The 60948-nt window shown below is 42.8% G+C and overlaps 2 protein-coding genes and 1 long non-coding RNA gene across 3 annotated transcripts; all 3 read right to left on the bottom strand.

Moving 5' to 3' along the window:
• Window positions 1-4621: 4621 nt before the first annotated feature.
• LOC116225047 (pancreatic secretory granule membrane major glycoprotein GP2-like) lies at window positions 4622-31224 on the bottom strand. The gene is made up of 4 exons (XM_031586569.2): window positions 31156-31224; window positions 30262-30669; window positions 6045-6136; window positions 4622-4929 (listed from the first exon to the last, which is right to left on the bottom strand). Exons 1-4 carry the CDS (start codon window positions 31181-31183, stop codon window positions 4870-4872), a joined length of 588 nt encoding a protein of 195 aa, XP_031442429.1. The 5' UTR covers window positions 31184-31224; the 3' UTR covers window positions 4622-4869.
• LOC116225048 lies at window positions 8336-15781 on the bottom strand. The gene is made up of 3 exons (XR_004165895.2): window positions 14737-15781; window positions 9108-9173; window positions 8336-8678 (listed from the first exon to the last, which is right to left on the bottom strand). It is a non-coding gene; the product is annotated as an uncharacterized LOC116225048 (long non-coding RNA).
• Window positions 31225-48984: 17760 nt separating the features above from the next.
• LOC116225015 (zinc finger protein 2 homolog) lies at window positions 48985-49662 on the bottom strand (the record flags this gene model as incomplete). The annotated part of the gene is made up of 1 exon (XM_031586391.1): window positions 48985-49662. A coding segment is annotated over one exon (678 nt), but the record flags the coding sequence as incomplete, so codon positions are not given.
• Between the last annotated feature and the right edge of the window lie 11286 nt (window positions 49663-60948).

Here is a 60948-nt window from a genome sequence, read left to right as displayed (position 1 = left end):
CGCGCGAAGAGAATACTCGAACTTCGCGCTGCATATAGGCTCGTCCTTGTTCACATCACATGTATGTTCGCGTGCGTGCACACACATGCACGCGGAACTACGGTGATCAGACAAAGGAACACACACACACACATTCTTTCTGGCGCGCTCCTAACAGCGCAACCCCAAGCTCACAAGCTCACACACACACTCCCTCTCGATTACACATACACCCATTCCTTCAATTCATTGGTTAGTTACATTTAGCTAGATTACATATTGTGTGTTATTTTCGTATCATTGTGTGAATAAATACTTTGATTTATATACGCTGGTTTATTTAATGTTGCACAAGAATGGACGTTGCCAACCTCTTCTATTCAGAATTCTAATGACCTTCAACTATACTATTAGTAAGGTAACTTTGGTTGTAGTTATTAATTTAATTATTAATCAGAGTTCCAAATTGATAGTATAATATATTTTATGAGACTGATATATTTAACGAGACTGATTTGTGGATTATCATTATTTTGACCACGTGGAGGACACTACACTTTGTGTGGCGCCCCCTAGGTGTTCAACTTAATTGATCTGCCTTTGTGTTGAATGGTTGATGCCTGTCCAATCGGGTGAGACTACCAACATATTGTTGCTGTTGCAAGGACAGCACCAGTGTGTCTTGGTGGCCCTCGCAAAGACGGTATCACAATTTACACACAATTGCACCCACATTCACCCGGCTCCTGCTCACAGGGTAAGTTACCTACATAGTCTGGTACTCCCATGTGAGGCTGGTACCAATTTCACCTACAAAGCTAATACATTTTGTGGTAGACCTACCATGTGTTGAATATTAAAGTTTCAGTAGGTATAACGTTATAGTTTGATGAACGATAACAAGCTCCTTTTACAGTCAAGTAGGCTATTTATTGCTTTTACCGTGGTAAAGATCATTTCAGCCTTTATATTTATAATACAACAGAGCAATCCGGCATAATTACATTACGAGAGTATGTTAACTCAACTCCAGTGTGCGTTATTTAAAGAAATTTTTTTTTCTCGCTGCCGACTTTGCATCGAAAACTTTGTTTATTTATGTTATTGGCAATACAAATATTTGAGCTATGCCAGAGCAATCAGACATCAGCTTCACAAGAAAAATAGATACTTTAATAAGACATCATAATACAAAACATTTTGGGTCAGATGGGCACAACATAACATAAAGGTCCTCACAGCTTTTGCATTACTTCGTGCAATTGGCTGTCAACGGTCAATGCTGCTGATTGGCGGCTCACTGGCATGTCCCGCCTCCTGCCAGTGGCATGTACTTCCTGATGCCACATGCCAGTTAAAGATTGAACTCCCTCTCGAATGGATTCCCCAGGTATGTTTGTTTCTGTGTGTGTCTGAATTTCATGATGCAGACAGTTCCCACATTGACATCTGTACTCTTCATTCTGCAGGCTACTGTGCACAGTACTGCACATACACAACCATCGAGCAAGATTCAAGGGACATTGTGCATATTGTGACTGTTGACAAGTGGGAAATTGACCCACCCTCAGATAACGGCATTCCTTAGTAAGGAAAACAGATGGTATTATTTGAATTCCTGATTTTGTCTTGGTAGTTGTGTGACTGTAAAGGCTATAGGGTTTGTTACAGATCCAGAGCGTGGCAAATATAAGGCTTGGGGACTCCGACATTCTCTTGACATCTGGCATGCCGCAAAGAATTTGGGCAAAAAGCTACGACGGGTATGCCATTTACAAAACCTATTTTACACTCTCAAATAAGATTAATTGTAATCTCAATGTTGTGCAAAATATTGGATTTTCACATGTCCACACCTTACTGTCTTAGCAAGAATAATAACCTGGAGTAGCATCTAGTTGTGAGAAGTTTGTCACTGACGGGGCCTTTTTGGCTTCTGTATGCATTTTTCGGGACAACTTCAGATTTGGGGAATTTCCAAAATCATATACTGATGTATGCAGGAAAGTGGTTTATCTACAGCCGACTTGTACACAAAACGCGGACATTGCTTGCAACAATTGATTACAGCTACCACAACCACCGCCTTCTTGCACGTAGCAGTGATGGACACAGGATGTAAGTGTTTGTTATAACAGTTGTGTACTACCAAAAATAAATCATTAGTTCTTACCTAAACAGTTGTGGAATTGTGCAATTACTTTACTATGTACAGACGGTACTATAACAAGAAATCCAAGCGCTGGAGTGTATACGTAAGGAGACCAAGGGCTACAACTACATTCCAGGCCTGCAGAAGGCCATCCTTGCCAAGAGGCTGGGAAGTGGAATGGGCCTTATACGCAGAGCCCTCTGCATAGTTGCAAACCCCCTCCAAGCACCTCTCCGTGGCCTGACGTGCACCTGCCAAATTTTTTAACTATCCGTCAAGAGGGAAACCGCACGGAGACCGCAGGGCTGTGATTGGTCCGCTAACTACATAATTCCCTGAATCTCACTTTTGCCGTTTCATTCCCTCATCTCACAACAAAATTAAATATTTTAAAAGTTTGAATACAAATATTTAAAAGTGTTGGCGCCCGCCAATCCTATCTCCACCCGGCCGACCTCAAGCAGATGGGTCCCCCCTTATGTGCCGTGGTTCTGCTTAAGGTTCCTTCCTGACTAACAGGGAGTTTTTTCTTGCCCGTGTTGCCAATGTGCTTGCACTAAGGGGGTTCAGGCTCTGGGCTCTGTAAAGCGCCTAGAGACAATTGTATTATGGCGCTATATAAATAAAATTGAATTGAATTGAATTGAATTTTCACCATGGACTAAATAAAAGAACATTTGGCAGAAGTAGTAAGGAAATATGAGCACCTCTTCAACACATCCTTGAAGGAATACAAATATTCCCACCAACCGACACCCACCAACCGACTGAGAACTTTGAAAGGTTCACGACTGCGTGGCCACACAGTAACGCAGTCGTAAAAGCATAACGGAGCCTTAAGGCCTGATGGTCAAGGCCTGATGATCCCAAGAGCTAGGGTTTGCTTGCCGCAACGCAGCCCCCACCAACATCTGAACTTGTCAGGACTCAGGTTTCACGGGGGGAGGGTGGTCCCCAAAGTGAATGCTAATTTAGTTGTCAAAATAAATGAAAAATGAACCGATTACATTTATTGCCATTGCACATATATAACAAAGGGATCAAAAAACTATTTACATATTTACATCAGGCGGTGCACCCTGAATCCAACATATTGACCCATACAGGAAATGTATGCCTAATTTTCCAAACACAGCAGCTTGGAATGACAACTCTGTTGCCTTCACCCAGTGGTCATGCTGCCACAGTACAAACTGTCTTTCCCGCATGCTGTACTGTCGCTGCTCCACTCCTGGTTCCTGGTCATCGTCTATAGCAAAAACATCATTCCACGCAGCACGGGCTAGCCGTAAAACACCCTCATCAAATATGTAGTACTGCATGTATGCCATAATGCAGTTTTCAGGGGCCGAGCAGTAGCAGAGCCCTTCAAGGTCTGTGGACATTTCCCTGCAATTATGGCAGGGGCACCTTTGTAAAGAGCCCCCATCTGGCACATCAGGACTTTGGGAAACCTCCAATAATGTCAAGACGTCAAATATCAGGCCTGGTAGTCTTGTCATCACCCTGTCCATGATTCTCAAGAATTTCGAGACTCACCTTAAGTTACCAAAACAAGTTGTCTCTGTAGGTCAGTTTAGGGTTTTGCACATATTCCAACACAAGTAAAAAATACTTTTCACTGTATGATTATTTGATTGGTATTTTTGAGAAAAATCAGTGTCGCTGTGACACACATTTTATAGTGTGTGCATCTTTTTTTTCCTGGTACGGGTACTGATTTCTTTCTTTTTTTGTATTTATTACCTCTAGAACATCAGTGTGTAAAGCACCTTTCATATACAGAATGCAGCTCAAAGTGCTTTACATTTGGAGCATTTAAAAACAAGAACAGATGAAAATGATAACAGAAAGCGCAAAAAAACAGACATAATGTAGAATGTAGACAAATGTAGAAAAAAAACAAGATGGTTGAGGGTAGATGGATAATGGTATTATTATTATCATCATTATTATTACCTCACCTTTAGTAGGTTTTCAGTAATAATATGGTCAACAGCATTGTGTACTTTTACCAGCACAAGAACCACATTAGACATATTAAATATGTGAGGTATCCACTTTGAAGGGTTAAATATTCTTTTATTCAGTTTTACTGAATTACATCATAAATACCCGCTCACCAAAAAGCAGGATTATAGTGTAAACTGGAGCATTTTCTATTATGTTGGAAGGTTAATTAAATTAGAAGTTATATCTAAGTTGGTAAATTATAAATAACATTTGGTCCATCTAGGACTACTCTGTTAAGTTAAGTTATTGGAAATTCATCAAGGTGATTGGATGTTGACATCATATGTTTTGGAGGATCAGGAAGTGAGTGTGAAAAGAAAAAGAGAGAGAATTGATTCATTAAACTGTTCGAGAGCATTCTTGTCTCCCTCTATTTACTAAGTGAGGATTCCACCTAAACGAACCCAACACAAAAGGTTACAATAGCAACAGCAAACAGCAAAGCAAACAGCAGACTTAATGGGTCTATATGGACATGTTTCCAATTGCATATGAAATCATTCTATTCCCTTATATCAGGTAGGTTTCATACAGAAATTTCCTCACAAATGTGCATTTGCATGCTGAAGATTTGGAATAAGTAGGCATCCTTGTTAGAATGTTAGTATGTGTTAATAAGAAATGGACAATAATGGTCAATGGTGGTTATGGGCAGTGCAATGAAACAGGCATTCTGTTGGCCCTCCATCAGAGGTCCTTCTTCTTCCTTCCCTGGTGAATAAGCATCACACCATCTTGACTGTGATGTCACTCGGGTAGCCCATCTGAATCAGCTTCTCCCTGATCTGCAGTAACCAGTCAGACAATCAAATTGCATTACATTTATCCCTTATGAGGTATTATTATAATAATGTTACAAGGTTATACATGAATGTAATAGATTATAAACATGTTATAAACTGCTGGTAATACTTATCAACATTGCCATTCTGGCTAATTTGCTTTGCATTTCAGCCTGACCTCATAATACCAAAAGGAATACTACCTCCTTTTTGGTTGTAGTAAAAGATTATCAATGAAACCTTTAAAGAGACCAGTTGTTGACGTTTGTTAGCAATCGGAAATTGCTGTATAGGCCACAGATACATTCTTAGGTAAACACGTATAAAAAACTACAGAGTGCTGCTCGTGTTCTATATTGCCCTTTATAGCTACAGTGCTTAGTTTGTAACGTTGGTGCTGGTTCCTTGCTGAGGTACTAAAGTTGGTAATGTTTGACCTGAGGTACTAAGTTGGTAACGTTTGTGGTTAGGTACTAAGTTTGTAACGTTGGTGCTGGTTCATTGCTTAGGTTCTAAGTTGGTAAAGTTCGAGGGGAGGTACTAAGGTTGTAAGAACAGTTCTGGCCCCTTGATGGGTATTAAAGGCCGAAATATGCTTCTACGACTGTGTTACTGCATGGTCACGCAGTTGCTTCGACGGACTCGTGAACATTTATAGTTCTCCGTCAGTTGGTGGGTGTCGCAAAGTAATAAAAAAAAAAACTCCGTAGATGGTCGTATTTGTACATAAAAATAGTTTGTTTGACATTTTTTTGCTTAGATTTAAAAAAAAAGGTTATCGAGAAATAGATACTGTGCAATGTAAAAACCCTGTTATTGTAACTGAAAAATACGTCTGAGGGGATTGGCGAGGTGTCTGAGCCAGCTATCTAATGTACGCTACTACCCACAAGGTAAACAGCGATGGGTTGGACCAATCACAGCCCTGCGGCTTGCGTGCAGCTTGCGTTGACTGGTCAGATAATTACAAAATTTGGGAGGTGCACGCAAGCACACAAAAGGTGCTCGGAGGGGGTTCGTAACAACGCAAGGGGCTCTTGCTTGCTTGCGTGTCTGCATAAAAGGCTGACCATAAATTAAGCTTGAGTGGCTAAAAGTGTGTGATGAGGTAGAAGGACCTGTGAGGTGAACTGGGCCATCTCAGCGTGGGAGAGCTCCCTCTGAAGGGCCATCTTCAGCCTCAACCTCTGCTGGAACTGTGTCCTGGGCTCTATGGAAATGACCAGGTGGCGCGCGCACACACACACACACACACACACACACACACACACACACACACACACACACAGAACATAGGCGGAGATCCCGGGGGAGACAGGGGGACGTGTCCCCCACTACCATAAAGTTGTGTCCCCCAACAATCAGAAATAAATTTGAATAATATAGTAATATTAAATAAAAGCATTCCTCTCCGTTTCCTCCTCTCTCCCCTATGCTACACGGTATGTAAAGGGGTTGACAGACATTGGACCTCATTCTCAAACGCAGTTAAGAACATGTTACGAAGTTTCCGGGACAATGCTGGCATTCATTAAAAATCTCATCTGGGATTCGTTCCTAACTTTGAACAGAATTTAAGAACGCTGAATAGCAGTCGTAAATCAACCAGATTGGAGTGCGCCCATGTTCTTAAGGGCTGAATTTGTGAAAAATCGTTGGTGATTGCTTTCACATCAATTATACGACATCCTAATAATAATAAAAAAAATGTATCATAAAGAATTATGTTTCACATTTATAGTCATGATTCTACGAGGCATCGTGATGTCCTAACATAAATAAAAGCACTACACGAACACTAAACTGGGGGCGACAGTTTTACAGGGGGTAGAGGAGTCGTTTAGTAATCGGAAAGGTTGCTAGTTCAATTCCCCACTCCTCCTTAAGAACCCGTCACACCTAAACGTTCTGGTCAACGTTCTCTGAACTTTCTAATTGTTCAATTTCGAGCGTTCTAGGGCGAGGTGGACACATCTGGCGTGTGACTAACGACAGAATAGCATAGGACTGACGCATGAGGAGCGTGTAACAGCGACCAAGTGACGTGTCACTGGTGCACGACAAACGTGTGCTGACGTGTCACTGGCGCGCGACGAGCGATAAGTCAACGTCAGACGAGCGTGTTGAGCGTGTGATTAACGCGTGAATAACGACAGAATTGTGTTTTGCTGGCGTGTGGGTTTTATTGTCAAACGGGTATAAAACGCTGGAAAATCATAGTGGATTCAGTTGATCTGAACAGTGAACATCATGCCGTCAAGACGACGAAAAGGTGTGAGGGGGGCTTCTGCTACTAGCGCTGCTGCAAGTAAGAAGATGATAAATGCAGCTGAAAGTAAGAAGAATACAAAGCCTCTTTCACTAGCAATGTCTTCGGACGAAGATTTACTGTTATTATTACTGTGATTTACGAAATAACGGGCGTTATTCCTGGGGTTTTATGTTTTTAAAATAAATTATTTAAATTTGACACTGAATTTGTGTTTTTCTCAATGTTTATTATTAGAAAACATCAACACATCCACACACATTGTCCATGTCACACGAGTCTTCATATCATATCCATCTGCCATGGAACAGCACCAGCTATAACAGTGCTCAGCTATGTTCAAGTTCAGTACATCTACTTCATGCTGGGCTCAAGCAAGCATATATAGGCCTACCCTCCACTCCGCTTTTCGCTAGATTATCCAATGACCTTGCATGACATGATAGCATGGAATATGTAGATTTATAGTGCACAGAATAACGTTTGCAATGATGTAAGTTGCGTTTGTTGATCACGTATGGTTAATAACATATTAATTGTAGAAGGGACATAAAATCAAGATCTTCCCTTGGTGAAAAAACTTTCGCCGATATCTTCGTACGAGAGATGGGTTAGGTACTCAAATTTCCCGGGATCAAAGAGGACGTTAGTAGGCATGTCCAAACTAAAAATCACGTCTCAGGATTGCTGCACACATAAGTTATTTCGGGTGCATCAACTGTACTCAGTCTACCCTACCCACATGCATTGACGTTGGGGAAACGCTAAATGACGTTTGACGTTAGTCACACGCTGCGTGCGCTAGGGGTCCGTTCAGTGGTCGTTGACAGGTCGCCAGTGAGTCGTTCACTGCAAGGCAAACGATTAATAACAACCAAGTAACGCTAGGGTGACGACTGATTGGAGCAGGGTTAGTTACAGCCGCAGGAATTGTGGCAGTTGTTACATCTGTGTGGCGTATGGACATATGTTTTAGATAATAGATATAAGAGATAAAAATCTTTTCTCAGGAGAAACAACGGTGAATGTATAATGGACACAACCACAGTAACTATATCAGAAAAGAGCATTTTACCTGTACAATATACCCAATCGCATTGCCCAGGGTTATGTAGTTTGTAAACAGTGTAGTTTCCTGGACACGCTTTCACCTGGATGGATGGTGCTTTGATATAGCAGCAGTTGCCATCCCAGTGTCCGCACACCTTTCTGGTCACGATGCCATCTTCCAGGCGAGGGTGCGGGCCGTTCAGCCACAGGGTTCCCTTCGTGCCACACCGAAACGTAGGTACACAGCTCTCGGGCATGCGAACGCTCGCCCCCTGGTGGAACATGCGGTACCAGCCCTGCCACTGGAGATGATAGTCGCACCTTACCACTGACGTGTCCAGGTTGGTGGTGACCCTCCAGTCGTCGTTCAGCACAGTGTAGATATGACAAGGATCACTCTGTTGAGGTGACGCATCTTGAAGGGTAGGTAGAACTAATGTGGGATTAAGATGAACACACAAACACACACACACACACACAAACACACACACACAGGACTGTGAGGATTAAATACTTGGTGTTCAGCACTACTAATTCTAGTGCATGTTCTGGTAGGTTTGACTTCAGTGAAAATATTAATAAATGTGCGTTGAATTTAGTTTTACCAGTAGATTTAACGTGAGTAAGCAAAGCCAGAATGCTTTGCCACACCTTACTTTCCTTCAGGAAATTATATTATATTGATTAGGCCATTCTAGAACATTCAGAGATTAATTTTTAATTTTGAGCCACTTAAACATTGGAATCAGTGGAAATGATATATGCTATTTGGCTGTTGGGGGAAATGTACACTCTAAATTGTGTATTTTGGGTTCTGAGGGAGAAGGATGTTAATTAGGAAGAGAAAAGAGCAGAATCATACACAGAATCAGCCAAAGAGGAACACCCATGGTAGCCAGATGGTAGACGTGTCTTCTGTAACCAACCTCTGTAATCATACACAAACACAGGCATTAGGCTATTTTTTGTCAATGTAAGGCCTGTCCAGTGACAATTACCATTGTTCTTGTGTGCTGTGAGTGTTTTGCCCTATTCAAATCAGGTACAACAAAAATAAATGATACTTCATATTTCACCCAGAGGTGACTCATGCCGTCACGGGAGGACTGGGCCCCGTTCGTCGTAGCTCGGTAAGCGAGTTACCAAGATCATTTTCAAGTCCCTCCTTTCAGGTCGTGGAAGCAACTTTGGATAAATCACCATAGCAACACATCAATTAGCTCAAACCTGCTCCAGCGCAGGCTAATTTAATTGAAGCTGGATAAGCTTGCCACACCCCCGGAAAAAGGAGAGATCCCATTGACCAAGAAGCAATATTAGTTAGATTGGGGCTTCATTAAGAGAGTTCTTCGCGATCGCCAAGATCCATTATTCCATCATGATGAGTTCTTGTATGAGCGCTACCGATTCAGCCAACAAGGAATCATTTATTAAGACCTTCTCAAGCGATTTATTGCCAACACCACACGCAATAGCCGAGCATTGACTGTCTTGCGGGTTTTTGCGAGTGGTACATCTTTGTAGTGTCGGTGATGCGGAGAACAAAGCACTCATAATTATATGACAGTGTTATTAGTACACCATAGCATATCATTATTGTAGAAAATGATTAAGGTGGACTCATGATAAGAAGAGAGAAATACACACAATTTCTTTTCACTGCTTCAATTTATTGCATTTCTTATTGATACATTTAGTCATTTATCAGACGCTTTTATTCAAAGCGACTTACAAGGAAATGTAAAACTACACTTAATAAGGAGGTGAGGGGAATCGAACTAGCAACCGTGCAACTACTAACCGACAGCACAACCCACTGCACCAGGTCACACTTGGATTTTGCCATGATTATGGTCTTGTATTCTTCATAAGCGTTCATGATCATCTCCTGTTCGCCAGCGTAGAAAAAAAGAGGCTCTTTCTTTGAGTTTAGTACCATTGTACCGTAAAAAAAAAAAATCATGGTTTTGGTGATCGACCCTGTCCCCTTTTGAAGTAGGACGGGCACGCGCACTTGCCCTGATAAATTTAGTCTGGTTCAAATTAACGACATGGTTAGACCGCATGTCAGCCGTGGACGACCCGATATATCCTGTCCTCAATCATCTCGGTAATTCAAACTGGCTAATAGGACAATCGATCGACTTAAGCCCCTACGACGAATGGACGCCCTGGACTCAGATGAGGGTTTTCGGGTGTAACAGACTTTATTATGGAATACAGCCAGGGAACAGGGGAATAGTACACAAACAGGGAGGACTAACAAACCATAGGGTAAAGCATAGAAGAACGACTTCACTTAAACTAAGAATAGTAAAGGACAGAGATAAACCAAACTACACAGAGTCTCACTCTGGAAAATAACACCAACACAGGAGAATAACACAAAGTATTAACTCAAAAGGCATAAGGAAACAGAACCAAGAAATGACTAACTGGGGGTTACAAACTAAACAGAGACAAACGGAAAGTAACTAATAAACTAACAGGGGATACTAAACAAACACTAGGACTATGACTAAGGACCAGGGGCAATTTTTCCTACAGGCGGTATAGGTGGTCGCCTAGGGCGCCACTCAGAGGGGCGCAAAAAAAAAAAAAAAAACAAGAATTGTGTTTTTTTTTTGCTGGACAGATTTTTTTTTTGGTGCCTAGAGCGCCAAATGTGCTAGGGCCGCCCCTGCTAAGGACACAAACTTAAGAACAAACAACAGAGTCGAACTCTGGCTAATGAGTGCGAGGGCCTCGAATAGAAATACACTGCTCGTAGCCGGACAAGAAAGTCACGTAAGACCTGAGGTCGTGCGCACGGAGCTCTGGGTAATGCAGGCGTCGGGTCCAGGACGCACGGAACTCTGGGAAACGTAGGCGAAGGAGCGAGGAAGCACGGGACTCGCTCAGGGGCGGAGATCCCATTTCATTGTAGGGGGGGACAATACATGGTACAATTTCAGAGCGTAATTCCTGGGGGGGACACACAAAAATTGCTGTCTGGCCCTATCGCCCTCTCTCTCTCTCTCTATGCTGTCCTCGTATTGCGTTTGCTACCTTGCAGGACTAGACAGATAGCTAACACTTGACTTTGCAGAATAAAGATGATGAATTTCAAGCGAAACCACAAGTCTTGTTTTTCTTGAGTTTAACTGAAGTTATCAGCATGCAATTATCCATAAAGGACGTTTGATTTTGTAAAACTGTCTGGAAAAGACAGAAATAAAGAGATACATACATTTCACGTCAAATAATTTGGCATAAAGGTAGCACGATACCACGAGACCTAGCATAACTTAGCTGCTAAATACCGAATTCTCTTATAACATTTACAAACAGAAATTCAACATCATTTTTTAATTCTGTAAACGGCATTAAATGTATTACCACAAAATATCTACTCGCAGACAAATAATGTCAAAAGTTCAAAAGCAAATTCTCTTTAAGGAGGATGTAAATTAACATCTTCTCCATTCTATTCCACCATATATCCACGCGCTTGAGTTTAGTGCTTATTTATATCAATGCCATTTGCAGTGTTCGTGTATTGCTTTTATTTATGGCAGGACATCACGATATCTCGTAGAATCATGACTATAAATGTGAAACATAATTGTTTATGATACGAGAATATTTGTATTTATTATTATTATTATTATAATTATTTAAATCCGAGGATGTATGTAGAATTGATGTGAACGCAATCACCAACGATTTCTCACAAATTCAGCCCAGAACATGGGCGCGCGATTTACGAGTGATATTTAGCGTTCTTAAATTCTTAAAATAAGAACGAATCTCAGATGAGAACTTTCATGGATGCCAGATTTGTCCCGGGAACTTCGCAACATGTTCTTAACTGCGTTTGAGAATGAGGTCCAATGTCTGTCAACCTCTTTAGATATTGTGTAGCATAGTGGCAGTGACAGGGGAGGGGAGAGAGGAGGAAACAGGAAAAAGAGGAGTGTGTGTGTGCTTTGTCCAAAATCAGCCTATTTTTAACCAGCACACTGGTTAAGCTACTAGCTAATGATTGTTAACAAGCTCAAGTTTGAGCTTTTGGACAAAGCAGGATAAATGTCACTTTTCATGTTACAAGCTTGTGCTTGTTGAACAATTGGTGTGATAAATTACTTACTGGCTTTTACTTGTAGAGGTTTACAGTACCGTGTAGGCTACTGGGCTGATTGACTGAAACACGGAGCTGCCGGTAGCCCCGCCTGTTGGAAACAGATTGTGAACCAAACCACTTTGAGGAATAGGGGATCATGATTTTTCAACACTTAAAAAACACATTGTTTTACGTTTATAATTAGCACTGCTTGTGTTGTTGTGCTTTTATTTAATATTACTATATTATTCAAAATTATTTATTTGTGTCTAAAATGATTGTTGGGGGGGACAACTTTATGGTAGGGGGGGACACGTCCCCCTGTCCCCCCCGGGATCTATGCCTATGGACTCGCTGACGAGGAAGGCCAGGGACAGGGAATCTTGGACAGGGAACAGGGAAGGACAGGGAATCTTGCTCTTGGTCGTAGAGGCTGATATCCGGGAGGCAGAATCCCAGGAACAGTGAATGGGTCGTGGAGCTGGCCGTCTCGGGCATAAACTTTGTCCGTGTAGCGACGAGACCAGACACCGGAGTGAGGGGAGTGAGGAGTATATGAAGGGAAGTGCCAGGTGTCTGTGGTTTGTGATTACGGGATGTAAATGATGTGCAGCTGGGAGTGCAAACGTGTCTAATGATTTGAATGAGGTGCAAGTGAGAGTGCTGAAGGGGGCGTGGCCAGAGCGGATGTCGGCACAGACATGCTGCCAGAACTATAGTATATGCTCTCCCATTAAACTACCTCATCACTCAATGTACAATGAACTCAAATACTCAGACAACTTGAAGCATTACAAAATGCATAAATGATGTCTTGCTGTATCCTCTGTTTTTGCACAGTATAGTGTTTTTTGCTGAAAATGTATTGTTTTCTACTTTGTTTCGTTTGTTTGAAGCCTTGTTACCAACTATACAAAAGTGGTGCAGTACAGCATTTGCATTGCGAAAGAAAATAGGAAAATGTATGGCACCTCTTACATAGTGTAATACAAATCAAATACAGCAAATATGAAAATCATATATGGCTCAAAACAACTCCATTCTAAATGTTCTCTGGTATACTACAGTATAGTACAATACAAGTGTGCAGACACTTTTCTTTCCCAGTACAGTAAGTGAAACAGCAACACAAGACTAGCACTAGAAGTGTCCTGCAGCCCTAATGCTGATCCGTGGTGAAAATCTTGAACTACCAACATTCTCCCTTGCATGAAAACTTAAGAAAAAATCTCATCCATCCCTAAGATTCCCCATATTCCATAAAATATTTTAAGGCAAGCTGTTGTAATGACACCAAGAACCATTTTTTTATCTGTTGGTTTGCCCGTCACAATACTGTAGATAACACTTTTGAGTGTGGCATATTGACCATGTGTGGAGCAGGGTTAGTTAGAGCAGCAGGAATTGTGGCAGTTGTTACATCTGCGTGGCGTATGGACAAATGTTTTAGATAATAGATATAAGAGATGCATATCTTTTCCCAGGAGAAACAACAGTGAATGTAAAATGGACACAAACACACTATAGTAACTATATCAGAAAAGAGCATTTTACCTGCAATATGCCAGGGAGAGGGTCGAAGAGGGTCCACTAGTTTGTAAACAGTGTAGTTATCTGGACACACTTTCACCTGGATGGATGGTGGTTTGAAATAGCAGCAGCTTGAATCCGAGGATCCGCACACCTCTCTGGTCACGATTAGGGATGGGAATCGAGAACCGGTTCTTGTTAAGGTAGTCCTTTTCGATTCCGCTATCAATACTTTAAAAAAAAAAAATATATATATATATATATATATATATATATATATATATATTTATATATATTCATTTTAAATTGTTCTTTTATTCGATTCCGCTATATATACATTAAAAAATGATTATTTTTTAATTTTTTTATTCCGGTATGATGTAACTGCCGTTTAGGTATGTCACGCGCATGCAGCTTGGTTTTGTTTTAGACTGCAGCCAACATGGCGTCTAGGCAGAGGTGTTCTAAAGTGTGGTTATATTTCGCGCAAAAAGATGACCACAGGGCCACTTGCAATGCTTGCAAAACGTCTCTTTCAAAGGGGGGAAAAACTGCCATTACTCCGAAACATTTGTCCATACTGCATGCAATAACTTTGCAGGAATGTCGCGTTTCTTATACCGCAGAAGTAAACCCCCCAGAAGTAAACCCTGTCAGGCGTGGACGATTCAAACTTGCTGTGCTCTCTGAAAATCAAACACATCACAAAGGAAAAAACAAACTTCTTTTGTCCTTGTTGGAAATAATACCCATCTTGAATTGGGGTACCTAAACTGTATTTGTTGCATTTATATGCAAGAATACTTGAAGACTTGATGTTTGATGATGTGATTAAAAACAAACATGAAAAACACCTTACCTTCTCTAGATGAACAGTGAGCCGTTTTCCTCCTCTCAAAACAGATGGGACTGACTCTCTCTCTCCCCCCTCTCCATCTATGTGTCCAGCCTCTCTCCTGTGGATTGCCTGCTGTATCTCTATTGAGACCAGACAAGGCAAATGTATTTGTCTAGCACATGGAACATAGGAAAAAAAACAAAGGGCTCTAGATAAACATTTACAAAAGCTTACAGGAGACAAAATAAACACACAAGTGTGGCATAACAATATGGAGAGTGGAGCTAGGACTATACAGAGCACGACTACGCCCACGAGTTGCGCCCAGGGAAATAGTTGAGGTGGAATCAAACTTGCCCACTAGGGGCACACAGGTTCGTAAACTGAGGAAGCTGGAGACGTGTTTCCATAAATAACAAATATGTTTTATTTAATAACAACAAACACACAAAATGGTAACAGTAGGACAGACAATGGACAACACCTACACAACAGATAAATGAACACAGCATAGAACTGGACTGAGGCTTACCAGTCAGGCAGGGGTATTTAAGTAGCGGGGTATTACCTCCAGGAGGTCACAGCAAACGTGCACTGCTCACACCAAATGCACACACACACACAAACCTAGTGAAAGGTAAATACATACATCAAAAATTATCTCAATGCACACACACAAAGGAGATACCACCCACCACCAGGGGAGGTTAGGATGGACTACTAGCCTTGGGCACCTAGCACAGCCAACAGCACATTGAACACAAAACAACCAGAACCAAAACGAAAACACACACACACACACGCAGCAGCAGCTCTTGCGGACAGCAGCTGCTGGCAAGGATGACGAGACGTGAAGCCAGACGAACAGCAAACGGTACAATAGCTATAAGCAAGAGCTAGCAGCAAAACCTAGCAGCAAAACAGCAGCGGCGTCAACCCACCCAGGCCAATTCCAAGCCTCCGAGGGCACGGAAACACAGGACGACAGAGGCAGCGGCTACTATGCGTCCGCTAGCTGCACATGGTGCACAAATAACGCACAATCCAACTCCGGGAGTGAAACAGGAGACGGTGCAAAGCTGGGAATGAGGACCCGACCCAACCCAACATGGTCATCACTACCACAAACTGGTGGACCTGAGCTTGACGCAACAGGTACCGTGGAGTATGACGCATACCCAGTTGGCACCTCGTTGTTCATTTATAGGGGCTGTACAGACTTACAGAGTGCCACCTAATTACTGGCAAATTAGACGGACGGCGAGAAGTTAACAGACGGCGCAATGAGGTCAGCTTAAATACGTCCTGCTACACAGGCATAGAAGATTATTCTACAACAAAGCAGAAAATAAAAGACAATTAATTAAACAGTACTTCAATTTAGTTTAAGAATGACTACAAAATGAAGTCAAAGACAAAATGCAGAGCACAGCTCAAAGCAGTTGGTGTTTTTTTAAGAGAGGCATCCTGAGTCTGTCAGGCAGAAAAATCTCAAGGAACATCTGATTCACCTTCTTATGTGACGGAAGTTGCAGCAACCAGCGTAGTGTAGCATCTAACTCTTGAGAATGCTTGTGTCAGTTATCAGACGACGCACGGACTGAAGGTAGTTTGACAGTTTATTGAACCAGTCACAGCCAAGTGAAAAAAAAGCAAAAACGGGATGAACGCTCAGAAGATATACTTGACCGTAACTGGAAAGCACAAAAGATCAGGATCACAAACTACAACCCTCAAAAGGCTTAACGAGGGAGGACTAAACTTGAACACAAAACAACCTGGGGGTCGCGGACTGAGGAAACTACAAGGCGCCAGAGCGCGTGGGACTAACGAAGACAGAACGACCTGGATGTCGTGGCGTAAACTTGCGTGAAGTGAGGAGAGTGTAGGTCTGGAGCTCGTGTCGCATTGCGGTATATCGGTATAAGTGATGAGAACCGACAGGGAGTGAAGGGAGTGGGGAGGTTATAAGGAGTGAGTTACAGGTATGTGGGATCAGTAATCAAGTGCTGGGGAAGGTGAGTGCCAGGTGTGTGGGATCCGTAGATTCCGTACTGATTGTGATTGTAGATGAAGTGCAGTTATTAATGCCCCACTCAGACCTGTGCGTTGCAATGCGTTGATCCAACGGATGAGGGAGGAGGAGTCTGGCGCATGGGGTTGTGTTGATAACGGAGACGTTATAGTGAGATTGACAGGTCAACAAACCAATCACGCCACTAGCAAGCTGTTTACCTTGTGAGTAGTAGCATGCTAACATTAGATAGGTGGCTCAGACACCTCGCAATTCCTATCAGACGTATTTTTCAGTTACAATAACAGGGTTTTTACATTGTACAGTGTGTATTTCTCGGTAACTTTAAAAAAATCTAACCAAAGAAAAGTCAAACAAACAACTTTTAGGTACAAATACGACCATCTACGGAGTTTGATCCGCCGTCTTTTTTTTTTTTAGCTTTGTGCTCTTAGACGTGAGCATAAACGCGATCTGATTGGCTAGCACCGGTGCTGTCAGTTACGTGTCAGTTACGTGTTGCCTCTCAAAAAGTTGAAAATTGTTCAACTCTTGCCGCAAGCAACCCATGAAACGCAACACAATGGAACCCTTCAAAGTGAATGGGGATCCGTCAACCTTGACGGATCAACGCATTCCAACGCAAACGTGTGAGTGGGCCGTAAGTGAGTCTCCTGTGAGCTCTCTGCATTCTTATTGCAGGACTATTTCACCATGAGGTTCACACACAGTTTTAAACAGCCTTCACCTTTACAGCTGTCATACCATGAATAAACAAAAATGTGAGTTTTTTTGCACTAAATAATATAAATTAAGATGATTTGGTACAAAAACTGTTTTAAATAAATCAAATCAGAATCAGAATCAGAAAGGTTTTTATTGCCAAGTAGGTTTTCACCTACGAGGAATTTTTTGTGGTACGTTGGTGCAAACAATAAACATACACAATAAACAATAAACAATACACATATTAAGTTACAGCAGGAGTGTGCAAAAAAGGGATTAGAGTCCGTGTTGGGGGGCGGGGGTCCCGGGCCTTGTTGATGAGGCCAACCGCAGACGGGAAGAAGCTGCTCAGGTGGCGTGAGGTTTTGGTCCTGATGGACCGCAGCCTTCTGCCGGAGGGGAGTGGCACAAGGAGTTTGTGTCCAGGGTGGGAGGGATCAGCCATAATCTTCCCTGCACGCCTCAGGGTCCTGGATGCATACAAATCCTGGAGAGATGGCAAATTGCAGCCAATCACCTTCTCCGCAGAACGAATGACACGCTGCAGTCTGCTTTTGTCTTTGGCAGTGGCAGCAGCGTACCAGATGGTGATGGAGGAGGTGAGGATAGACTCAATGATGGAGGTGTAAAAGTTCACCATCATTGCCTTTGGCAGGTTGAATTTCTTCAGCTGCCGCAGGAAGTACATCCTCTGATGTGCCTTTTTGGTGAGGGAGATGATGTTTAGCTCCCACTTGAGGTCCTGGGAGATGATGGTGCCCAGGAAGCGGATGGACTCCACACTGTCAACTGGGGCGTCACTCAGGGTGATGGGGTTGGGAGGGGCTGGGTTCTTCCTGAAATCGACAACCATCTCCACTGTTTTCAGCGCGTTGAGCTCCAGATTGTTCTGTCCACACCAGGTCACCAGATGGTCAATCTCCCACCTGTAGGCAGACTCATCACCACCAGAGATGAGCCCAATGAGGGTGGTGTCGTCCGCGAACTTGAGGAGCTTGACGGACTGGTGACTGGAGGTGCAGCTGTTGGTGTACAGGGAGAAGAGAAGAGGGGAAAGAACGCAGCCTTGAGGGGAACCGGTGCTGATGGTCCGGGGGTCAGAGACATGTTTTCCCAGCCGCACGTGCTGCCTCCGGTCAGACAGGAAGTCTGTGATCCACCTGCAGATGGAGTCAGGCACACTCAGCCGGAGAAGCTTGTCCTGTAGCAGAGCCGGGATGATAGTATTGAAATTACTATTATTTAAAATTATTTTAAATTAAAACAATAACGGAAAAGTAAATACAAAAAAAAGAATAACAAGAAAAAAAAAATTGATTTTCATTTGATTCTGGATTTTCAATTGTGTTTTTCAATTAAATCTTCTATTTGCCTATAATATAAATTAAACAAATTCGTCTCAATCCAGACTTCACCAGTTCTTCTTCCTCTGTCATTTGCCCCTATACTGCTCTGCAACACGTACCTTTTGTTTTTCACTGTTCATTGATCATAAAGCTGGCAAACCACATCAATGTACATAATTGGAGATCTCATGTCAGTTTTCATTTACAAAACAGGCCAAAAAACTCTCCAAAAAAACAGATATGAAATTGCAGCTTTGGTAAAACGTTAATTTAGTTTATTTAAGCATGTCAAAAGTTTAGGCATGGTGGCGCTCTCCATTAATAGGCCGCAACATGAACCACGAAAAGTCCTTTAGAAAACGAATCCCGCTCCACAGGCGCGCATCTACACAATCTTTAGCTCATAAAAAAGAACGAGTCGTGCTTAGCTACCAAAAAAAAGTTCGTCGCTGACTTTCCAGTCAATTTTTGGTGCGTCTATGTTTTATGCCGAACTAGTTTCTTCAGAGCGCACAAGGATCTTGGTCGCGAGTGCTGGCACTTTTCGACACGTGATCATGCTACACCAATAAGGTAGCTGCTTTTTGTCAACAGAGTTGCAAGATGGCGTCCACCATGCCTTCGTCGTGCAGTACGGAAGACGAAGAAAATACACCGGAATGTCTTAATAAATCAAAAAACAAACATTGTTTTATGCATATTACTTCAGTCAAGCACGAGGAGGTACATTATTTCACCACTACACGATGGAATACATACAGGACAAGCCTACAAACGTGGCTCGGGTTGGAGGGTGAGTCTCGAGACATGGCTGAGAACTTCAAACACTGTGTTGATGTGGAGTTTGAAAATATTCCCGAGGATGCATGGGCCAGCTGAGGAAGGCCTTAATTGAACTGGTGAAAGCCAATGAAGGCCTTGATGCTTCAAACTACAGGTAACTGCAATGTACCAGTTGACAACAAGGAGAATAGCTGGTGTGTGTGTGTGTGTGTGTGTGTGTGTGTGTGTGTTGTGTGCGCGTGCGTGTGTGTGTGTGCGTGCGTGCGTGTGGTGTGGTTAGTGATGTTGTGTGCCTTTCTTGGGCATCTTTGGTGTTAAATGTGCTGTATGGCAGATAGGTTCTAGCCTGTTATGTCTTGTACCACCTCCACCACTCTCTGCTTTTCATGATACTCCTGTGACTCTTAATTGTCACTGTTTTGTTTGTTGTGTTGCAGACAGGATATGTTGAAGAAGAGGCTGACTCGTGATTTCCCCCATCAGTATCAAAAACCTAGAACGGTCACGTAGAGCTGATGCAGGGTCACAACGCATACAAATCTTAGACCCGGATCAGAGGACCCCAACCCAATGGAAAAAGTTTCTCTCAGAAGGAACAAATAAGGAAGCACTTGCCGAATTCCTGTATGTTGCATGGAAAAATGCAGACCTTACAATAGTGGGCAAAAACCTCTGCTTGTACATCGCACATACAAATCAATGTCACTGTGTGACTGTTAAGGAGAGTGTACAGTCTGTTCGTGTTGTTGAAGACCTGTTGTTGTTTTTACATGCACAACATGCTGCACGGGAGCATAAAGCTGTCATTATCAAGAGCTCTGACACTGATGTGGCAGTCATTGCTGTAAGTGTGCAGACAGATTTCCCATGCAGTTTATATGTTTTCACAGGGACTGGCAACAGGACACGTATCATTGACATTACCAAGGTGTCATCAGCAAACAAAATATAAGTGCTCCATCACCTGCTGAATGTGGTTGGCAAATAGAGGATGGGACCTTGCACCTGGATGACCAGAAATCCGGCCCCTGACAGTGGTTTGCATGTGATACACTGCGGCTGCAAAGGTGCCTGTGAGACAGGAAGATGTTCCTGTTTTTCTGCAGGACTGTGTTACAGACTTATGTCGTTGCTGTAATTGTGCCAACACAAAAGAAACTGAGGAACTGGAAGATAACTCTCCTGACACTGACAGTGAGGACTGAGTGTCCTTAATCTGTTATTTCTTATTTAGTTTTGTACAGTTTTATATATCATATTTCATATTTTTCATAAAGATTGTTTTTATGGTTCATCAGTGTTGTTTTCATTTGTGGAAGAATGAATGAATGAATGAATGAATGAATGAATGAATGAATGAATGAATGAACGAACGAACGAACAAATGGTCATTGGTATAAGTACAATTACTGCCTTTTATTGATACAAGGAAGGAGGTTTATTTGTCACATACATAGAAATACTAACGTAAAGCATGTAGTCATTGTGTGTGTTCAGGATACGGAATGCTTGAGGAAAGAAGCTCCTCCTCAGTCTCTCTGTTCTGGTCTTGTAGCAGCAGAGACGTTTGCCTGACCTCAGTGTTTTGAAAAGTCCATGGTCAGGATGTTAGGAGTCCTTTACAATACTTTGGGCCCTGGTATGTAGTCTTCTCTTGTAGGTCTCCTGCAGAATAGGGAGAGGTGCTCTGATGATGCGGCACTGCAGTCACAGGCTGTACAGTTCCCATACCAAGTGATGATGCTGTCAGGACACACAGCTGATGGGTGCTGATGCTATGAACTTCCTCAGCTGACGTAGGAAGTACAGTCTTTGCCTTGATTTCTTCAGTGTGTGCTGGGTGTTCACAGTCCATGTTAGATCGTCAGTAAGGTGTATTCCCAGGTATGTCAAACTTGATCTAAATGACTTAACATAAGCATAACATTATCGTATATTTGCCTCATTGTTCTTATGGGACGCGGCTATGTATACAGCACTATTTAGAACCCATTTAGCCCACTTTTGAGGATGTTCGGGTGTTTTCCTCTTTATCGGTAACGTTGAATCTAACCACGGGAGCCGCCATCTTGCCATTCTGTTGACAAAAAGCAGCTACCTCATTGGTGTAGAACGATCACGTGTCGAAAAGTGCCAGCACTCGCGACCAAGATCCTTGTGCGCTCTGAAGAAACTAGTTCGGCATAAAACATAGACGCACCAAAAATTGACTGGAAAGTCAGCGACAAACTTTTTTTTGGTAGCTAAGCACGACTCGTTCTTTTTTATGAGCTAAAGATTGTGTAGATGCGCGCCTTTGGAGCGGGTTGAAACGAAAACAGTGTTCATGTTGCGGCCTATAAGTTTATCTGCACACTCCCATGTGTATAATGGCACCATTTTACACTGACACAGAAAACATTCCCCCTGCGTTACTAACAATTACGCTGTTACCAATTTTACATCTTTTCAAGGAGTTTCCAAATTTTTCACCACTTCTTAAAGGCACAGTCCATGATTCTCGTGACAAACTGTTGATATCTGAGCTCCACAGCCATTAAAAAAAACTAACGTCTTAAAACTAAAACGCTAAAAACACAGTTAGCTAGAAGACCGTGAAGACTAGAGTGGACTAGATTACAGACTACGCCTTTAAGCTGATGTAGTGAAAGGAGAACGTGTGATTGGATATAAGAGGAGCCAGATCAGTGTAGACTCAACTGGAATAGCACAGCTGCTCCACAGAATTACTTTTAGGGGGTCTCCATGGAACTGGATCTGCGGCAGAACTGAGAGAAATGTACTGTTAGTATTTTTTTTTTAATAATTCTGGTATTTGCTTCTTTGCTCAGTAAGCACTAGCTAACACAAACAGCTGAGGGAATACGTTAGAATAGATGTAAGCTGACGTTCATTTTTTGGGAAGATTGTTAAGGTCATTTGCTGCAGGATCTAGAGTACGATTGGCTAATAGCATAGGCATAATTGGCACAGTTTGTTAGTTGAAGGTCTGCCAGATGAATGTTCTGTGATCAACACTGTGAGAGTGAAATAAGATACTGGGAGTAGGAGTTAGTGACGTTAGCATGTTAGAGTGGGGGGTGGGGGGCACGTTAGCATGCAGTGTTCTACTTTGATCTACAATTTGTCAAACAAGCCCTTTTCGAGGTGTGTGGGTACATACGTTTGTGAGAGCCAACTGGTGTATAGCCGCATCAATGCAACCACTAATGATGTGATCAGTGTTGAGTATTTTTTGCTGTTGGGTGTGTGTGCTACAGTGATCCCTTAGGCTAGCCTATTTGTTGGATGCTTACTTTTACAGAAATGGGTTTGAATGTGTGTGGAGTGTAATTTGTATCAGAATTACATTTGCATATGTAGGCATATAATGGCTACCACAAACAGCATTGAGATTTCTGTGGAATTCCCATTCCCTTGTGTTTGTGTTAGGCTGTTGAGATGTGTTAACAGCCCTCCAGCGTATATGGTTCAAGGCCATTAGCTCTGCCATTGATACCTTTTGACACTTCAATGAAATGGTTGTAAATGTTAGATGGGGCACTTATTTGATAATGAATCGCGTACTTAAGAGCTTTTATGGGTAGCATACTCAAGAATTTCGAGACTCACCTTAAGTTACCGAAACAAGTTGACACTGTGGGTCAGTTTAGGGTTTACACATATTCCAACTCAAGTAAAAAAGTACTTTTCACTGTATGATTATTTGATGGGGATTTTTGAGAAAAATGCAAGTAGGGCATGCATAGTGTTAAAAAGGCCACCAGTTACACCCAGCTGTGCACCACTGTGCGGCACTCACGGGACCTGGGGTCCATGAAAGGTCAGCCTATCAGTTGATCCCAGAGTTCCGTGGGGCTCGTGCACAGTGGAATTTCACTGACCATTTGGCCACTTCAACAGTTTCAAGACAGTTTCAAGGCCCCGTCATCTCTCCACTATATAAGGCCGACCCTCCTCTGGCCAAGTTGTGGGTCAAGTCAAGCGGAGTTGGAGAAGTCCTCTTCAAGGAGCACATCGGACAATTCAATTCATTCAAAGACATTCGCGATCATTTGCCGTGCGTCGTTCAAGAATGTAAGTGTTGTTATATGTATCATTTAGCTCTGTAGTCCGTTCAGTTCATTGTAAATAGTATCTGTTATTTACAGTCATCATTATCATCTGTAGCATCCACATTTCACCCCGAGGCCAGTTCAACCAGTTACTTTTGTTACGGAGATATGGAATGTTCGCCGTTACGCACGGTATTTAAGGACAGATCCGTATTTACGTATAGTCCGATAACAATCATATGGACTATATATATTCATTCATCTGGCTATATACATGGTTCATCTTTATTGTATTACTAATTGTATATATGTCATTGTGATGGTTTAATAGAAACCCACGGATATATCAGTCAGTTCACCAAGGATCAAATGTGGATATAAGTCCCTTTACACGGGATAATGTAATATTCACGGGCATCATTCATTCAACCACTTCATGTCTTCACTTTGTGTGTGTGTGCAATAAATCAATCATCATTGGAACATTGGCATCCGTTCTTGTTCTAACCGGACAGACCTGTGGCGATTGTCACCTATTTCACAACCAGTAATACAGTCCTTTGGGTTTCATTCAATTCAAAATATCACCCTATTTATATGGTCCTTCATCCGCCGGAGTTTTACAATTACTACAGTCCAGGATGTCGATGCCCAGAGACCCCAACACCCGTGCTCGCACGTGAGGGCCGTCAGCCACGGTACTTGGAGGACTTCTGCTTGAACTGCCAAGACGTCACCTTCCACACACCATTCCAGACCAAGCCGTTGGTGGAGCCATCAGTCCCAGCCATGTGGGACGCTCTAGCACCACCTGCTGGACAGAAGCAGTCAAGCCACTCCCAGAGGCATTCCTCTCAGCTCTCAGGGAGATGCGGGAGGACAATCAGCAGTTAAGGCTTGATATGCAGCAAATTGTCCAAGCCCTCTCACCACGTGCATCAGAGGCACCACCAGCTCCAACCACAAGCTTCGCTGCCGCATCCAGAGGACGACCCCACGTCGCAGACAGTGGGGTATCCTATTCAAGGCTTTCTTTCCCGGACTTCTCGTCCACGGCCCTGACAACCAGGCAGCCCTTCTTCCGCCAGCGGATGACCTGCAAGGTGCGCCGTGGACTACGTCTCATCATTCTCAGCTGGTGGTCCAACCGGATGATGACACGTCTCCGTGGCAGGTGCCACGCCCACATCATCCACCTCAACAGTTTGTGGCTGAGCTGACTGATCATATGCAGAGCATGCATATGCGTCCAGAGCACAGCCCAGCTGCTCACGCACCGCCATCTCAGGTACCAACACCGCAGTACATGGTGCCATTCACTCCTCCTCGCACCTCATCAGCTCGTCCTTACAACCCAGCATCATACCCGGTTGCTGGACTGAGGCCACTGGGGCAGGGTCCCTACGACGGGCCACCTACCCCTCCCCGACGAGAGAGCACCTACAGAGGACCAAAGCCTCACATCCCGTGCTTCACAGATGAAGACCCCCGCCAGTTTGCCCGCCTGAAGCTGGCATTGGAGAACATCCTGCCTGCGGATGCGACTGAGCGGTTCAAGTACCAGATCCTGGTCGACCACCTGAAGCTGGAGGATGCTCTGCTGATAGCAGACTCCTACTGCAACAGTCGGTATCCATACACCAACACCATGGCATCACTCACCGAGCTGTATGGCCAGCCACACAGGCTGGCTCTGCAGCGCATCAACGAGGTCCTTGCTGAATCTCCAGTCAAGAGCGGTGACAGCAGGGGGTTCCGCCTGTTCGCACTAAAGGTGCGGGCCCTTGTGGGGATGTTGGACCAGCTGGGGAAAGAAGGGCGAACAGAACTGGAGTGTGGGTCACATGTGTCACGACTGCTGTCAAAGCTTCCACATGACATGCGCATCCAGTTCAAACGCTACATCGACCCCATTCAGACACCAATCCCCACACTGCTGGACTTTTCTTACTGGCTGGAGAAGGAGGTCCGTGTTCAGCAGGATGAGGTGCCATTCATCCACGCCAGAGCACCGCTGGAAGAGCCACCTGACCGCCAGAAAGGCGCCAGGTGGAACCAGAGCCCAGCCGTGCACTCCACCACTGTCCTGCTTGGGTGTGACTCACCTGTTAAGGCAGTCGAGCCCACCAAGACAGCACAGCCCTCACCATGCAAGGCAGAGCAGCCGCAGAAGTACTGCCCGTTCTGCAACAACAATCAGCACTATTTCAATCAGTGCACAACATTCAAGCAGCTGACCAAGGATCAGAAGGTCAGCTGGATCAAGAAAGGGAAACGGTGCTGGAGGTGTGGAAGGGATCATCAAACAGCGCAGTGCTACCTCAAGGCCAGATGTCAGACATGCAATCTGACGCATCTGGAAGTGCTGCACGAGGTGAACGCCAGACCAGAGAAGCCAGCCCCCGAAGCCAGTCAGCCGGTGACGTACTACCTCGATCCTGCCAGGAGGGGTGGTAGCGTACTGCTGAAAATGGTAAAGGTGTGCCTATTCAATGGCAACAAGAAGATGGAGACCTACGCCATCTTGGATGACGGTTCCGAGCGCACAATGCTGCTGCACAGTGCTGCTGCACAGTGCTGCTCAGGAGCTGGGTCTTCACGGACGGAGTGAGGAGCTGGCACTCAGAACCATCCGTCAGGACGTCAGGGCTGTGCCAGGGAGGTCAGTCTCATTCTCTGTGGCATCAGCCATTCACCCTCAGAAACGGTTCAGGATAGAGCAAGCTTTCACCTCAACAGAGCTTGGTTTATCCACTCATTCATATCCAGTCAAATCCCTTCAGAAAGCCTATCACCACCTCAGAGACCTGCCCCTTCATTCATTCAGTCAGGCCCAACCACTGCTCCTCATCGGGTCTGACTACCCTCATCTCCTCACCCCAGTTGAGCGAGTGCATCTAGGCCCACCAGGTGGACCGGCTGCACTGCGCACACGTCTCGGTTGGACACTGCAAGGCCCTTTCAATGTACCCATGCATCAGTCCTCCACCCCTCAGTGTCTACTCACTGATAAAGAGACTCCTTCCACTGAGCATCGCTGTCAGGTGACCAAACCTAGGCAGAGGAATGTCATCAGGACACAGCTGTGTCAGGAGTCCATCCGTGCAGAGGCACACAGCAAGAAAAGGAAGAAGCCTTCCCAGTCAGCAGGGAGAGACGGGTCATCCTTCCACGAGCCTGTTGACCTGCGGAAGTCATTATTCTGTGGTCACGTCTCTGTGACCTCTGCTCAGCCACTTCCCGATCCTGGAGGTTTCAGCAGCTACCAAGAGCTGCTGGAGGCCTCTATCAGAGCCTGTCATGGGGCGGCCACGCCCACAGACCCCGCAGCAGAGGACGTCAGGCAAGCTGAGCTTGCTCTCATCCGGACGGTGCAGAGGGACTGCTTCCCGGAGGAATTTCTTCTTCTTTCAGGAGGGAAACCTGTCTCTGCATCCAGCAGACTGCTCACCTTGGCTCCTGAGTTCGACTCAGGGGTCCAGCTGATCCGTGTGGGGGGGCGGCTCCGCAGGTGTGAGTCCCTGGAGGAGGACGCATTGCACCCCATAGTGCTGGATCCTCATCACCCCATCACCAAGCTCATCATCCAGGATGGTGACAGCCGGCTCAAGCATTCAGGCCCGGAGAGGGTGTTTGCTGAGCTACGGCGACGGTTCTGGATATTGAGGGGGAGAGAGGCCGTCAGGAAGCACCAGCACGGCTGTGCTGAGTGCCGAAGATGGCACAGCAACCCAGTCATCCCCAGTATGGCTGACCTTCACCCATCCAGCTTGCGGCTTTCCAAGCCCGCTTTGCATTCTGTTTCCACAGGTGTGGCTGTTTCCTCATCAGCACACGGACGGCGCAGATCCAGGTCGAGGACCGGACCTACACGCGGCCCGCTGCAATCCGACTCCCATCATTCCCGCAGGATGCAACTGGCTCATTTCAGGAAAACACCTTTGCTACGCAAAGTTGAGGGCGGCTGTTAAAAAGGCCACCAGTTGCACCCAGCTGTGCACCCCCACTGTGCCGGCCACTCACGGGACCTGGGGTCCATGAAAGGTCAGCCTATCAGTTGATCCCAGAGTTCCGTGGGGCTCGTGCACAGTGGAATTTCACTGACCATTTGGCCACTTCAACAGTTTCAAGACAGTTTCAAGGCCCCCGTCATCTCTCCACTATATAAGGCCGACCCTCCTCTGGCCAAGTTGTGGGTCAAGTCAAGCGGAGTTGGAGAAGTCCTCTTCAAGGAGCACATCGGACAATTCAATTAATTCAAAGACATTCGCGATCATTTGCCGTGCGTCGTTCAAGAATGTAAGTGTTGTTATATGTATCATTTAGCTCTGTAGTCCGTTCAGTTCATTGTAAATAGTATCTGTTATTTACAGTCATCATTATCATCTGTAGCATCCACATTTCACCCCGAGGCCAGTTCAACCAGTTACTTTTGTTACGGAGATATGGAATGTTCGCCGTTACACGGCACGGTATTTTAAGGGACAGATCCGTATTTACAGTATAGCCGTAACATTCATATTGTATATATTATATTCATTCATCTTGTATATAATGGTTCATCTTTATTGTATTTAATTGTATATATTTGTCATTTGTGATGTTTAATAGAAACCACGGATTATATCAGTCAGTTCACGGATTCAAATGTGGATATAAGTCCCTTTACACGGGATAATTATATTCACGGGCATCATTCATCAACCACTTCATGTCTTCACTTCGTGTGTGTGTGCAATAAATCAATCATCATTGGAACATTGGCATCCGTTCTTGTTCTAACCGGACAGACCTGTGGCGATTGTCACCTATTTCACAACCAGTAATACAGTCCTTTTGGGTTTCATTCAATTCAAATATCACCCTATTTTATACATAGGATGTCAGTTTCACTGTTACACACATTTTATAGTGTGTGCATCTTTTTTTCTGGTACGGGTACTGATTTGTCTTTTTTTGTATTTATTACCTCTAGACAATCAGTGTGCATAGCACCTTTCATACACAGAATGCAGCTCAAAGTATGGAGCATTTAAAAACAAGAACAAATGAAAAATGATAACAGAAACAAGCGCAAAAAACAGAGATAAATACAAGACGACAAATGTAGAAAAAAACAAGATGGTGGATGGTTAATGGTATTAGTATTAATATGACCTCACCCAGTAAGAATATGGTCAACAGCATTGTGTACTTTTACCAGCACAAGAACCGCATTAGACATATTAAATATGCAAGGTATCCACTTTGAAGGGTTAAATATTCTAACTGAATGACAGCTTGAATACCCGCTCACCAAAAAATAGGATTATAGCAAACAGCAAAGCAAACAGCAGACTTAATGGGTCTATATGGACATGTTTCCAATTGCATATGAAATCATTCTATTCCCTTATATCAACAGGTAGGTTTCATACAGAAATTTCCTCACAAATGTGCATTTGCATGCTGAAGATTTGGAATAAGTAGGCATCCTTGTTAGAATGTTATTATGTGTTAATAAGAAATGGACAATAATGGACAATGGTGGTTATGGGCAGTAAAATGAAACAGGCATTCTGTTGGCCCTCCATCAGAGGTCCTTCTTCCTCCTTCCCTGGTGAATAAGCATCACACCATCTTGACTGTGATGTCAATCGGGTAGCCCATCTGAATCAGCTTCTCCCTGATCTGCAGTAACCAGACAGACAATCAAATCACACTACATTCATCCCTTATGAGGTATTATTATAATAATGTTACAAGGTTATACATTAATGTAATAGATTATAAACATGTTGCAAACTACTGGTAATACTTAGGAACATTGCCATTCTGGCTAATTTGATTTGCACTTCAGCATGGGCTCAAAGGAATACCTAATACCAAAAGGAATACTACCTGAAACCTTTAAAGAGACCAGTTGTTGACGTTCGTTAACAATTGAAAATTGCTGTATAGGCAACACTTACACGTATAAAAGTCTGCAGAGTGCTATATTGCCCTCTATAGCTACAGTGCTTAGTTTGTAACATTGGTGCTGGTTCCTTGCAGAGCTACTAAGTTGGTAAAGTTTGTGGTGAGGTACTAAGTTGGTAAAGTTTGTGGTGAGGTGCTAAGTTGGTAAAGTTTGTGGTGAGGTACTAAGTTGGTAAAGTTTGTGGTGAGGTGCTAAGTTGGTAAAGTTTGTAACACCGGTGCTGGTTCATTGCTTAGGTACTAAGTTGGTAAAGTTGGAGGTGAGGGTCTAAGGTTGTAACAACAGTTCTGGCCCCTTGATGGGTACTATGTGGGTAAAAGTGTGTGATGAGGTTGAAGGACCTGTGAGTTGAACTGGGCCATCTCAACGTGGGAGAGCTCCCTCTGAAGGGCCATCTTCAGCCTCAACCTCTGCTGGAAATGTGTCCTGGGCTCTATGGAAATGATCAGGTGACACACACACACACACACACACACAGACACACGTACACACGCACGTACACACGCTCGCACACACACACACACACCCATGCGCGCACGCACACACGCACACACGCTGTTTTAGATAATAGATATAAGAGATGAAAATCTTTTCTCAGGAGAAACAACGGTGAATGTAAAATGGACACAAACACAGTAACTATATCAGAAAAGAGCATTTTACCTGTACAATATGCCACATAGCAGTGCCCAGGGTCAACTAGTTTGTAAACAGTGTAGTTTCCTGGACACGCTTTCACCTGGATGGATGGTTTTTTGTAATAGCAGCAGTCGCCCTCCCAGTGTCCGCACACCTCTCTGGTAACGATGCCATCTTCCGGGCGAGGGTGCGGAGCGTTTAGCCACAGGGTTGCGTCCGTGCTACACCGAAACGTAGGTACACAGCTCTCAGGAATGCGAACGCTCACCCCCTGGTGGAACATGCGGTACCAACCATGCCACTGGACGTGATGGTCGCACCTTATCACTGACCTGTCCAGGGTGGTGGTGACCCTCCAGTCGTCGTTCAGCACAGTGTAGCTATGACAAGGATCACTCTGTTGAGGTGACGCATCTTGAAGAGTATATAGAACTAATGTGGGATTAAGATGAGCACACATACACACACATACGGGAGTGTGAGTATTGAAGTATGAGACAGTTGGTGTTCAGCACTACTAACCCTAGTGCATGTTCTGGTAGGTTTGACTTGAGTGAAAATATTGATAAATGAATGTAAATTAATTTGGTTTTACCAGTAGATTTAACGTGAGTTATCAAAGCCAGAATGCTTTGCCACACCCTACTCTCCTTCAGGAAATTATATTTTTTTGATTCTAGAAAATTCACAGATTAATTTGGATTTTGAGGCTCTGACTTGGCCATTCTAGAACATTCACTTAACTGTTTTTGAGTCAATTAATTGTTAATCATTTTCCTGCATCCACAACACAACCCCAGATCAGGGGAAATGATATACGTTATATGGCTGTTGGGGGAAATGAACACTGTAAATTGTGTACTTTAGGTTCTGAGGGAGAAGGATGTTCATCAGGAAGAGAAAAGAGCAGAATCTTACACAGAATCAGCCAAAGAGGAACACCCATGGTAGCCAGATGGTAGACGTGTCTTCTCTAACCAACCTCTGTAATCATGCACAAACACAGGCATTAGGCTAGTTTCCGTCCATGTAAGGCCTGTCCAGTGGCAATTACCATTGTTCTTGTGTGCTGTGAGTTTGTTTTGCCCTATTCAAATCAGGTACAACAAAAATAAATGACACATAATACTTCACCCAGAGGTGACTCATGCCGTCACGGATGAGTGTTTTCGGGTGTAACAGAGTTTATTAGGGAATACAGCCAGGGAAGCAGGGAACAGAACACAAACAGGGAGGACTATCAAACCATGGGGTAAAGCACAGAAGAACGACTTGACTTACACAAAACTACAGAGTCTCACTCTGGAAAACTAACACCGGAGAATAACACAAACAAAGTATTAACTCAAAAGGCATAAGGAAACAGAACCAAGATACACGGTGTCTGACACCAGAAATTACTAACTGGGGGTTACGAACTGAAAAGAACACACACAGTAAGTAACTAATAAACTAACAGGGGATACTAAAAAAAACGTGGGACTATGTTGTTTACTATTAAGTTTGTGTCCGTAGCCAGAGTCGAACTCTGGCTAATGAGCGCGGAATAGAAATACACTGTTCATAGCCGGAGAAAAAAGTCACGTAGGACCTGAGGTCGTGAGCACGGAGCTCTGGGAAATGCAGGCGTCGGGTCCAGGAGGCACGGAACTCTGGGTAGAGGCTGATATCCGGGAGGCGGAATCCCAGGAACAGTGAATGGGTCGCGGAGCTGGCCGTCTCGGGCATAAACTTTGTCCGTGTAGCGACAAGACCAGACACCGGAGTGAGGAGCATTTGAAGGGAAGTGCCAGGTGTGTGTGATTTGTGATTATGGGATGTAAATGATATGCAGCTGGGAGTGCAAACGTGACTAATGATTTGAATGAGGTGCAGCGGAGGGAGTGCAAGTGAGAGTGCTGAAAGGGGGGTGGCCGGAGCGGATGTCGGCACAGACGTGACACATGCTGCCAGAACTATAGTATATGCTCTCTCCCATTAACCTACCTCATCACTCAATGTACAATGAACTAAAATACTCAGACAACATGAACCATTGCAAGATGCATAAATGATGTGTTGCTGTATCCTCTATTTTTGCACAGTTTAGTCCATTCTAAATGTTCTCTGGTATACTACAGTATAGTACAATACAAGTGTGCAGACACTTTTCTTTCCCAGAAACAGTTTGACTTGAGTGAAAATATGGAGAAATGTGCGTTGAATTTTGGTTTTACTAGTAGATTTATAGTGAGAAAGCAAAGCCAGAATGCTTTGCCCAACTCTGCTGCAGGAAATTATGTTGTGTTGTTATGAGCCTTAACAGTTTCTCACACCGCAGAAGTAAACCCCCCATAACGTCAGGCGTGGACGATTCAAACTTGCTGACACATGACAAAGGAAAAACCAGGACTTGTTTTGTCCTTGTTGGAAATAATACCCATATATAGATATATGTAAAGTGCAGGTGAAGTACAGGTGAAGGTGGCAGTAGAAGTTATAAAGTTATAAATGAGGTAGGAGACATGATAAGATATAAGTACGATGAATATGGATATGACAACAATTTAACATAAATAGATATATACAATGAACAATTTAGTGCAAATGTTCAGTGGCTGGAGGTAGGTGTGTGGCAGTCAGGCCAGGGTAGAGAGGGGAATACAGTCACTGTAGGAAGGAGTGTGAGGGGGTAGCCAGGGGGAACTGTCACCGTGGTGCAGAGTTCAACAAGGTGACAGCCGCAGGGAAGAAGCTGTTCCTGAGCCTGCTGGTCCGGGAACGGAGGACCCTGTAGCGCCTCCCTGAGGGGAGGAGGGCAAACAGTCTGTGGTTGGGATGGGAGCTGTCCTTCAGCATCTTTTGCACAAGGAAAGCGTCCACATTCATGTCTTCACACATGGCCCTGGCTGATGTCTGTGAGGCCACCAAGCCTGTGGCTCTGTAGGACTCGAGAGATTTTTCAGTCTTTTTCAGTAGTCTTACTGCTCTTCAAAATCAGGGCAGACAAACTTTCACCAGTGGACTCCTCTACTACTAGGAATCCCATGAAGTGCTCTTTAACCTGGGGGTCTTCTTCCAATGTCACAATTCTGATCACTACTGACAGCTGTTCAGTGTGGCTAACATCCGGGGTGCAATCTAAAATGAGGGAAAAGTATTTGCATTTCTTTATTTCTTGCACCATTGTTGAGAGAATCTTTCCACTGATGCATTCAATCAACTCATTCTGAATGGTTTTGCCCAAGTAGCTGTGGTGTGATGTTTCACATTTAATCTTCTGGATGTGGTCTTTCATCACTGGGTCAAACTGCGCCAAAAGCTCAACCTCTTTCAAAACGTTTCCATTTTGAAGGAGAGTGGAGTATTTCTGAGTTTCCTCTAAATGCCATATTTCGCACAGCTAACGACTGTACAATAGCAACCAGTCGTGTCAGCACTGCTCTCCACCGACTCCGCTCTGCCTCAAGGAGGGCCTGCTCTTGTTTGTCCAAGGTTGTACCTTGTTTTAATCGACCTGCCAATTCTTTCCATGACGACAAATTTTCCAGGTGTTCCAGAATATTTTCATGGCTGTTTAAAAGCAGCACTTGCATTTTTCCAATCAGACAGTCCTCAATGTGTTAAAACAATTTGTTTCGCACTCACCTGAGGATGCCGGCACAGCTGAGGTGCATGGCTGTTCCTCGTCAATTGATGCAGCAGTTGGTGCCAGATATTTTAAAAGGGAATCTAAAATGTTGTAACAAAGGTGTGTATTATCATTATTTGTTAAATGTAGCTATTATTTAGTTGTTAAGCATTTTGGTGTATTTGTTACGAATCGGTGGTGATGTGCAGGACTCAAACGCCCGACTCAGAACTCAAACAGTAGAGTGAAGAATAATCGTTTACTAGCAGGGTTCGGTACACGGGTAGGCAGTCCAAGAGAAAGCAAACAAATCCAAACAGGGAATAGGCAGGAGAGTAGTCGTTGTACAGGCAGAGGTCAGAAGCACGAGTAAATCACTTTAACAAAAGAGGAAGCGCTAATCGCTGGAAACACGAGGAAAAACAATTAACATACCACGTAACCTACAATGACGAAAACGCAACGAGAAACAAGAATACATGGACTATATAAACACACAACAGATAACGAGGGACAGGTGAGAACAATCAAGGCGGGGCAGACAATGAGACAAAGGTGGACTAAACAAGGGGAATTAACAGGACACAGGAGAAACCAACACAAACAAACCGGGTGATTGGGAACAGGTGAGGGGTGGAGACACAGACAACAACAAGAGGGCACATGGCATAAACAAACAAACATAGGAAAGCACATGGCGGGAACAAGGAAGCACAAGGACTAGACAAGGGAACAAACATGTGACAACACAAGGGAGACAAACTCACAGTATTTGGACAGCCTGACATACTTTTTTCATTCCAAGATATGCATAGCTCTTGATTAGTTGAATCAGGTCTGATTAAACTGGCTAGCTCGCTACACCAAAACTTATATTGTTATAATTACTTAAATTTCAATTTCATGACACAACGAAAATGATGCAAATTGCAGTACAGCTGAACTTGCGATATGTTTTGCTAAAGATAGCCTGATGAAAGTTGACTGAATGGAAATAATTAACATCACACGTCACACATGTCATGTGCTAGCATGTTCTGACAACACCAAGGAGGTACCCCTACCTCTTTCGATTTGTTGCTAATTTTCCCTTACGTTAGATTTATTTTTTTAATGTCAAAACATGATAATAATCCTTTTTTTTTTTGCTGGCCGCAGTTTTTGGCGCCCCCCAGCAACCAACTATGTCGCCTGTAGGAAGGGCCGGCCCTGTACCTGGATGTCGTGGCGTAAACTTGCATGAAGTGCAGCGACTGTAGGTCTGGAGCTCGTGTCGCCTTGCGGTATATCCCATAAGTGTATCCCCGACAGGGAGTGAGGAGGTTATAAGGAGTGAGTGCCAGGTGTGTGGGATGCGTACTGATTGTGATTGTAGATGAAGTGCAGCTGGGAGTGTGAATGTGACTGAGCTGTAGCAGAGGTGTGTGTCCAGAGTCAAGGGGGTTTGGCCCGGAGCCGAGTTCAGCGCAGACGTGACAGTGTGTGAGTGGGCCGTAAGTGAGTCTCCTGTGAGCTCTCTGCATTCTTATTGCAGGACTATTTCACCATGAGGTTCACACACAGTTTTTAACAGCCTTCACTAGTGATGGCGAAATGAAGCTTCATGAACCTTTGAAGCTTTTCAGCCAGACGTGTTGAAAAAAGGTTCACTACTCGAAGCGTCGTTCGCTCTCTAGTGACACCTGCTGTTCAATAAAAATACGTTGTAAGAAAGATTTTCTTGGGACAATGAATTTGTAAAATTTGTTGTGGTGCGCAAGGCCTGCTAAAATAACATGCACGAAAACGTATAGTGAAGAAAACGTACCTCCATTAATTCAAATTTCATTGTAGGCGAAAACAACGACAAATATAGCTGCAAGCAGCGATGCGGATTCCTCCAAAGATTGCGAAACCAGGGGAAAATGTATATTCTTCACAATTTTGGAAAGAAGAGTAAAAGAAGGAAAGAAGAGTGAATAAGGAAAAGAAGAAAAGAAAGAAGTGTCTTGCTAAAGGACACTTCGACTACTTAGAGCAGGACCGCTCAGGTCTCGTCGGCCAATCCTCGCCTTTCAAATCCATTCTCAGTATCCAATCCAGCCGCGGAACGAGAATGGACCTGGGCCAATAGCGGCGCTTCTCTTCATACTCGAGAACTTGGCTTGAACTTGTGTGACGTTACGTTGCCAAGTTACGCAGACGCAAGCTCCTCAAGATGGCTGAAGCTACGACAACTCGTCAAAGTCAAAGTAAGTAAGTAAGTAACCATGACATGTTTTTATTTTTCTCTTAGACGGACACACGTTTCATTTCCATATTGTATTGATTGACAAGCCTAACTAACGTTAACGCTTTCACTAAAGATACGTGCACCGATGTAACGGTTACATTATGAACTAGATTATGCTACGTCTTATAACTACAACATTGTTATGAATGGAAACAGCCATGTGTAACTACTATAATGTTACTCTGAGCTGAAACAGCCAAACGGCCGAGTATTGGCAGTGATTAAAGTAGTTGTTGAAAGCTTGTATCAGTAAGCTAACCATCTAGTTAGCTTGCTATCTGTGTATGACGCCTGACCAGCGGTGTTAAGCGTCGTTTCTCGTATATCATACAACTACTGTAACTGATCATGCATAATATGATTGCTATTGATAACGATAACGGTACAGGAGTGTATGTTTATGTGCTGCAGTGTCTCAGTGTATTGTTCAAAGCATGCTCACCTTCAGTGTTTACTTGTTGACTACTGTACCTGTACTGTACCTGTACTGTACACCAGCGGTGTTAAGCGTCGTTTCTCGTATATCATACAACTACTGTAACTGATCATGCATAATATGATTGCTATTGATAACGATAACGGTACAATAGTGTATGTTTATGTGCTGCAGTGTCTCAGTGTATTGTTCAAAGCATGCTCACATTCAGTGTTTACTTGTTGACTACTGTACCTATTTGCTTATTGTACCTGTTGTATGGTTCTAGTTAGTTAGCTAATAACATTGATTTAAATTATAAGCAGTTATTATAAATGTGTGCTGTGTATTTATTCTACATACACTTACTGCTGTAGGGAAAAAAAGTGCGTAATATTAAACATCACTGTTTTCAAATTTCAGATCACAAAGAAGCTGACTGGCCGTGGCAGGGGGACAGCTCTTTGGATGACCTCCATTGGCAACGAGGTTGGCTAGATCCTAACCAGTGTCGTGACAGTGCAGGAGGGGCTGGGACTGGACAGGATGGAGTGATGGAGCGGTACCACCAAGCAGCTGTTCCACCCCCAGTCCTGCTATACGTGGACTGTGGCCGCTGCGTGAGTGAGGGGGCGAGTAAGCTGCAGACCAGGTACACCTGGCACTTCATGAGGAGGCGGGCTGTCGGCGGCACCACCACCGATGCTCTACCACACCTTCATGGGCTGCCTGTCTGCATGCACCTTTGAGTGGGATGCAGGGGACCTCGCTCTGTTGCGGCAGATGACGAGGGAGCAGCTCAGGCAGGAAGGGGTGCTAGCCCTTACTGATCTTCTGGTGGACAGGAGAATAAGTAGGAGGGAGTTGAGCCAGTACTGCTGCAGGAGGACATGCGGCGTGGAGGCCGCCATCAGCCTTATTGAGGGGCTGCTGCAGGAACTGGTGGGTGGGGAACCTGACTGCTGCTGCCTCCAAGCTCCTCCTGACTGCTTCCACCATGCTGCAGCCAGGTGTCCAAGCCTCTCCTGATGAGTCTGGGTTATGTACATTCATAATTGTGTGTAAAGAAGTAAAATCACTGTATCTGCATTTTGTCCCACATCTGTTTACAAAATCTGTCACTCATCAGTTTTTATGTTTTTTTTTCTTTCTCAGGCTGTGGATGACTCTGGGGTGCCAGGCATGGACCGAGTTGACAGCATGGCAGAGTATCTGGTGGAGCTGAGGCACCAGCTCTCTCTGGCCCGCACCAACCAGCAGGTCAGGAATATTTATTGTCTTACTACTTTCCCTCTGTGCCCTGTCATACATATTCACACTCATGTTTTTGTCTTTTCTTGCGGGCTGCTGTAGACGTGAGCCACACCACCCACCCTGGTACAGTGGCACAACAAGAGGGTGTAGAGGCAGGGCAACGTGGTGGTGCAAGGACTGGACCTGTCCAGCCACTTGTCTGTGGCGACTGACCCTCTCCTCCCTGCTAATGTGTGCCCACCATCTGCACCCCCCCCAACCAGGCCCAGTTCACCAGTACCCCCAGGCTGGCAGCACCGTGGGCCAGGCACAGGTGAAGAGGAAGGTATCGTCCGCCGTCGCACCGGCGGCTGTGAACTCGTGCCCCCAGCGAGAACTCTTCCCTGCTCCACCCTCGGGCCCTCAGCTGTTCATGCTGAGTCCAGTGACCTCACAGGGGCCTGTGCTGGGTGCTGCTCCACAGGCTCTGGGTGCCAGCCTCTCCTCTGCCGCTCCTGCTCCAGTCCGAAAACGGACCTGCGGTGTTCTGCGCAACACGTGCAAGAAATGCGGGCAGTTCAGGACAGCGGAGACTGGACACAGCCAGTACAAGGACATTATATACTGCCCCTCTGTAGAGGCTGTTCCCAAGGAGCAGTGGTTGGAGGATAAAAAAAATGCATGAAAAATAAATGAATAAATTGTCCCCCCCCCCAGAGGCATGGACATTGGCTTAGTGCCCTCAACCCCTTTCCCTCCCAGTTTCACACTTTCTGTATATAGTTCTGTATATGTTTTCTGATATATATTATTATATTGTATATATATATTATGCTATAGTTGTTGTTGTTGAATTTGTTATTGCAAATAAAAGTTTGTTTACAACAAAGATTTATACATTGTTCTTTTGTGAATAGAAGGACGTATTAATTGGAACACAAATATTTTGTGAAACAATTAAAGTACCTCACACATAACTGTACATGAACTTGCATTGAAATATTCAATGTAGATTTATAAATATCTCACTAATATAAGGTAAATTAAAAGTAATATGCAAACAAATTGTGATTTCCAGTAAAAATTTAACTTTGCAGTAAATAATGCACAGCTAAATTTCTGCTAACGGTGGGACTCGAACCGGGAACTTTGGGGTCAACTCTTCTCTCATAAATGCATATATGTATTGAAATATTCAATGTAGAATTATCCATATCTCACTAATATAAGGTTAATAAAAGGTAATATGCAAACAAATTGTGATCTCCAATAATGAAAATGAGCTTTGCATGAAATAATGCAAACCTCAATTTCTGCCAACGGTGGGACTCGAACCTGAAACCTCTGCTCTCATAGTAATGCATACAAAATCAGAAGTTAAATGTTTTAAAAATAATTTATGATGTACATCAACATTAAAAAACTTTACTCATGGAGGATTAGGCCATACAAAATCCCTTCCTTCTTTTTTCCCCTCCTTTTCCCTTTTTTCTCTCTTTTTTCCTCTCTTTTCTTCTTCCCCCCTTTTTCCTTTCTTCCCCCCTCATGGTGTGCGAGTGTGCCCCAGCTTTTCGACTACTTAGAGCAGGACCGCTCAGGTCTCGTCGGCCAATCCTCGCCTTTCAAATCCATTCTCAGTATCCAATCCAGCCGCGGAACGAGAATGGACCTGGGCCAATAGCGGCGCTTCTCTTCATACTCGAGAACTTGGCTTGAACTTGTGTGACGTTACGTTGCCAAGTTACGCAGACGCAAGCTCCTCAAGATGGCTGAAGCTACGACAACTCGTCAAAGTCAAAGTAAGTAAGTAAGTAACCATGACATGTTTTTATTTTTCTCTTAGACGGACACACGTTTCATTTCCATATTGTATTGATTGACAAGCCTAACTAACGTTAACGCTTTCACTAAAGATACGTGCACCGATGTAACGGTTACATTATGAACTAGATTATGCTACGTCTTATAACTACAACATTGTTATGAATGGAAACAGCCATGTGTAACTACTATAATGTTACTCTGAGCTGAAACAGCCAAACGGCCGAGTATTGGCAGTGATTAAAGTAGTTGTTGAAAGCTTGTATCAGTAAGCTAACCATCTAGTTAGCTTGCTATCTGTGTATGACGCCTGACCAGCGGTGTTAAGCGTCGTTTCTCGTATATCATACAACTACTGTAACTGATCATGCATAATATGATTGCTATTGATAACGATAACGGTACAGGAGTGTATGTTTATGTGCTGCAGTGTCTCAGTGTATTGTTCAAAGCATGCTCACCTTCAGTGTTTACTTGTTGACTACTGTACCTGTACTGTACCTGTACTGTACACCAGCGGTGTTAAGCGTCGTTTCTCGTATATCATACAACTACTGTAACTGATCATGCATAATATGATTGCTATTGATAACGATAACGGTACAATAGTGTATGTTTATGTGCTGCAGTGTCTCAGTGTATTGTTCAAAGCATGCTCACATTCAGTGTTTACTTGTTGACTACTGTACCTATTTGCTTATTGTACCTGTTGTATGGTTCTAGTTAGTTAGCTAATAACATTGATTTAAATTATAAGCAGTTATTATAAATGTGTGCTGTGTATTTATTCTACATACACTTACTGCTGTAGGGAAAAAAAGTGCGTAATATTAAACATCACTGTTTTCAAATTTCAGATCACAAAGAAGCTGACTGGCCGTGGCAGGGGGACAGCTCTTTGGATGACCTCCATTGGCAACGAGGTTGGCTAGATCCTAACCAGTGTCGTGACAGTGCAGGAGGGGCTGGGGACTGGACAGGATGGAGTGATGGAGCGGTACCACCAAGCAGCTGTTCCACCCCCAGTCCTGCTATACGTGGACTGTGGCCGCTGCGTGAGTGAGGGGGCGAGTAAGCTGCAGACCAGGTACACCTGGCACTTCATGAGGAGGCGGGCTGTCGGCGGCACCACCACCGATGCTCTACCACACCTTCATGGGCTGCCTGTCTGCATGCACCTTTGAGTGGGATGCAGGGGACCTCGCTCTGTTGCGGCAGATGACGAGGGAGCAGCTCAGGCAGGAAGGGGTGCTAGCCCTTACTGATCTTCTGGTGGACAGGAGAATAAGTAGGAGGGAGTTGAGCCAGTACTGCTGCAGGAGGACATGCGGCGTGGAGGCCGCCATCAGCCTTATTGAGGGGCTGCTGCAGGAACTGGTGGGTGGGGAACCTGACTGCTGCTGCCTCCAAGCTCCTCCCTGACTGCTTCCACCATGCTGCAGCCAGGTGTCCAAGCCTCTCCTGATGAGTCTGGGTTATGTACATTCATAATTGTGTGTAAAGAAGTAAAATCACTGTATCTGCATTTTGTCCCACATCTGTTTACAAAATCTGTCACTCATCAGTTTTTATGTTTTTTTTTCTTTCTCAGGCTGTGGATGACTCTGGGGTGCCAGGCATGGACCGAGTTGACAGCATGGCAGAGTATCTGGTGGAGCTGAGGCACCAGCTCTCTCTGGCCCGCACCAACCAGCAGGTCAGGAATATTTATTGTCTTACTACTTTCCCTCTGTGCCCTGTCATACATATTCACACTCATGTTTTTGTCTTTTCTTGCGGGCTGCTGTAGACGTGAGCCACACCACCCACCCTGGTACAGTGGCACAACAAGAGGGTGTAGAGGCAGGGCAACGTGGTGGTGCAAGGACTGGACCTGTCCAGCCACTTGTCTGTGGCGACTGACCCTCTCCTCCCTGCTAATGTGTGCCCACCATCTGCACCCCCCCCAACCAGGCCCAGTTCACCAGTACCCCCAGGCTGGCAGCACCGTGGGCCAGGCACAGGTGAAGAGGAAGGTATCGTCCGCCGTCGCACCGGCGGCTGTGAACTCGTGCCCCCAGCGAGAACTCTTCCCTGCTCCACCCTCGGGCCCTCAGCTGTTCATGCTGAGTCCAGTGACCTCACAGGGGCCTGTGCTGGGTGCTGCTCCACAGGCTCTGGGTGCCAGCCTCTCCTCTGCCGCTCCTGCTCCAGTCCGAAAACGGACCTGCGGTGTTCTGCGCAACACGTGCAAGAAATGCGGGCAGTTCAGGACAGCGGAGACTGGACACAGCCAGTACAAGGACATTATATACTGCCCCTCTGTAGAGGCTGTTCCCAAGGAGCAGTGGTTGGAGGATAAAAAAAATGCATGAAAAATAAATGAATAAATTGTCCCCCCCCCCCCCAGAGGCATGGACATTGGCTTAGTGCCCCTCAACCCCTTTCCCTCCCAGTTTCACACTTTCTGTATATAGTTCTGTATATGTTTTCTGATATATATTATTATATTGTATATATATATTATGCTATAGTTGTTGTTGTTGAATTTGTTATTGCAAATAAAAGTTTGTTTACAACAAAGATTTATACATTGTTCTTTTGTGAATAGAAGGACGTATTAATTGGAACACAAATATTTTGTGAAACAATTAAAGTACCTCACACATAACTGTACATGAACTTGCATTGAAATATTCAATGTAGATTTATAAATATCTCACTAATATAAGGTAAATTAAAAGTAATATGCAAACAAATTGTGATTTCCAGTAAAAATTTAACTTTGCAGTAAATAATGCACAGCTAAATTTCTGCTAACGGTGGGGACTCGAACCGGGAACTTTGGGGTCAACTCTTCTCTCATAAATGCATATATGTATTGAAATATTCAATGTAGAATTATCCATATCTCACTAATATAAGGTTAATAAAAGGTAATATGCAAACAAATTGTGATCTCCAATAATGAAAATGAGCTTTGCATGAAATAATGCAAACCTCAATTTCTGCCAACGGTGGGACTCGAACCTGAAACCTCTGCTCTCATAGTAATGCATACAAAATCAGAAGTTAAATGTTTTAAAAATAATTTATGATGTACATCAACATTAAAAAACTTTACTCATGGAGGATTAGGCCATACAAAATCCCTTCCTTCTTTTTTCCCCTCCTTTTCCCTTTTTCTCTCTTTTTTCCTCTCTTTTCTTCTTCCCCCTTTTTCCTTTCTTCCCCCCTCATGGTGTGCGAGTGTGCCCCAGCTTTGGCGCAGGGAATTGAACTTACAGCCTTCTGATTACTGAACGACTTCTCTACTCCTGTACCACTGATGCTCAGGTTAATATCTCAAAGATTTGCTTAGATATTACTTCACTTTCTGTGAATTTGAATTTGAGTGGCTGTACCGGACAAACGGTTGTGAGGATCAAAATTTAGTTGATTAAGTTTTGTGAGGCTTGGTCTGAAGATCCTCTCTAGTGATTTTGAAGAAGATTTGACCAAAATTGTAGGAGGAGTAAGCTTTCAAAAGTTTTTTTATAAAACCGGGAATAACAGAAAATCTATACAACCGAAAATTGGCGCCATTGAACGTTGAATTCGCCTTGATCCAAGGAATCCAATGGTACCTCATTTTTGAAAATCGGTCAAACGGTTCAAAAGTTACAGTGTTAACAAAAGTCCAACTTTGACCCGTTGGTGGCGCTAGCGTGGTCTAGCGAGAGACATGAAACTTGGTGTGAGTGAAGAAGGGACTGTCCTTAATGAGTGTGCCAAATTTCAGAAAAAGTTACCAAATGGGATTTGACCAAAATTGTAGGAAGAGTAGGCTTTCAAAGCAGTTTGATAAAACCGGTAATAGCGGAAAATCTATACAACTGACAGAGGAATCCTAATAACAATAGGTTTCCTCCTGACGGAGGAATCCTAATAAAGGCTTTCTTTTGCTATTCTTTGTTCTAATAATAGTCAGACCTCTGAAACATATGGTTGTACGGTGGCACAACGGTTAGCGACGTCACCTCCAGCTGCGGACTACATAGTTTCACAGCTTAGCCAAAGCAAATTTTAACCCGATGTTTTGGATAAAAACTCCTGCTAATTATCTTTACTATATTCTGTAGCCTATGCTGTTGGAACAGAGTTAAAGTGTATTTGGAATACAGGTCAGTACTTTTGTGAAACCAAGGGTAGTGAGAGTGCTTTTGGCCAACTGGTCAGTGAAAGTGCAGGGCACTGAAAAGGGGGCGAAAGTGCTTTGTGCAACTGGATCAAGGGCTTTCTCTTCCTAACTGGCTCCATAACTCTATCTCAAATAATCTATACTACTAACAACACCAAACAATCTAAATCTCCAACTCCCGCTAAATCTCCAACTATGGCTAAATCTCCAACCACTGACAACAACAACCACGAATACGAGATGGGAATTTGGACATCGTATTGTCGAAGCGTCCCGCCAAAAGTGAACGAACGAACCACTTGGTGAAGCACTTGATTCAAATGAGGCTTCAGACGTCACGAGTGACGTCATTTCGGCAAAGCGATACAAGCCTCGATACGCGCTCCGTCTGGAAGTGCTTCATTTTCGTGACACAAGCTCCGAAGTCTCGGGTTCATTTGTAACATCACTAGCCTTCACCTTTACAGCTGTCATACCATGAATAAACCCCACATCTCACCAACCCAGAATTAACAAGGCCCACCTGACCATGTCCAAAAATGTGAGTTTTTTGCACCAAACAATATAAATGAATGTGATTGGTACAAAACAAGTTTTAAATACATTAAAACAATAATTGAAAAGTTAATAAAAAACAAAATAACAAGAAAAATAATTATATTTTCAATTGCGTTTTTCTCAGGTAGACCTTGTTAATTCTCGATTGATGATTTACTGATAAATGACAGATGTAGTGATCAGCAGTGTCTGCTGGGTTTCTGGGTGCCATGGATGGTGTTTCCTTCATGCATAGCGCACCTTTGTTTTGACTGTAGAAGACATACATTAGAAATCTAGTTCAGATATCGAAGAAATCATAAAAGTCCTTAAATATCAATAAAGTATGACGTTTTTCCACCATATTTTTCCTTTGTATCAACACATGTTTCAGATCATGTAGGGGTCAGGATGTTAAAGGAAATCTTCTATTTGCTTATTAAATAATTTAAACACATTTTTTTATACAATTTTCTATTTGCCTATAATATAATATAATTTAAACAAATTTGTCTCAATCCAGACTTCACCAGGTCTTCTTCCTCTGTCTTTTGCAACACGCACCTTTTCTTTTCACTGTTCATTGATCATAAAGCTGGCAAACCACATCAATGTACATAATTGGAGATCTCATGTCAATTTACAAAACTGGCCAAACAACTCTCCAAAAAAAAAAACTGAAATATACAGTAATTGCAGCTTTGGTAAAATGTTCATTTAGTATTGTAGTTTATTTAAGCATGTAAAAAGTTTAGAAACAGGCATGGTGGCGCTTTCCATTAAGTTTATCTGCACACTCCCATGTGTATAATGGCACCATTGTACACTGACACAGAAAACATTCCCCCTGCGTTACTAACAATTACGCTGTTATCAATATAACATCTTTTCAAGGAGTAACCAAATGTTTTACCACTTCTTAAAGGTACAGTCCATGATTCTGGTGAAAGACTGTTGATATCTGAGCTCCACAGCCATTAAAAAAAAAAAACGTATTAAAACTAAAACGCTAAAAACACAGTTACCTAGAGGACCGTGACACCTAGGGTGGACTAGATTACGGACTACGCCTTTAAACTGATGTAGTGAAAGGAGAATGTGTGATCGGATATAAAACAAATAAAAAAACCTTCAATTATATCACAGTGATGTGAAAGTGCATCAATTAGTGATGACTGACAGACAGGGAAATTAACAATGGGTAAAATCAAATAATCATGTAGTTAGTGTAGTTATGCTTGTCTGTTGTTTCCAGTTCGCCAGAAAGTTTCTCTTTATCTTTATGGTACATGAGAAAAGAAAAGCAGGATACCAGCTGCAACAAATGCAAATATACTGACAATTTGGATATTCTAAAAAAAAAAATTGGATGGACTACAGCTCCTCTTTTTGAACTCCTCTAACTGAATGGATACAAAGAAAATTTTAATTTTCAAATTCACATTCACAACTGGAATATCACAGCTGCTCCACAGAGTGACTTTAGGCGGTCTCCATGGTACTGGATCTGCGGCAGAACTGAGAGAAATGTAAGTTTAAAATTCTGCTATTTGCTTCTTTGCTCAGTTGGCACTTGCTAACACTAACAGCTGAGGGAATAACTTAGAATGGATGTATGCTGACGTTAGTTTTCTGAAAAATTGTTAGGGTCATTTGCTGCAGGATCTGGAGTACGATTGGAGTTTTCGACAGATGTTTATCCATACAGAAGTTGTCCATATTCTTGACTCTGTCAAACTGCGTAAAGATACTTAATTAGGAGGTTCCTAAGCCCTCTGCTGGAAAAAAAATAACTTGTTTATCTGCTCAAATCTTTTTCAGAGGTGAATCTTGATTCAGTGTCTGATATAACCAGGATGAGATTAAAGTACAGTACAATATGAACAGTATGGGCTGCATAACTACTAGGAAATATTTTTGCTGAAGACATTTCTGCACCAAATGCTTTTTGCTTCATTTGTAGGTGGATGGCGATTCTCACCCAAATGTTTTCTTTGTGTTTCACTTTTTGATGATACTTTATCATTGCTAAGAACATCTAGTGATGGCAATTCGTTGTTAATTTCGCTTCTGCGTCTCAAGTGTTTGATTATATTTCTTCCTAACTTTGGACGTGCTAATACCACCAAAGAAATAGTGGTATTTCACTGGCTATTATAACCAGTGTTGTATAGTAACAAAGTAGAAATACTTCGTTACTGTACTTAAGTCATTTTTTTGGATATCTGTACTTTACTTTACTACTTATATTTCTGTTTACTTTTACTTCGCTACATTTTGCAAAGAAAACTGATACTTTTACTCCGATACATTTCCCCTGAAACCTTCGTTACTCGTTACAAAATTAAATCATCTTTAGAAAAAAAAACAATCAATGAGTGACGAGACCAACGTCGGGTACTGTGGTAGAACACAGACTGCAAGCAGGTTTGGCGAATCAGTGGTCCTAGCGCACGTTAATGCGCTATTGACCGTTCGCAAAAGCCCCGTCTTCTTAGTTACTGTTGCTACGTCTTTTGAACTCATCCATGCACTATACTGTCTTTCAGTGTCAGTGATTCTTTTTGGAGTAATATCCCCGCGATATCCTCCGGATCAAGGCAAAATGGACTGCAATATGCAGTGGAAGGATATATCCAAAACATTAAGATCAACAACGAAGGGGACACAACAATAATCGGAGCAAAAGCACACAGGTCTCAATCAAAAAATGAGAACCCCCATGACCTCTTCATTAAATGCCACCAGCACCACCTAGACTAGTCATGTTCTTTCACCGCTGGGTAAGATCTGTATATAATATTTCAAGCTAGCTAATAACCTACAAAGATTATTTATTCTTATTCTTTATTCCATCTCTGGCGAGGTATCTAGCTAGCTAGCTAGGATGGTGTCAATCTACAGTACAGTAATGTAGCAGTGTGGAGCAAAATAGCTGCTAGTAACGTTATTGTTCAAGGGATGTGTGTGCATGTTGCTGAAAGTATTTCACAGTCACTGTACCGATAACTTGCTTGTAAAACTGATGATCCTGATGTAATGCTATGGCTTTGTATCAGATCGCCAGGTTATTGCTCTCAGGTTGTGACCTGCTGTCTCTCCTAGACCTGTTCCACTCCAGGACCAGCAAGAGAGCAGGCAAGATCATCGCTGATCCTTCCCATCCCGGTCAGCACCTATTTCAGAGACTCCCATCCGGCAGAAGGTTCCGGGCTATCAAGACCAAAACCTCGCACCACCTGAACAGTTTTTTCCCCACTCACAAACAAGCCCCCTGCATCACACTGACTCTGGGCAAACCCCCACACATACACACAAAGACACACACACACACACATACACATTCACACAAATGCACTAGAGCGTAAATTATTTATATATTGCACTTTGCTAATTCCAATTCACTGCATTTTAGCTCGGCACGTGCCCAAATTATTAATGATTATTTATTGTTCTATCTTGTAAAACATTTATCTTTTATTCCTATTTTTGCTATTTTGTTAGTATGTTTATATCTTTAATGTCCTATGCACCAACCACACCAAGTTAATTTCCTGTATGTGTAAATAAATATACTTGGCCAATAAAAATAATTCTGATTCTGATTAAAAGCCTTTTCATTGTGTACCTTACTTTAAGAATACAACAGGAATAACACAAATCACGTGAATGATAAAAAAAAGCTTTATTTTTTGTTGTACTCCAACTAAACAAACAGGAACAGAGTTTTATCTACAGTTTCACCAGCAGACATAATATAAACATGCAGGCAAAAAGGCCATCTACGCACCACAAGAATGATTGGGAGCCTACATTTAATACATACCCATCAGTAACCTTGTCATCAGTGCCACCTTACAAATGTGAGTTCAGTAATCTGACTCCACTCTGTGGTGTTAATATAATGCATCTTCTCTCTGATCCATTAGCTTCCTGGATTCAAAATCTAACCAATGAGCTGGAGGAGCTTTTTGGAATCCAAACTAGAATGACAAAGGAACAAAGAAGGGGGTTGGGGGTGTAAACTGAAAAGTGGAATTAGAGGACAGGTGGGGTTGGAAACTGATGAAAGCTTCCATGTTTCCTAGGTAACTAAGTCACACTCATAGTAGCCAATGGTAGAGACATTCTCATATCTCAAAAATCTGTCAATTTGTTTGAGTAAAGCACAACTTAAAGCTAACAAACTAAAATTCATGTCTTTAAATGTAAATCGAAAGGTGATGCATTTCTTCTTCTTTAATTTCCATTAATAAACAACTTTTCTTCTTTGCAGGTCAAGGTTGGTCATAGTTGGTTGGTGCATGCTTCAGTTTGCATATATCAAGTATTTTGGTGAGGTTCTTGTCCAATAAGCCTGCTCTCCTGTGTGGTTCTTCTGACAAACATTGCACTGAGCTATAATGGCGTCGGCTTTTGGAAAGAACGAGTATTTTCATTTTTTGTTTTGTTTTGTTTTTCAGATTGGATCATATGTTAGACTGCAGTGTGTCTCTTTTCTTGTGTACTGCACTGATGGGGCCTCTTGATTCTCTTGTATGTATTTTCTGATGTGTCTTGAGTATGCCTTTGGTATTAAAGCACTTACCACACTGAGAACACTGATATGGCTTTTCTCCAGTGTGGATCCTCTGGTGTGTCTTGAGATCACGCTTTTGACTAAAGGTCTTTCCACACTGAGAACACTGATGTGGCTTTTCTCCAGTGTGGATTCTCTGGTGTGTCTTGAGAGAAGACGTTTGGCTAAAAGTCTTTCCACACTGAGAACACTGATATGGCTTTTCTCCGGTGTGGATCCTCTGGTGTGTCTTGAGATCACGCTTTTGACTAAAGGTCTTTCCACACTGAGAACACTGATGTGGCTTTTCCCCAGTGTGGATCCACTGATGTGACTTGAGATAAGACATTCGGCTAAAAGTCTTTCCACATTGAGAACAGCGATATGGATTTTCCCCAGTGTGGATCCTCTGGTGTGTCTTGAGAGAAGACGTTTGGCTAAAAGTCTTTCCACACTGAGAACACTGATGTGGCTTTTCTCCAGTGTGGATCCTCTGGTGAATCTTGAGATTAGTCATTTGACTAAAGACCTTTCCACACTGAGAACACTGATACGGCTTTTCTCCAGTGTGGATCCTCTGGTGTGTCTTGAGAGAAGACGTTTGGCTAAAAGTCTTTCCACACTGAGAACACTGATACGGCTTTTCTCCAGTGTGGATCCTTTGGTGTGTCTTGAGATCACCTGTTGTACTAAAGCTCTTTCCACACTGAGAACAATGATATGCCTTTTCTCCAGTGTGGATCCTCTGGTGTGTCTTGAGAGAAGACGTTTGGCTAAAAGTCTTTCCACACTGAGAACACTGATACGGCTTTTCTCCAGTGTGGATCCTTTGGTGTGTCTTGAGATCACCTGTTTTACTAAAGCTCTTTCCACACTGAGAACAATGATATGCCTTTTCTCCAGTGTGGATCCTCTGGTGTGTTTTGAGATGAGCCATTTGACTAAAGGACTTTCCACACTGAAAACATTGATGGGGCTTTTCTCCAGTGTGTGTTAGTTGATGAATTGCAAGAGCGGAAGGTGCAGCAAAGGTTTTAAAACACTGGGAGCATTCATGTTTTTTCTTCCTTGTGTTCGATTGCTGATGTCTAATGGCTTTCTTTCTTCTTTCCTCTGTAATCCCTTTGCTTGAATGGATCCTTTGAACGTCACCTATAACATTAGAAAATATTTTTAAAATAAGTCCTCTCTCTTCGATTTGTTAGATTAGTCCTACAACACAAAAAAAATGTATTTTTGATTGACTGGCTATTTGCTAGAATAGTATATCACTTTGAAGTCCCTTAGGCTAATGTGAACACCTAGAGACTACACTGTAAATGTAAGCAGAGATTCAGGCACATGAGTAAGAGATCTGGAGACAAAAGGATGGCAGGCATTTTAAAGGATTTAAATGTAACAGTCTGCAAATGATATCCCTTCATTAAGATATTCCCATGGTATCTCTATTCTCCTTTAATAAGTCTCACATGTCATTGAATAAAGCACAGGATAAAGCGAGGGGGTTCAACACTTTTGTTTTTAAACCAACTTTTAAATCACCTTCAACAGTATAAATGGCTAAGTTCCAATGGCATGAAACATTATTAAATATTTAATTATTATATGAACAGATATTAACTTGAGATGACTGATGCAACTTACCTGTAGGAGTACAGTCATCAGGACCATATTCTCTCAAATCAGATGTTTCTTCCTGTTTAATTTCCAATGGTGAATACACTGGAGATGTGTATATTTCAGTCTCACAGTCAGGTTCCAATCCAGGCTTTTCTTCCACTTTCGGATTTGCAGACAGATACTCTTGCAGGAAATCATCAAATTCTTCTTCTTTGATCTCCTCCTTCACCGACATGAGCAGTTGTGATGGTTCAGTAGATCCTGACATTTCAGACTTTTTTCTCTCAAGAAAATCCTTCAATGCAAGACCAATATAGTGAATATGTGCAAACAAAGAACTACCGTGTAGTTGTACTGTTGGAGACTTACACTTCTGCGGAACGCTTCCAGAGAATTACACACACTCCTTCAGAGCATCCCAGTACCAGTCAGTTCAGTTCTGCTTAATACATTCAATCTAACATTCCTTCAATGCAAGGATAACATAGTTAATTAAAGAATTACAGAATAGTTGTATTGTTGTTGAATTACACACATACAGTATCTATCCAGAGCATCCAGGTGTCTACCTTACAAAGGTGAGTTCAGTATCCATCCAGAGCATCCCAGTGTCGACCTTACAAAGATGAGTTCAGTATCCATCCAGAGCATTCCAGTGTCCACCTTCCAAAGATGAGTTCAGACTCCCCTCTGTGGTGTTAATATAGTGCATCCTCTGTGTGACCCACTACCTTCCTGGATTCAAGCCTAACCAATCAGCTGCCGGAGCTTTTGGAATGCAAACTAGAATTACAAAAGATTATGAGAAGGAATTCCATGAGCATCGTTCACATGTGATGATCCTCAGGTGGGTGTGGTCAGGGTTCAACCAGCAGAGACAACACAAAGGAGGGTAGATGGGTCATTCCTGGATGTGTGAACTGAAAGGTGATTGGTGGGGGAAGGGAAGTTGGGAATGGGTTAGAGGTGTGAACTAAAAGGTGATTGTGTAAGTGGGGTGGGCTGGTAAACTGAAGAAACCCTCCAAACAGAAATAAAAGAATAAAAGTTTCTTAGGATATGATAAAGTACACGGAGGGTCATATCTTGGCATCAGTATCCCGGACATTTAGCCCTGTTAACACTGAACACTTTTAATTTGTTATTTTCATTTGAATGAGAGAGGCAGTGGAGTATCTTGCCCTGCTAGAAGGTCTGCACTCCTATGCTTAAATACCCTACATTAATAATAGAACAGAAATAAATACAATTCACATAATTGAAAAAGGGTATTTTTGCAGTACCCCCACTGAAATGAATGGGAGGCTACATTTCATACACACACATCAGTAGCCTAATCATCAGTGATTCATGTATACACCTTATGAAGGACCAAGGGGGTCACCCCACGTTTTTGGGATGTGGCGACTGGACTGGGTGGTGTAGTATTATGGGATGCATCACTATAACACTGATGGGTTTAACACACAATAGACTGTATATGTGTGTGTGGGGGTTTGTTTCTGTATAATGTGTGTTGATTAAAAGATGGCTTGACTAGAGCTTTAAATAAACCTTTCCCCACATTGACAGCACTCAAATGGTTTGTCCCCAGTATGGACTCTCTGATGTCTGTATAGAACTGACCACCAAAGACAGCTCTTCCTACAGACAGTACACATGAAAGGCTTCTCTCCGGTATGAACTGGTGGTGTGATATTGTGGCTGAGGAGTGAACAGGCTTCCATACTGAGAACATTGAACAAAGGAGTGTAGTAGGGGGTGGTGTGGATGTGTGAACTGAGAGGTTATGGGTAGAAAAGGGTAGGGGGATTGGGGTGGTAATATGAAGAAAGCCTCCATTCTTATCAGAATTTTTCATACTTCATGTTCGAGGACTTTTCATTAGTTTTTTTGTTTTGACTCTGAGTGACTCTAATGTGTTCTGTAGGCATATCCCCATGATTGTTCCATAACATTAACATCTAAATGAACTCTTAATCAAGTTATCTTTCTCCCCAGCGTAGGCCTCCCTTCCAAACACAACAAGGCTGTAACAACAGGGTGTCGATGTCTTTTGCAAATGAAGTTATAAAAAGTGAGTTCAAATGTCAACATAGTTAGGCGTATCCTCCTGCAAACAGATCTGATATTGGATGAGGAGGATTCTATGTTGGATTGAAGGCCATTGAAGCTACATAAAATACCCAGACCTGCAGAGCAGGTGTCAATGCAGGTCAATTTGCAATGGAGACCCGAGTCAGGAGCTGGGTCCTTCTTGAGAATGCTGTCATGACCCGGCTCATGAGCCGCAACATACATTTGACCCAGACCACAGAGTGAAGAAAATGCATTTTGTGGAATCGTACAAAACTGGAACTGATGTATGACCTAATGGACAGTGATATCTGAAATACATCTGAATCCCTTCCCACGTGTAGTAAATTGATACGGCTATTCCCCATTATGGATTTTCTGGTGTCTCTTTAGATAACATATTTGATTAAAGGCCTTTCCACACTGAAAACACTGATGTGGCTTTTCTCCAGTATGTGTCAGCTGGTGGATTGTAAGATCATTGCTACTCCTGAAACCCTTCCCACATGTAGTACAATGATATGGCTTTTCTCCTGTGTGGATCATCTAGTGTGTCTTGAGATGACCCTTTCGAGAAAAAGCCTTTCCACACTGAGAACACTGATGTGACCAGTTTCCTCCCCCTCTTTAACTCCAGCAATTCTCAGATTCTGTCGTTTAGACCGTCAAGAAGGCCCAGCAGAGGATGTTCTTCCTTCGGCAGCTGAAGAAATTCAACAAGCCGCAGAAAGTGATGGTCGAGTTCTGCACAGACACACGCAGACTGCAGCAGATCATTCGGTCAGCCGAGAAGGTTATCGGCTGTGACCTGCCGTCTCTCCTAGACCTGTTTCACTCCAGGACCAGCAAGAGAGCAGGCAAGATCATCGCTGATCCTTCCCATCCCGGTCAGCACCTATTTCAGAGACTCCCATCCGGTAGATGGTTCCGGGCTATCAAGACCAAAACCTCGCTCCACGTGAACAGGTTTTTACCCACTCACAAACAAGCCCCCTGCATTACACTGACTCTGGGCAACCCCCCACACATACACATAAAGACACACATACACACATTCACACAAATGCACTAGAGCGTAAATTATTTATATATTGCACTTTGCTAATTCCAATTCACTGCATTTTAGCTCTGCACGTGCCCAAATTATTTATGATTATTTATTGTTCTATCTTGTAAAACATTTATCTTTTATTCCTATTTTTGCGATTTTGTTAGTATGTTTATATGTTTATATCTTTTATGTCCTATGCACCAACCACACCAAGTTCATTTCCTGTATGTGTAAATACACTTGGCCAATAAAATTAATTCTGATTCTGATTCCTTTTCATTGTGTACCTTACTAATACAACAGGAATAACACAAATCACGTGAATGATAAAAAAGCTTTATTTTTGGTTGTACTCCAACTAAACAAAGAGGAACAGAGTTCATAGTTTCACCAGCAGACAAAATATAAACATGCAGGCAAAAAGGCCATCTATGCACCACAAGAATGATTGGGAGCCTACATCTTATACATACCCATCAGTAACCTTGTCATCAGTGCCACCTTACAAATGTGAGTTCAGTAATCTGACTCCACTCTGTGGTGCTAATATTATGCATCTTCTATCTGATCCATTAGCTTCCTGGATTCAAGTATCTAACCAATGAGCTGGAGGAGCTTTTTGGAATCCAAACTAGAATGACAAAGGAACAAAGAAGGGGGGTGGGGGTGTAAACTGAAAAGTGGAATTAGAGGACAGGTGGGGTTGGGAATTGATGAAAGCTTCCATGTTTCCTAGGTAACTAAGTCACACTCATAGTAGCCCATGGTAGAGACATTCTCATATCTCAAAAATCTGTCAATTTGTTAACAACTTAAAGCTAACAAACTAAAATTCATGTCTTTAAATGTAAATCAAAAGGTGATGCATTTCTTCTTCTTTAATTACCATTAATAAACGACTTTTCTTCCTTGCAGGTCAAGGTTGGTGATATTTGGTTGGTGTATGCTTCAGTCTTTGCATTTATCAAGTATTTTGGTGAGGTTCTTGTCCGATAAGCCTGCTCTCCTGTGTGCTTCCTCTGACAAACATTGCACTGAGTTTTAATGGCATCGGCTTTTGGACAGAACGAGTATTTTCATTTTTTGTTTTGTTTTTCAGACTGGATCATATGGTAGACTGCAGTGTGTGTCTTTTCTTGTGTACTGCACTGATGGGGCCTTTCTCTTGTATGTATTTTCTGATGTGTCTTGAGATCGCTTTTGATATTAAAACACTTCCCACACTGAGAACAATGATATGGCTTTTCTCCAGTGTGGAGCCTCTGGTGTGTCTTGAAGTTAGACATTTGGCTAAAAGTCCTCCCACACTGAGAACAATGATAAGGCTTTTCCCCAGTGTGGATCCTCTGATGTGTCTTGAGATGAGACATTTGGCTAAAAGTCTTTCCACACTGAGAACAGTGATGTGGCTTTTCCCCAGTGTGGATCATCTGGTGTCTCTTGAGATGACACATTTGACGATAGGCCTTCCCACACTGAGAACAATGATATGGCTTTTCTCCAGTGTGGATTCTCTGGTCTGTTTTGAGCTGACCTGTTTGACTAAAGGTCTTTCCACACTGAGAACAATGATATGGCTTTTCTCCAGTGTGTGTTTGTTGATGAATTACAAGAGCGGAAGGTGCAAGCAAAGGTTTTGAAACACTGCGAGCATTCATGTTTTTTCTTCCTTGTGTTCGATTGCTGATGTCTAATGACTTTCTTTCTTCTTTCCTCTGTAATCCCTTTGCTTGAATGGATCCTTTGAACGTCACCTATAACATTAGAAAATATTTTTAAAATAAGGTCCTCTCTCTTCGATTTGTTAGATTAGTCCTACAACACTACATTTTTTTATTTTTGATTGACTGGCTATTTGCTAGAATAGTATATCACTTTGAAGTCCCTTAGGCGAAGGTGAAGACCTAGAGACTACACTGTAAATGTAAGCAGAGATTCAGGCACATGAGTTAGAGATCTGGCGACAAAAGGATGGCAGGCATTTTAAAGGATTTAAATGTAACAGTCTGCAAATTATATCCCTTCATTAAGATATTCCCATGGTATCTCTAATCTCCTTTAATAAGTCTCACATGTCATTGAATAAAGCTCAAGATAAAGCGAGGGGGTTCAAAACTTTTGTTTTTAAACCAACTTTTAAATCACCTTCAACAGTATAAATGGCTAAGTTCCAATGGCATGAAATATTACAAAATATTGTATTATTATATCAACAGATAATAACAAGAGATGACTGATGCAACGTACCTGTAGGAGTACAGTCATCGTGATCATATTCTCTCAAATCAGATGTTTCTTCCTGTTTAATTCGCAATGGTGAATACTCTGGAGATGTGTACATTTCATTCTTACACTCAGGTTCCAGTCCAGGCTTTTCTTCCACTTTCGGAATTGCAGACAGATACTCTTGCAGGAAATCATCAAATTCTTCTTCTTTGATTTGTTCCTTCACTGACATGAGCAGTTGTGATGGTTCAGTAGATCCTGACTTCAGTTTTTTTTCTAAAGAAAATCCTTCAATGCAAGACCAATAAGTGAACATGTGCAAACAAAGAACCACAGTGTAGTTGTACTGTTGAAGACTTACACTTCTACAGTACGCTTCCATAGAATTCCACACATACTCCTTCAGAGCATCCCAGTGCCAGTCAGTTCAATTCTGCTAAATAAATTCAATCTAACATTCCTTCAATTTAAGGATAACATAGTTAAATAAAAAAAATTACAGTATAGTTGTATATTTGTTGAATTACACACATACAGTATCTATCCAAAGCATCCCAGTGTCTACCTTGCAAAGATGAGTTCAGTATCCATCCAGAGCATCCCAGTGTCGACCTTCCAAAGATGAGTTCAGACTCCCCTCTGTGGTGTTAATATAGTGCATCCTCTGTGTGACCCATTACCTTCCTGGATTCAAGCCTAACCAATCAGCTGCCAGAGCTTTTGGAATGCAAACTAGAATTACAAAAGATTATGGGAAGGAATTCCATGAGCATTGTTCACATGTGATGGTCCTCAGGTGGGTGAGGTCAGGGTTCAACCAGCAGAGACAACACAAAGGAGGGTAGATGGGTAATTCCTGGATGTGTGAACTGAAAGGTGATTGGTGGGGGAAGGGAAGTTGGGGATGGGCTGGAGGTGTGAACTAAAAGGTTATGGGGTAGGTGGGGTGGGATGGGCTGGTAAACTGAAGACATATGTCATCATATTTAAACAGATATAAAAGAGTACAAATTTCTTAAGTTATGATAAAGTACACTGAGGGTCATATCTTGGCACCACTATCCCAGTCAAGGTCCCTCAAGAATCTTGACGATCAGGCATTTTTATTTGACTTGCTATCCAGCAATCCAACCTCTATAGAGCTTATTCCGGACGTAGGTGTTGCCTTGAGTCATTTCCTGTCGGTTTTTCATGCTGTCACTGACAGACATGCACCTTTTAAGAAATGTAGGATACAAAATCGTTTTAATCCCTGGTTTACTCATGACATAAGTGAGGCCACTACTAATATAAATAAGGCCTGGGCATTAGCAAGATCCACTGGCTCTGCTGCAGCTTGGCAATCTTTTAGACACCTTCGAAACAAATGCACACATCTGGTGAAAATGGCCAAATCCAACTACTTTGTGAATCATTTGTCTGCTTGTGGTAGTAATCCAACAAAATTCTGGAAAACAGTTAAGTCTCTTAAAGGGGTTTCCCCACCTACACTACCCCAGCAGATCATGCTGAAAGATAAAGCAATTAATGATCCTAAGGAAGTTTGTAATGCTTTCAATAATCATTTTATCCAATGCGGCACTTTGTTTGACCTTTCTAATTTCCCTGATGTACCGGATGGAGTGCTAGATAACTTCACTGTTGATGCCAGGTCACTGGGAACTGACCCAACCACTTCCTTCTCTTTTAGACCAATACAACAGCATGAAGTCCTCTCTGCTCTTCGTAATTCTAAATGTATGAAGAGCTCAGTGGGTGCAGACCAGTTAGACCCACGTCTCTTGAAGCTTGCTGCCCCCATTATAGCCAGACCCTTGACCCACATTTTTAATCTATCACTTTTTTCTGGCTACATTCCTAGCATCTGGAAATCTGCATAAGTGGTGCCCCTTCATAAAGGTGGAGACCCAAATGATATGAAAAATTATAGGCCGATCTCCAAGCTCCCATGCCTAGCCAAAATGTTGGAATCCTTTGTAAATTAGCAAATTAGCTCTTTTCTATCTTTAAACTCAATTTTATGCCCCTTTCAATCAGGTTTCAGAGCTGGCCACAGTACCATTACTGCAACAACCCTTGTGGTAATTGATATAGCCTCTGCTGTAGACAAGAAACAATGTTGTGGCGCTTTATTTATTGACCTGTCGAAAGCTTTTGATACAGTAAACCATGAGATACTTTTTGGCAAACTGGACTCCCTGGGATTTGATAATGTCTCCCTCAGATGGTTCAAAAACTACTGCACGAGTAGAACACAATGTATAGATGTTGCAGGCCTTACATCTGAGGCCCTAGTAATTCATTCTGTTGTCCCTCAGGGCTCTATTTTAGGCCCGGTATTGTTCTCACTTTACATAAATAATATCTGTGACCATCTAGAACATTTTAAAGTCCATTTTTATGCCGATGATACAATTTTGTATGCCTCAGCGCCCTCTATAGATCAAGCAGTTTCAAACCTTCAACATGCTTTTGATTGTGTACAGGATTCCCTAAAGTCCCTCAAATTGATGCTGAATGAATCTAAGACTAAATTCATGATTTTCTCCAATGGTAGAAATAATGTCCCCCCCACCCATAGGATATGCACCCGTTCTGGGACTAATATTGAGCAAGTTCCTTGCTATAAATACCTAGGTATCTGGCTAGATGATAGGCTGTCATTTAAATCACATGTTCTTGACCTAGCTAAGAAGGTTAAAATTAAACTGGGTGCTCTTTATAGAATAAGATCTTGTTTTACTTTTGAAAACCGAATGGAAATAGTGCAATCAACAATTTTGTCAGTTCTTGACTATGGTGACATTGTTTACATGTATGCTGCACCCTCTACCTTAAAACTCCTGGACTCTGTTTACCATAGTGCTATTCGCTTTTTTACAGGAGACACAGAGGGTCATATCTTGGCATTAGTATCCTGGACGTTTAGCCCTGTTAACACTTTTAATTTGTTATTTTCCTTTGAATGAGAGAGGCAGTAGAGTATCTTGCCCCGCTAGAATGTCTGCACTCCTATGCTTAAATACCCTACATTAATAATAGAACATAAATAAATACAATTCACATCCTTAAAAAGAGTGTTTTGGCAGTACCCCCACTGAAATGAATGGGAGGCTACATTCATACACACACATCAGTAGCCTAATCATCAGTGATTCATGTGAACATGTTATGAAGGACCAAGGGTGTCACCCCACGTTTTTGGGATGTGGCGACTGGACTGGGTGGTGTAGTATTATGGGTGCATCACTATAACACTGATGGGTTTAACACACAATAGACTGTATATATGTGTGTGTGGGTTTGTTTCTGTATAATGTGTGTTGATTTAATGATGGCTTGACTAGAGCTTTAAAAAACCTTTCCCCACATTGACAGCACTCAAATGGTTTGTCCCCAGTATGGATTCTCTGATGTCTGTATAGAACTGACCACCAAAGACAGCTCTTCCTACAGACAGTACACATGAAAGGCTTCTCTCCGGTATGAACTGGTGGTGTGATATTGTGGCTGAGGAGCGAACAGGCTCCCACACTGAGAACATTGAACAAAGGAGTGTAGTAGGGGGTGGGCTGGATGTGTGAACTGAGAGGTGATGGGTAGGAAAGGGTAGGGGGATTGGGGTGGTAATCTGAAGAAAGCCTCCATTCTTAGGACTTTTCATTAGTCTTTTTGACTCTGAGTGGCAGTGGAGTATCTTGTCCATCTAGAATATTGTCTGTGTACTATTTGTATTAAAAATACAACAGAATTAAATACATTATTTTAAAAGGTAAGCAATCCCACTAAAAACACAGAAACAGACTCAAACCTACATAGAGATTTACCAGTAACCATTCTTAATTAAATATGCAGGTATCATAGGCATCTTAAGAATTAATGGCTGTCAACTTTTCAAACATAGGCATCCAGTCTGTTCATCAATTATTCATGGCCTTCTGAAGTTACCAAACTATAGAAAACACATCAAATGAATGCATGTCTACACACACCCACTGACACACACACACCCACTGACACACACAAGGGCAATCCACTGAGTTTCACAAAATGTGTATGGGATTAGAATGCACCTTCAGTTTATATACCTTTACATAAGGGACAGTCATACATGTGGTGTCTTCATTTTGTTCAGAAGAGACTATCCAGATCTTCAATCATTTGATATGATAATACATATCATATTTTTTTTAATTTAAGTCAATATATGAAGGGGGGAAATGATTTCATTTTATGACATTGTTATGTGATAACATGTATCTCATCTTAAAATGCTGGCAGGAAAGGTATCTTGTCATCATTGTGTAGGAAAGAACCATGATGGTTGAATACTCTATGAGTTAGGGATTTGGAAAAATGTGTGCTGAGGGCCTAACATAAATACATTTTGTAGTAGTTCTTAATTGTTTTATTCACTAAAGTCTTTCATCAATGGATGAAAAATTTGAGGCTGAGCTGAAATCACCAGATGTTAAACCTGTTTTAAGAATACAACTGAAATAAACACAATTCATGTGAATTATAAAAAAAAAAGCTTTGTTTTTTGTAGTACTCCTACTAAACAACCATGAACAGACTTTTATCTACATAGAGTTTCACCAGCAAACATGAATTGTGTTAATATAATGCATCTTCTATCTGACCCATTAGCTTCATGGATTCCAAATCTAACCAATGAGCTGGAGGAGCTTTTTGGAATCCAAACTAGAATGACAAAGGATTATGGGCAGGAATTCCTTGTGTATGAGCACCGTTTACACGTCTGATGGTCCTGAGGTGGGCATGGCCATAGCTCAGCCTGCAGAAACTCCACACAGGAGTGTAGTAGGGGGTGGGGGGTGTGAAATGAAAAGTGATGGGGCAAGGACAGGATACGTGGGGTTGGGAACTGAAGAAAGCTTCCATTTTTCCTAGGCAACTAAGTCACACAGACACCATAATAATATGAATGGAAGCCTACATTTCATTCACACCCGTCTGTAGCCTAATCAGCCTAACTATCTGTCCTGGCGCAGCCTTTGACACTGTCGATCATGATATCCAATTTGGTAGACTTGAAAATTGGGTTGGCCTCGCTGGTTTAGGACCTATCTAACTGGCCGGGAATACTGGTTCGCCGTCGGAGGCCACAGC

Source organism: Clupea harengus, chromosome 19 (assembly GCF_900700415.2).
Source record: "Clupea harengus chromosome 19, Ch_v2.0.2, whole genome shotgun sequence".
NCBI classification, from domain to species: domain Eukaryota; kingdom Metazoa; phylum Chordata; class Actinopteri; order Clupeiformes; family Clupeidae; genus Clupea; species Clupea harengus.
Note: the sequence above shows the minus strand (reverse complement) of the source record. Positions and strands in the feature narration are given on the sequence as shown.

Bases quoted from the DNA above. Each gene is read 5' to 3' on its own strand.
- LOC116225047 (XM_031586569.2), bottom strand. From the start codon at position 31,183: ATGGGTGTTCCTCTTTGGCTGATTCTGT. The intron at 30,670-31,155 runs GTAAGATTCTGC...ATCCCACATTAG, and splicing joins TCCTCTTTGGCTGATTCTGT to TTCTATATACTCTTCAAGAT. The intron at 4,930-6,044 runs GTCCTTCTACCT...TGGTTACTGCAG, and splicing joins TGGCCCAGTTCACCTCACAG to ATCAGGGAGAAGCTGATTCA.